The sequence below is a fragment of the Marmota flaviventris genome, chromosome 1 (assembly GCF_047511675.1).
Source record: "Marmota flaviventris isolate mMarFla1 chromosome 1, mMarFla1.hap1, whole genome shotgun sequence".
In the NCBI taxonomy this organism is placed as follows: domain Eukaryota; kingdom Metazoa; phylum Chordata; class Mammalia; order Rodentia; family Sciuridae; genus Marmota; species Marmota flaviventris.
The window spans coordinates 206,980,021-207,047,066 of NC_092498.1; the positions used below are offsets into that span (position 1 = coordinate 206,980,021).

The following is a 67,046-nucleotide window of genomic DNA, read 5'->3' on the forward strand; positions in this document are numbered from 1 at the left end:
TTCTCCTATCAGAATATTTTGTGACTGCTTTCATGTGTTAGGTTCTTTAAAAATCAATCACTGGATTTTTAATACAGAGGGAAAGAGGGAAGAAATTAAAATTCTCCCACCGTGTTCTGCTGACCTTAAAACACCCCCCCACACTCCCAGGTAAGGAAACCACGCATTGCAGAATCGAAAGGAAGGACGAAGAAAGGGAGGGGAAACAACAGCAAGGACAAAAAAGTGGGGACCCCCCTTCCCGCTGCCTCCGAAAGTGAGGAGTAATTCCCTTAGATTCTTCTCCACACAACAGTCCCCATCCGCGATGCCCCCGCGCCCCCACCTCTGGGCTGACTTGAGTGGCTTGAGCCACAGCGGGAGCCCTGCTGGTCTAAGGTCCCTGCGTTTGTGTGACCTCTGAGGTCCTCCCTCGCGCTAGGCCACCAGACCCGTGCCTTTTACTTCTGAGCGTTGTCAAAATCATGCCCTGGACAAGCGGTCGCCTGCACGTGGGAGGCCCTGGGTTCCAGCCTCAGCACCTCGTGGAAATAAACAAGTAAAGACACTGTGTCCATGCACAGCTAAAGAATCCTTAAACGTTATGCTCTGGAGGGTTTTTTCTTTTCTTTTTTCGTGGGTGGGGGGTGGAAGGAGCAGAGGTTGGAGGAGAGGGAAGCAGCAACTATGTGTCCCCAAATCCGCACCAGGACAGAGGACAAGGAGGGCGCGGTGGCCGCCGTTCCCCGTCCCGCCTGCAGGGGGCAGCCGCCGCCCGACCCCGGCGCCGCGATGGGCGGCCTGGACCCGGCGCTGCCCCCTCGCCCAGGAGGCGCCCTCACGGGTGGCACCGTCTGTGACAGACTCCAACCCAGCAGCCCGGCCGTGGAGGCCTTGGAGCTGGCCCCTGGCCCGAAGCCACTGTCGCCGCGTTCAGCTTCCCGCCCTAAACTGGACGGATGGGAGCTGCCGGGCGCTCCCCTCCTCGCCCACCCAGCCCCGGGCTCAGGTGCCGCCGGCCTCACCCCAGCCCCGGCCCCGGCCCGAACTTGAGCTCAGGGACAGGGCTTGATTTTGTAAAGACGTTTTAGTTTTGCACTTGTCCCCCCCGCCCCACCCCTGGTCTGTGACCATCTAAGACGCTCAGGCATCGGCTCTGGTGGGATCTGAAATTTCTTTATGGCTTTTTTTGTTAATACGGATATAATGAAATTGAAATTCGCTGCAGTGAAGAAAGAATGTTGATAAAAGGATAATGTTCAAAAGACAAGGGACTGTCCGGGAGGAGGAGGAGGAGGGAGGAGGAGGAGGAGGAGAAGGAGGAGGGAGGAGGAGGGAGGAGGAGGGAAGAAGAGGAGGAAGAGGGAGGGAGGGGGAGGGAGGGAGGAGGAAGAGGAGGGGAGGAGGAAGAGGAGGGGGAGGAGGGAGGAAGGAGGAGGGAGGGGAGGGAGGGGGAGGGGGAGGAGGAGGGAGGGGAGGGAGGGGGAGGGGGAGGAGGAAGAGGAGGGAGGAGGAAGAGGAGGAAGGGAGGAAGAGGAGGAAGGGAGGCGGAGGGGTGAAGGAGGAGGAGGGGGGAAGGAGGAGTAGGAGGGCGGGGGAGTAGGAGGGAGGGAGGAGGAGGGAGGGAGGGAGGAGGAGGGGTGAGGGAGGAGGAAGGACTCCCATAAACTACCTTTTCTCCAAAGGGTAGTTTGAGAAGCAGTGGGTTAAATCACACTAGATTGAGTTCTCTGTTGTTGGACTTGTCTAATGGGCACCGTGCACCTGCAGGGAGAAGATGCAGTGTAAAGCTGCTGACCTGAGTGGGACTTTCATTGAGAAATAAAGGCAAGGGTACTTGCTAGGTCGGCGGTTAGGTTGGCTGTGCCGTGAGGCCTGGGACGCCTCGGCTGGTAGCCGTGGGCGAGTTCCTCTTTAGCTCCAGTCTTAGCGCGGTGCTCGGACTGTAGCTGTGTGTTATGATGCCGTCTTGTACTAATCTGGCGACTGGAATCCCCAGTAGTAAAGTAAAATACTCAAGGCTCTCCAGCACAGATGATGGCTACATTGACCTTCAGGGAGAAACTAACTGCTGAAGCCAGCAGATTGTGGGAATCTTCATTCTTTCCTGAGGTCATGAGATCCAATTTATTAAAGTTTAAGAAAAGCCCTCCTAAGATCCCTTATAAGGCCATTGCACTTGCCACCGTGCTGTTTTTGATTGGCGCCTTTCTCATTATCATAGGCTCCCTCCTGCTGTCAGGCTACATTAGCAAAGGGGGAGCAGACCTGGCTGTTCCTGTCCTGATTATTGGCATTCTGGTGTTCCTGCCAGGATTTTACCATCTGCACATCGCCTACTATGCGTCTAAAGGCTACCGGGGTTACTCCTATGATGACATTCCAGACTTTGATGACTAACACTCACTTCAGCCCTGAGACAAATCACAGTGGAACTAAACTCAGCTTTAAGATATTGAACAGAAACTATGGCTAAGGGCTGAGGAATTATGCAGTTTGCAGATGTTTGACAAAACAATGGCCAGAGTTTATGGTTCCATCCCAAAAATATTCATTGAGCTTAATTAGCTAATTAGGAAATGCTGTTTTTCATCTGGCCGTGGCAAAACTCAACAAGTTTTTCCACATGTATCATGGAAGAATAGCAATGCTAATTGGGAAAACAGGAGATTATCCTGTAGTGGAAAGTGTTACCATTCCCACCCTCTTTATATTGAGCATTTCTTTTTTTTTTTTAATATTTATTTTTTAGTTTTCGGCAGACACAACATCTTTGTTTGTATGTGGTGCTGAGGATCAAACCCGGGCCGCCCGCATGCCAGGCGAGCGCGCTACCGCTTGAGCCACATCCCCAGCCCCATATTGAGCATTTCTTAAAAAAAAAAAATTAAAAAGAGAGAAATAAAGGCAAATGAATCGACTTTGGGCTTAGATTGACTAAATCTCATGTTGATGAGTTAATAAAGTTCACATCAAGGAAAATGAGTCACCAGAGGAAAAAAAGAAAATAGATGGAACGTGCTGGTTTCCTCCAGAGGTAGCATGTTGCAGAGTGTCACAACCAGGACGCTGACTGCACTGGCCACCAGGTACAGAAAGTCCATCACAGCCAGATCCCCCGCCTGGGGCGGGTTGGCAACCAGCATCCTGTCTCTTCTTGACCTGTCTGGTTTTAAGAATGTGAATGATTCCTTTTGGGATGGGCTTTTCTTACTCAGCATAACCCCCTGAGATTCACCCAAGCCCTGTGGCTGTCTTTGTTTCTTTTTCTTTTCTTTCTCTTCCCCCCCCCCCACTTTCCTTTTAAAGCACTGAGGATTGAACCCAGGAGAACTGAACGGCTGAGCCACAGCCTCAGCTCTTTTTATTTTCAGACAGGGTCTCACTAAGTTGCTGAGGAGCACAAGGTCTTTGCCAGAAGCCGAGCAGATGCCAGCTCCATGCTCCAGAGCTGAAATAAACCTCTTTTTAAAGAATATAAATGATCCAGTCTCTGGTATTCTGCTATTACAACAGAAAATGGACTAAGACACCATCATTGAAGATAGGATGTCTTAGAAGCAGCCTCTGGTCATTGTAGACATGGACACTAGCTTCCCAGAGCCTCCAGGAAGCAGGGGCTGCCTTCCTAGTCCTCAGTAGGTCAAGCTTGCTACAACCACAGGGCATTTGCACGAGCTGTGCCCACTGCCAGAAACTGTCTTCCCATGTAACCTGTTCCTTTACTTCCTTCAGGTCATTACTCAAATGCCACCCATCGGAGGAATTTTCCTCTCCCAATCCATGTGGCCCACCTTCCTCTCCCTTCCAGCCTTGTTATTTCATTTTGGAATTTAGCACTCCTGACTAGCTATGTACTTACGACGCTCCAGAATGTGAGCTCCATGACAGCTGATGGGTGGCTTTGCTCAAGGATGTATCAGCAAGACCTGGGACAGCTCTGGTACACAGAGAGAGCTCATACTAATTGATAATTAATTGTCAGTCCTGGGGGCACAGAACCAGATCACCAAGTGTCTGATGAGGCAAGCAATGTGGACTTCAATCACAAGGTGACAGGAGTAAGGAGGTCTTGTTTTGTTATTGTCTTCATTTAAAAATATTTATAAATATGTGATTTATTTACATGCAAAAAAAATCACCCCTTTTGGAGTAATTCTATAAGTTTTGTCAAAAAAAATACAGGCAGTATATTCTTGTCCAATTAAATTTGGCCTAATGCAGCTTCTGTATCTTGAGTCCCTACCTAGCCAACTGCAACCTAACTTAGTATGTAAACAAACCACAACCTAAAAAAAGAGTATGTGCTTGTAACAAAGAGCTGAGTCTCAACCAATCATAGCAGCCAAGCTTCCACCAATCACAAATTTCCAACCAATAAGCAATGCCCAAATAAGGCAAATGCCCAGTCCTACCCTATCAAGCTGTTTCTGCCCAAGTGGCTGGGTGGAGCTCTCTGAACCTCTTTTGGTTCTGAGGGCTGATTCGCCCACCATTCTTTGCTCAGGTAATTGTGATGAAGTTAATTTGCCTAAACTTTTAACATATCCAACACTACAATAAAGATAGAGAACAGTTCTATCACCTGCCCCCCCCCCCTTAAAATTCCTTCACTCCCCTAACCCCATGAGAACAGAAAACAGATTCTGGACATTTCATATAAATGAAATCATACAATATGTGACCATTTAGGTCTGGATCATTTTGCTGAGTATACATAATTTTTTTTACTTGGGTTATGCATGTCTTTTTATTGTTGAGTTGTAGGAGTTCTTTATGTATTAGGAATACTAGTCCCTCATCAGATTTATGATTTGAAAATATTTTCTCCCATTCTGTGGGTATTACATGTTTTTGTGTGGACAAAATTTCCAAAATATTTTATTAGATTTTTTAAAAGAGCAATTTTAATTCATAGCAAGATTGAGTAGAATGTACGGAGATGTCCCATATGTTCCCTTTTCCTACACCTACATAGACTCCCATTATCAACATCCCCTTTGCAAGAAAGTATTGTACGTCTGTTATAATTGATGAACCTACATTGATATGTCATCATCCCCCAAAGTCCATAGTTTTCATTAAGGTTCACTCTTGGTTGATCATAGGTTTTCACATTCCCTAGGTAACTACCCAGGAATGTTATTGCATAGTCATGTGTAAATATGCTGAACTCTATTAAAAAAGAAGAAGAAGAAAGGAAAAAAGAAACAACCTGCCAGCCCATTTTCTAAAGCCTCAGCAGCCACAGTGTATGAGAGTTCCAGTTGCTCCACATCCTCATCAACGTTTGGTATTGTCGGTTTTTTGTTTTTATTTTGAAGGTGCCCTTGGAAGGTCTTTAAAGCTTGATCAGAGCCATAGTTTACACATGACTGTGCAGAGTTGGGTAGGAAAGAGCTGGTGAGGTTGGGGCGGGGAAGCCTGCTGGGAGGACTTGCGATGGTCCAGGGAGGACAGGGAGAGGGAAGACCCAAGAGTGTTCCCGGGGACTTGGAGAGTGGCACAGCCAAACACTGAGCAGGAGGGGCAAGTGGAAAGACAGGTGGGGCCCAGAGGGAGAAGGGGATGGAGGGCCCACCAGGGACCTGAGACCCTCAGATTCTCTGCCCAGGAGGACCCTGCTCATGTATTTATTTTGCAGTGCTGGGATGGAAACCAGGGTTGTGCACCTGCCAGGCCAGGGCTCTGCCACTGAGCTCCACCCCAGCTCCTCGGGGGTCCCACTCAGGTCAGCAGCTGTTACACTGCATCTTCTCCCTGCAGGTGCACGGTGCCCATTAGACAAGTCCAACAACAGAGAACTCAATCTGGTGTGATTTAACCCACTGCTTCTCAAGCTTTGACCTTGGATCACTTTCTTCAAGTCATAACACAACTCATCATCATCATCATCATCCTGGTGCACACCTCAGAACCTCATCTAGCTTGTTCACCATTATATTCCCAGTGCCTGGAAGAACTGGCTTATACCCAGCCATCAATCATCTATTTAAATCCACACTGTGACCCAACGATGGAGGTACTAACATAATTTCTATTTCTATTTCTGCGCAGAGAAGTCAGGCGACTTACCCAAGGCTACACAGCGAGTGAGCAGAAGCTGGGATTTGAGCTGGGTGTGCCCACAGCCTTCCTACCCCCTTGCCTGGTTCCGGATGGTGCCCTAGACCCCTGGCCACCCCCAGTGGTGGCGGACATGGAGGGCTGCTCTGTGACCTCTTGCCCGAGGATGCGTGGGTGGTTGCCCAGAGAGCTTGGCTGTAACTTGAGTCTCACAGGCTGGGGGTGATGGGGCGGGTGGGCAGGTGACAGCCAGGGCAGGAAGATTTGCCTGGACACAGGCGTGCAGCAGTCTGGTGACCCGCGTGGCCCTGGGGAGTCTGTCCTGGAGTCCGTCCTTCCGTCTCGCCATATGGGCAACAAACAGACCATCTTCACCCACGAGCAGCTGGAAGCCTACCAGGTGGGAGACCAGCGGGCCCGGGGGCCATGGCTTGGTTTCCTGGCCTGGGGATGGCGCAGCTCCCCTGCATCTGGGCTGCAGTCAGCAAGGCTCCTGGCAAAGCTCTGGATGGCATCGGCCATCGGTGTGGCTTTGGGGTGGCCCTAGGGGGCGGGGGAAGGAGGCCCCAGGGGCAGGGTCTGGTCGAGCCGACCCCTCTCTCCGCAGGACTGCACCTTCTTCACCAGGAAGGAGATCATGAGGTCAGTGCTGCAGGAAGTGCGGGGAGACCGCCATCCACTGCCGTCGGATGCCCTCGGTCCACCAGTGTCGCCGATGTGGGGGGAGGTTCGGTCATGGTCGGAGGATGGAGGACCAGGCGGGAAGCTGGGGAGTCACATCCTGTCATTTGTCACAGTCTCTCTGCTAATGAGTTTGGGTTTTGTCCCAAAGGTGGCAGGGAGCCCTGGAGGGTGTGAGCAGGGAGGGGCGGGTCCTATGTGGAGTCATCTCCCCGGGAGGCCAGTGTGTGGAGGCTGGGACTGGAGGCTGGAAGACCAGGGGCAGAATCCAGAGCCACCTTGGAGTTGGTGGTGGCAAAGTGAGGGTGTGTGGAGGTGACCCGGGGCTTACAGATGAGTGGCCCACGTCATCACTCAGTCTGTGGGGCCATTGTCCGGGGGCCCCGGCCCATGAACTTGGAGCTGTGAAACCCAAGCTGGCTGCGGTTCAGCTGCAGAGCGATCATGGCCAACGCCCCAGCTGTGTGGGCACGGGGCATCCATTATTAATGGGCACACTCCTCACCAGTGAGCCGCATTGTCTGAGTGAGGACTGCTTGCGGGGTCACCTTGGCCATCACGATCAGGTTACTGCTGGGGAAACTGAGGTTCAGACGGGGCTGGGCTGATCTCAGGCCCAGGGCAGATGTGCAGGGCCCCAAGGAGTTTGAAGGCGGCAGGGCTCTGTCCCAACCTTCTAAAGTGTCCCACGGAACAACGGAGGCTCAGAGTGGGAGGGGGACCCAGAGACCCAAACTCAGGATGTTGCCTAAGGGCACCTGCCGGGAGCTGGCCTTGGGGACTGAATTTCCGGGTGCCTGTGTCAAGTTGCTGGCCGTCATGCAGCCCAGGGGTTCCTGGCCTCCTCAGAGAGAGTCCCTAACAGCTTGGGGACCTCAGGGTCATCAAAGGTGGTCTCTGCAAGGCTGCCACTCACACGCACCAAGGAAGGTATGGTGTCACCAGGTGAGGGTGGCTGGCGGAGCAGAGAGCTGGCTTTATGGCCTGGGCAGTGGTGGTGGCATTCAGGGCTTTGCAAAATGCCTTTCATCTATCCTTTCAAAAGATCGGAGTACTCTCTGTCGCCTCAGCCCTGCCCCATCATGAAGAGAGGGAAACTGTGAGAACCCGGGGAAGGGGTCAGTAGAGGCAGGGTCTTGCCAACAATGCAACCATGTCCAGAAATGCAGAGCTTAACCAAGGAGTCTCCGGAGGCTTGTTGTGAAATGATCAGCCATCAGCACCTCCCTTTTCCTAAATCTGTCTTCCTGGCAAACTCCTATGCATACATCTAAGCCCTACACCAAAGGCCCCTCTTCCAGTAAGTCCTTCCTTCTCTCTAGCTTGCTTTCCTGTTTCTAGTCTTCCCCAGCCTTGGGCTTTCTCATCATCTTGGCCTTGTCCAGAGGTTGGGGGTCGAGGTGCCTGAGGCCAGCTCTGCGTAAGGGTCAGACTCAGGACTGAGGGATCCTCAGGACTGAGGGATCGTAGGGACCCCACCTCCCTTCTGGGTGGGGTGAACTGCTGCAGGTGTGAGACAGGAGGGACAGGTCACCCCTCCCTCCTGGCTCCAGTCTTTCCTGACTTTTCCTCCCCACCCCAGGCTCTTCTATCGCTACCAGGACCTGGCCCCCCAGCTCGTGCCCCTGGACTATACCAGCTGCCCAGATGTGAAGGTGCCCTACGAGCTCATTGGCAGCATGCCAGAGCTGAAGGTATGCCTGGGTCGGGCAGGAAGGGGAAATCCAGTAGCGGCATCTCCTGTTGCACACCTACCAGCGAGGCTACAAGCACCTCCATTTTACAGATAGAAAAACCGAGGCTTAGAGAGGTCAGAGAACTTGTTCATGTCACACAGCTGCAACGTAAAAGCATTGGAGAGCTGTAGAGCAGGCGACGAGCTGACACAGGGGAAGGGCCAGTGAGAGCTGGGGGAGTGGAGGTTCCGTCACCGGAGCTGCTAGGTCTTCTTGGCTGGTGTTTGACACATGGGTTCTGCTTTTGAAGGGAACCTGAGAGAGCATGGCTGGCTGTGGGTAAGGGCTGCAGCCGCCCCCTTGGTATCCACTGGGGAATCTAGTTCCAGGCCACGCCCTGGGGAATCTCAATCTTCAGATGCTCAAATCCTTCAAAGTGGCGCAGTTTTTGCATAGAACCCACTGCGGTGCCCTCTGCACCTCGGAATCCTCTCTAGATGACGGGACACCCACGCACTCAGTTGTACACTGTGCCACTTAGGAGGAAATGGCAGGAGAAAGAAAATTGGCACAGGTTTGGTTCAGACACATTTTCTGAACATTTTCAATCTGGGGACTCTGGGTACAGAAACGGCAGACAGGAGACTGTTTCACTGCAAGCAGTGACAGTCACCGCCTGAGGGGAACGGAATGAAGTGGATCGGCAGAAAAAGGCTAGCATCAGGTCTGGCTAGAAGCAGGACCTCTGATGACAAGCTCGGAAATCCCCCTCCACCCCTCCTCCTCTCAGGAAGAGGCTCAGTCCCAGGCGGCCTCTCCTCAAGATAGCGGAAGGAACCCTTGCCAGCTGCAGAAAGCAAGTCCCTCGCCCAATTTTTCAAAACAAATATTCCAGGGCAGCCTCTGATTGGCTAGGTTGAGTCACATGCCCATGCCAGAGCCAATCAAGGCTGTAGGAGGAACAGAAATCTCTGGCCTCTGATTGGCTAGGTTGAGTCACATGCTCATGCCGGAGCCAATCAAGGCTGTAGGAGGAACAGAAATCTCTGATTGGCCTTCCCCGGACCACGTGGCTTCCCCTGGAGCGGGAAGGGAGTCCACAGCACAGGGGCGGAGTGGACTTGCCTGAGGTGCTGTCCAGGGACACAGGAAGGGAGCAGAGGGCACAGGAGGCAGGTGCAGAGGGTTGCACCACGTGGACCCTCCGAGGTCCCGCTCAGGAGGTGGCCTCCGTGTCCTTCCTGTGCCAGGACAACCCCTTCCGCCAGAGGATCGCCCAGGTCTTCTCCGAGGCCGGGGATGGCCACATGACCTTGGACGACTTCCTGGACATGTTCTCCGTGATGAGCGAGATGGCTCCGCGCGACCTCAAGGCCTACTACGCTTTTAAAATCTACGGTGCGTGCGCGACCTCGGGTGGGGACAGCCAACCCGATGGGACCCCGTCACCGCGGTGCCCCCAGGTCTTCAAGGCCTCCTCCTGGCCCTGCCCGGCGCCCGCCCAGAACCCCCAGCCCTTCCCCTTGCGCACTCTGAGCTGTCCCAGGCCCTTGCCCCAGCCGTGACCTCCGCCTGCAACACCCTCCCCTGGCCCTTTCTTACCCTCCAGGTCTAGGTGGGTGAAAAGCAGGTCCTGCCCCTGGCTCCCAGTTCCACGATCTTTTTGTGTCACCCTACACCAGGCAACGCTGGCTCTCATTCATTCGTCTGTTTGCTTCTTGTTTGCTCTCCAGGGATACCCAGGGGTGGTGACAATGTCTGTTTAGGGCACCATCTGTCTCCTGTGCCTGGCACACACTAGCTGTTCAGTACATATTTGTTGAGATGAATCACTGAATGAAAGTAAAGCAGGTATTTCAGAGCCCGACACCTAGTTGGCACTCAGTAAATGCTCCTGAGTGAATGAATGAAAAACAGGTATCCTAGTGCCCAACACGTAGTAGGTGTTCACTAAATACTGGTTGAGTGAATAAAATAAAAGTTATCACGGTGCCTGACACACAGTAGGCCCTCAATATGTACTTTGGGGATGAATCAATGAAAAATAGTTATTTTTCATTGATTCAGATGTGCCTGGCACATAGTAGGCACTCAATTCTTGTTCAGTGAGTAAATAAAGGAGAATGTTATCATGGAGTCTGGCACACAGTGCACACGGTATTTGTTGAATGAATGAATGAACTCCCAGCAGCCCCAGCCCAACTCCAAAGCACGACCCAGATCCCAGCCTGAGGGTCCGGGTGGTCTCCCGGTGCCTGGGTTTCCTTCCTGTAACACCGGGGACAGATGTGCTGACAGGTAGCCCAGCTTCCTCTCCCCTGGGTCCCATCCCACACTCCCCACCGTCTGCACCACAGACTTTAACAACGATGACTACATCTGTGCATGGGACCTGGAGCAGACGGTGACCAAGCTGACGCGGGGGGAGCTGAGCGCGGAGGAGGTGAGCATGGTGTGCGAGAAGGTGCTGGATGAAGCTGACGGGGACCACGACGGGCGGCTGTCCCTGGAAGACTTCCAGAACATGATTCTGCGGGCTCCTGATTTCCTCAGGTGATGTCCCTGGCACCCCACTCTGCCCACTTCCATGCGCACAAGGGGCCCTTACGGAGACCGTTCACATACTCCGTTTTCCAGATTCCTCTGTGGATTCATTTGTGACCTTGGGAAACTTTCTCAATTTCCCTGGTCTCAGTCCTTGCATCTGTACAATGGGGACCATTAGGAACCCCACAGGCACCTCTGGTGGGTGGATGTGGCTCTTTGGTCAAGTGCCACACAGCTGGACTTGGGTCTGCATTATCTGAATAGTTTTGCAGTGAACAGACTGTGCAACTGGACTTGGCAGCCTGCAAGGAGACTCAGAGCCCCAGCCACGGGGCTGACACGAAGGCTGAGTGAGTCCCCACAGGGCTGACCAACGTCCACCCTGTTTGTGTACTTTCTGTGAGCTAAGGTTTTTTGTTTTTTTTTTTTACATTTTCCAGTGATGACATTCCATGACAGGGAAAATGGTAGGAAATTCAGAATTCTGTGGCCACAAAGAAGGTTTTCTTGGCACACAGCCATGCCCGTGCATGGACATATGGCCCATGAGTGCTTTTGTGCAGTTGATTTGCTGCACAAATATCAATTATTTGTTCTTTGCAGAATAAGGCTGTGGGCCCTGTGTTAACATCTAGGGAGAATTTAGGGTGGTGTCTGGCACACAGTAGGTGATCAGTAAGACCTGCTGTCCTGCTGTTCTTGCCATTATCATCCATGATGTCCTTCAGTGCTCAAAAAGGCCTCCTCTACCTGACCCAGCAGGACGGGTCTCCTGACAAACAGAGACCAAAAAATGAAAACTGGGAGAACTCACTGGCTGGGCTCTGGGCCCCCGCACCCTCAGCCCGGTCAACCTCACTCTAGTCCCACTGAGGAACAGCCTTTAACCCCATTTTACAGAGGGCTACACTGAGTCCCTGGCAAGTCTGGGGTGGAGCTGGGATGTAAACCCTAGTCCAACAGCAGAGCACAGTGGTGCAGCCGGTGAACCCGGCAATTCTGGAGGCCGAGGCAGAAGGATCACAAGTTGGAGGCCAGCCTCAGCAACTTAGCGCGACCCTGTCTCAAAATAAAAATAAAAAAGACCAGATAAAAAAATAAATAGATAAAAAGGATCAAGGGCTGGGGTTGTGGCTCAGTGGCAGAGCACTTGCCTAGCACGTGTGAGGCACTGGGTTCCATCCTTAGCACCACAGAAAACAAATAAAATAAAGGCACCGTGTCCACCTAAAACTACGTAAAAAAGGACCGAGGGTGCAGCTCAGGGGTAAGGTGCCCCTGGGTGGCTCGATCCCCAGGACAAGAAAAAAATTGCTTGAGAGGGTCCTTCTCCCCGTGTTCCCTGCCTGCCTCAGGCACTCGGGGGTGGGGCGGCCTTGTCCCTGAGGCACTGACTCCTTTTCTCTCTGCACACAGCACCTTCCATATCCGCATCTGAGAGCACCGCCCAGAGGATCGGCCAAGGAGGGCAGGGGAGCCCCCACCCCACTGTGGACTCTGGCCTCCCCGGTCACTGGAAATAAACATGAGGCACTGAGTCACCCTTGCTGGGGGACACACTTTCCATCTTCAGCCTGGCAGGCGGGAGGGACAGGCTTGGAATCTTGTCTCTACCCTTTGCTGGGTGATCTTGGGTGTGGCTCGCCCTCTCTGGGCCACACATCTCCTGTTTGTTCAAGGAATGAGCTGGCTTCTAGATCTCTCCACCGTGAAGGGCGGGAGGGCGTGTTGTGGGTCTCCACAGGCAAAACCGAGGCAGGGAGAGGAGGCGCACCCCGTCCCACCCGTGGTCCTTGAGCAGAATCTCACCACAGGCTGCTCAGTCGTCTGTCCCTGTACCCCAAGTCCATCGAAGGGACTGAGACTCTGATGACTCATCAGCACTGCCGTGGGGACGCCTCTGAGGGGGAGGGATTAGGAGTGGCATTCACTGAGGTGGGCAAGGTACTTCACAGTTTGCATGTGGAGGAAGACCAAGGCACGCTGTGAGTCATTTGCAGTGTCTGGCTCGTGCCCAGAAGCACCTCACTCCACACCTCCTTATCTTGAGAACTCAGGGAGCATCACGCCACCCCACTGGGGTTGCCCCAGGACCTTCTTCCGTGGCCCCAGTCTATCCAAGGGGCTTGCAGCTAACGCCAGGTCCAGGACCATCCCAGACACCTCCACTGTGCCTCCTTTCTAGACAGCTTACCCTGACCTTGACCATGGGGCTACATCCGCAGTGCTTTTAAAATTCTATTTTGAGACAGGGACTCACTAAGTTGCTGAGGGCCTTGCTGAGTTGCTGAGGCTGGCCTCGAACTTGTGATCCTCCTGCCTCAGTCTTCCAAGTTAACTAGGATTATGGACGTGAGCCACTGTGCTCACCAGCTCATTCCTTATTGAAAAGAAAGGGGCTCATATTGCATGTCCTGATGCTGCTGCAGATGGAGTCCTACTGTGCACCAAGCTCAGGAGGGAGGAGGGTGTGAGTAGCCCTGCTTGCCACCACCACTTGCGTGAGAACATACTTGGAACTGAGTCTGCAAATCCCAGCTCTGTGGTGGCGGAGGTTCCTGCCGTGTGGTTGCAAAATGGCTCAGCTTTCAATCCTGATGCTCATACCCTGCTACCTCTTCTCTCTGAACCTCAGTCTCTTCTTCAGAATGTGGAGAGTGGCCCTACGGCATAGGCTTGCTGAGGAACACGTCCAGTGGTCTCCTGGTATCCTCAGAGATTGGTTCCAGGACCTCCCCTGCATACCCAAACCCACAGATGCTCAAGTCACTTATAGCAAATGACACCGTGTTTGCATATAACCTGTGCATGGACACACAGGACTTTCAACATCTCTAGATGATTTCTAATATATAATACGGTGCAGACGCTGCGGACATAGCTATTAAAACTATATTTTTTAGGGAATAATGGCAAGAAAAGAAGTCCATACATGTCAGGATAGGTAAAATTTTTTCTTTAATATTTTTTATCTGTGGTTGGTTGAACTGGAGGTATGGACCTCAGATGAGGGTCTGGCACCGGGCCTGGCACACAGTAGGCATCTCAAGCCACCCCATGACTGACTATTATTATCACTGTTGCTGCTGGTCCTACTGGGACTGAACCCGGGGACGCTACCTCTGAGCTGCACCCCCAGACCTTTTTATATTTTTGAGCCAGGGCCTTGCTGGGTTGTTGAGGCTGGTTTTGAATTCACGATCCTCCTGCCTCGGCCTCCGATCCTCCTGCCTCGGCCTCCGGGCTGCTGGGATTCCAGGCCTGCACCCTGGCGCGGCTGCACCTGCGAGTACTATTACTCAGCAGGCTGTCCTGCTGGCAGCTGCAGGACTGGGTTCCCCCAGGCTCCAGCGCGGGACGGTGGCAAAGGGAGGCCCCGGAGCCGCGGCCCCTGGCCATGGTCCTGGAGCTGGAGAGCGCCCCTAGCAGTACCCGGGGGCGAAGGGCGGCGGCGGCAGGTACTCCTCAGGCAGCAGGTCCTCCGCGGGCTCGGCCACGTCGTCGGGCCCCGGTGTGGCCTCCCGGGAAGACAGGGCCCTCGCCAACAATGGGTGCCAGCCCCTAGCCGCCGGGGTGGCCCCGCTCCAGCTCAGGGGCCTGGCGGCCTTCCTGGCGGAGGCGTCCCTGGGTCTTGGGGCCTGCGGCTGCGAGGGGTCAGAGGCTGTGGCCACACACGGGTCCCCGGAGACACTGTCCTTCCAGGCCGCCTCGCCTGGGTGCTTCCTGCTGTCCGCCCGGGGCCTGGGGCCGGGGGTCCCCCGAGCCGGCCTGGCCTCCTGGAGCGACGACCTCAGGGCCGCCAGGGCCGAGCGGAACTGCGGCTGCGCGATGCGGCCCGACGCGGGCAGCGCCTTGAGGCTGCTCCAGAGCCTCTGCCCGGCCTCCCTGAAGGGCGTCCTCGGGGGGCAGGAGGAAGCGGCTTCCCCGGGGGGCGCCCTGCCCGGCTCTGCAGAGGGCTTCCTCGCCGTCCCGGGGTGGGGCAGGGCTGGCCTCAAGGGGACCTGCAAAGGAGAGACGGCGACACCGGGCCAGGTCACCCACCAGAGCTCTGAATCGGGGCCTGCCCCCGCCCCAGGAGGCTCGGAAACAGCCGTGGGAAGCCCCTGCCCCTGCCCTCCCTCCCTCCCTCCCTCCCTGTCTCAGGACGTGGCTCCCCGTGTCCCCAGGAGCTGGGCCAGCTGAGCCGCCGTCCCCCAGCCCCACGCGCGGGTGTAGAGCAGTGACCGTGAGCACAGGGCCATGGGGCCATCGTGGCCACCGGGTGTCGACAGTGCCCGACGATGCCACTTCTTCCTCTGCTGGTGGCGCTCGCTCCCAGGGCCTCCAGCGGGGCAGGCGCCACCACCCACTGTGCCCCAGAGGAGCTTTGCTTTTGGTGACAGGCAGCGCAGCGGGTGTGGCCCACGGTACCGGCACACGAGCCGCCCACCCGGCACCGGGTCACGGAGCCACAGGGAGCTTTCATCTCCGTGGTGATCTCAGGGGACCATCCCACCTGCGGCCCAGTGTCAGCCTACATGTCACAGGGCCACACTGAGGTCCGCCAAGCTGCGGGCACAGCCACATGCAGAGCTCCTGCGGCTCCACAAACCCTTGTTTAGGGACACGGGATCCAGGGGTCACTTGCTTATGAAATGCGACTTTTACTGGTCGTTTCTTAAACAATTTAAAACCTTTTTTAAAAGCCACGCTTAACTCCCGGGCGGACAGAAGCCGGCAGGGGATCGGATGTGGCCGAGGGACATTTGCAAAGCCCTGGTCCACCCAGCGGATCCGGATGCCATCTGTGCCAGCGCTGCCGGCGGCCCCCTGCCCACCTCTGGCCCCAAGTGCTTCCAGCCCCAGCCCCACTCCCACATGCCACCGCCGGGGGCTTCTCACCTGGGAGTCTCCAAGGGAAACGGAGCCCGAGGGTCTCCTAACGGCAGGTGGAGGACCAAAGCCCAGCTCCCTTCCCGGTGGGACAGCTGAGGCCCATCCCGGGGCCAGCCACTAGAGTAACCTGTTCCGCCAGGTGGCCACCATTCCCATCCCTCTGGCCTGCCTGCTCCTAAACAAGGAGGACCAAGGGACCCGCCCCACGACTGTGTCCCTCTCCCCTCCCCCTCTGCTCCAGGCCAGCAGCAAGCTTCCTTCTAAAACGTCACCACTATTCATTCACACTGTTCCTGCCCCAGGGCGCCCGGGCTGGGGCCTCACAGAGCCTCCACCCTGCTTCCCCACAGCTCCCTCCGCAGCCAGCAGCCGCATGGAGCCCAGACCCACCAATGTCATCACGCTGGCGCTCTCCCGGGGCTTCCCCACAATCTGGAACAGAGGCCCCAGTGCCACCCCGGTGCTCCCCTTCTGACAGCTCCCCTCTCACTACCTGCACGCCCATCCACAAACTGCACTTTTTATTGTTTTTGACACACTGAGCTCCAGGACCTTTGCATGTGCTGTCCCCTCTGCCTGGGTGCCAGTCCTGATCGCTGTGAGGCTGGCTCCTCCTTGACCTCCCCAACCCAGCTCTACGCAGCCTCTTCCAGGAAGCCTTCCCTGACTCCCTCGGCCTGCACCCCCACCCCCACCCCCGCTGATGTCCAGCACACTGGCTGTCAGAACAGGCCTGGAGGGAGGTTAGGCCTCCACCTAGGGGCACCTGAAGGTCCACACTGCCCCAAGAAGCTGGGACACACTCGTTCATTTATTGATTCATTTATCTCCTCTTCAGATTCATCAGTTGAGCTCCTTCAATATGCCAGGACTTCTTTGGGGGGTGGGGTGAGAAAAGCAGTGGAGAACATGCTAGGAGGACTCCCCAGCCTCCCGGAGAAGCCCACAGGAAACAAACCCAGAAATAAACAAGTGCTTTTTAAGCCACAAGGAGTTCTTTGCAAGGAATGAAGAGAGTAATGGGCGGGTCTGCTGGGGGTCCAAAGACGGGATGGAGATACTTGAAGGAGAATTAAAAGAAGCCAGATATGGAAATCTGGGGGAGGAGAACAGAGCAGGTGCCAAAGCCCTGAGGTGGGGGCCAGTACAGGGAAAGGCCCAGAGTGGGACGGGCATATGGAAATGCCCAGAGGAAGAACGAGCATGTGCAAAGATCCTGAGGGGAGCTGGTGCATCCAAACAACAAAAGGAATGGCCAAGGGGCTGGAGCAGAGCTGAGGTTGCGTTTGGATTGTAATCTCAGAGCCTTCCCTTGGACAGCTTTTAGGCACCTAGTTATAGGATCAAATCCTCTTTTTAGAGACTCCCTGGCAGCCATTGGTCATTCTCTACTCCTGCCTCTCCCACAGATCAAACGTGTCCTTTTCCCATCACATACCTTCTCAGGTGCAGCCACTGAGCAGGAGGAAGGTCTTTGATGTTCCCCGAGACCAGGGACAGGCCTGGTGGCCTCCTCTGCCAGTGCACTGGAGTAAAGGAAGAGATCCTCATAATCCACGTTTGCCGGATCCTTCTGCAGGGCCAAGGGACCTATGTTTAGTTTCTTGGAAGCGGAAAGACTGAGGTCCTAGACACACCCTGGAAAGCGGGTCCCAGACTGTCCTCCTCTAGTAGTTTTAGGATGTAGGCCACGCCCAGGTCCTACTAAGGAAACATGCCCCACCCACAGCTGCTACTCAGGGCCTGGGCCACGCCCACCGAGCCTTATTGGGAGATGCATCCTGCCCGCCCCAGTCTCAGGCCCTGGGCCACGCCCACGAGCCTTATAAGGACCTGCATCCGGCCCTCCCCAGAGTCTCGGGCTCTAGGCCACGCTCGGGGCTTGAAGGCAATGTCATCCCGACAGATCAGCCACGTGCACCCCCCCACACAGGCGCTCCGGTGACCTCAGCGTGAAACCATGCGCGCGAGGATAGGGACAGCGAGGGCAGCGGCGACAGGGGCTGCCCACTGCGGGAGTGGCAGCAGCAGAAGCCGGAGAGGGGACTGACCCCGAGGTCCTGACCCCGGAGGGCGCCGTGGCCCTCGGGATCCCACCCTCACCTGCCCGCAGGGCTGGGTCAGCAGCTCCTCGTGGGGCCAAATCGGCTTCTGCTGGTGGAAGGTGACCAGGGCGTCCAGCGAGGCGTGCGCCGCCTTCTCCCCAGGGATCACGAAGCTCCCGTCGTCCAAGAGCTTCACCATGAAGTGGCGGCAGCAGTTCGGGGCCCTGCAGAGACACTGCGGGGTGACGGCCCGTCCTTCCACTCACCCCCCTGAGCCGGCAGCCCCCCAGCCACCGCCCACCTTCCACTCCAAGCCCTTCCTAACCGGCCGTGCCTCAGTGTCCCCGTTTATGACAAGAGGTGACCAAGGCTGGCCTCAGGAATTCTCGCGAGAGTGAAACAAGCGTTTCAGGCCAAAGCTGAACGCAGTGCCTGGCTGGGGATAGAGAATGGCTAGAACTCGGAACAATGGAAATTTCAGGCTCCATCCAGTCCAAGGCTGTGTGCCTCGCACACAATAGGTGGTCAATAAATGCTCAGTTAATCAAATGAATTAGTATTCCTTAATTACAGACGATGATTTTGCAGGAGGCTCAGAGAGGCTGAGTAACATGTCCAAAAGTCCTACAGCTTGTAATGGCAGAGCCCGGCCCAAGTACCTAACTCAGGCCTGAGTTTTTCCCATTGTAACTCTTTCATGGGACACTTCGATTTTTAACCTTTGACCTAGAATCCTTTGGATTTGCCTGTTGAAAAGTGGTTTCATGCTTCTGAATCCTCTGAGATGCCAATCAGGACTGAAGTCTTACGGAGTTGGTCTGCCCTAGGTTTCCTTAAGGAGGAGTCAGAGAATCACTAATTAGATGGTGAAGGTGGAGGGATGGCGGTAGCCTCTCTCAGAATCCCCAGAAGCTCCTGGCCTCAAGTCACCACCATGCCTTGGATTCAGCTATGTCTGCTGGATACAGCTAGACCTGCAGCCATGACCTCCAGCCAAATTGGCTGGATCTGCATATTGTCTGCTCCCTAGGAAGCTGCGGTGTGCAGCGCCCCTTGCCCTCTCAAAAAAGCCCAGGGCCCGCCTACCCCCGCCCCACCCTGCCCCCAGCCCAAGCCTTACTTGTAGGAAAGAGTGTAGCCCACGTGGCTGTGACTGACCCTGATGAGAAAGGACCCCAGTGGTTCTGACGCCAGCAGGTCCTCAGCAGCCCTGGAAATGTACACACAGGAGGGACATGGCCACGGCACAACTGCCCAGCACACTGGGGCCACACAGCCGTGGTGGCCAGCTCTTCTGGTTTTCAAACGAAACCCAACTTTTCTCCCAGTTGTTTTAAATCTTGGGATAGTCAGGGACAGAGGCGAAGAGGCCGTCAACCTCTGGTGACCATGACCCCAGGGCTGATCTCCTCCCATCAAAGCACCTTTGGAGTGAACTGAGAGCCCCAGGTAATGGAGCAGGAGCTGTGGCAGGTGCACTTCAAGGCAAAACTCAGCTCTGCCGCTCACTGGCTGTGTGACCTCAGGCAGGTGTCTCTCCCTTTCTGACCCTCAGCTAAGGGGAAAGTAAGCCTCATTCCCAGGCTGGTGTGAAGGACCTGCTCCCTCCCAAGTGCTCCCCACATGTTCACTATGGCTACTACTTTCCCCCTTCTCCCCTCCTCTTGGCTTTCTGAATGTGCGCAGGTTTTAGGCAACTGCTGTGCCATTTGATAGAGGGACTTGGGCATCTAGGGATCTGGGTGTCCGAGGGAGGCCCTGGAACCAACCCCCGTGGACACAGAGCGACAGCTGCACATTGGTTGGATCCTGAAGGCTGAGGGCCACTGGTCGGGGACCATGTTAAGAAGGATTCTGAGGCTGCATCCTGCTATCACTGGTTGGTGCCACCCACCTGGGTAAGGTGGCAGGTGCTGCCAGGTGCCTGGGAGAGCTGGCCTGGTGGCAGAGAAAAGGTGAGACCCAGAGAGGGAAAGTGACCTGCCAAGGTCACACAACAGGCCCACGGAGGAAGCAGGACTCCAGCCTGAGGCCCCAGAGCCCCTTCACCCTGCGTCACGCTGAGCTGAGCGGACGCAGCCAGGATTCTGCAGGGACAACTGCTGGGGGAGGGGGGGTAGAAAGAGGCAGGGGGAGGGCAGGGTGTGTCCTCACTCTCGTGAGACGGCACCGTGGAACCACTCGGGGACACTGCCTTGGGCCAGCTGGCTCATCTGTGTGTGCACAAACCAGTCGAGTCGCGGGGGCAGCGGCGGGGGCAGCCTCTCGGCCTCGGCCATGGCTCCCGGGGTCAGGCGGCCACCTGGGGGTGAGAGGGGGAGGGTCAGGCTGGTCCCTCCCCATCTCTGCTCCGAGCTGGGGCAGCCTCCGCTGGCCTCTGCTGGCCGGGGTCAGCCGGCTCCAGCCCTGGGCTGGCCAAGACCCACCGGGTGCCATTCATTCATTGACTGCTCCCAAGTCTCCAAGGACCTTTCCTTTGACTTCAGTCTTATCAGGTCACTGCTGGGGGACCTGGGAGTCCCCCTTATGAATAACTGCCTCCGGTGCAGGGGCGCCGCTCAGGGGCAGCGTGGTCGCCCAGCGGGTGCGGCTCCCTCGGCAGCACCGGAAAACGGAACAAACCAAACACATGCGCGCACAGAGCAGGTGGGTTTTCTTGGTTTCGTTTTTTTGCTTTTGCGGGGCTGGGGATGGAACCCTGGGTCCCTTCCCCTGAGCCCTCCCCCAGCCCTCTTTATTTTTTATTTTGAGACAGAGCCTGGCTAAGTTGCTGAGGCTGGCCTCAAACGTGCGATCCTCCTGCCTCAGCCTCCTGAGTCACTGGGATCACAGCTGTGCACCACCGCGCCTGTGGCATGTAAACATCAAGTCCGTGTCAACGTCCCCAGAGGGCTGAGGAGGTGACGCAATGATGAGTGATGAAGGAGATGGCGGCCAATAGCTCGTTGCCATGGTTTCACTGAACACTAAGGGGCCACGTGGCCTGCAGTGGCTCCTGCCACCAGTGTGGCTGAAGGTGGCGGCCACATCAGCGCCCCTGCCGCGTGCCAGCGGCAACATCCATCCACACATTCCCACAACTTCAAGTTCAACTACTGTGGGTTGGAGAGTCCCTGACAGGAGCTGACGGGGACAGAGCACTGATTTGCCAGCTGGTGTGAGACAGCCCTGGTGCCCCCGGGGTTTCTGTCCCCAACCTGGAGCTCCGCCCATCTGGTTCTCAGGGTCAGGAAGGCTTGCAGCTGGGCTGTTCCCAAGGGAGGGCCCTGGACCCCAGCAGCCACTATGGACTTTCTCAGGTGACAGGCACAGCCCTGGGGTGTGGCCCAGGGAACTCCGGAGCAGGCGGAGGGTAAATAACTGCGTCAGGCAGTCAGCGGGAAGCCGGGCCCTCTCCACCGTCTGCCGCCCTGCCACCTCGGGCAGTTGGAAGGTTCTGGTCTGGCTCTGTCTCTGGGGGCTTCCAAGGACAGGGCCAGGTGACAAGCAGTAAGGAGCCTGGAATTCCCCAACAAGATCCTACAGAACAAGAAGCAAAGCCAAGGGTCAGCCACGGGGTGGAGTCCAGCTAATAAAGCTTCTTGGCAGCCAAGGAAACAATCAAGAATGTGAAGGCAGCCCACAGAGAGGGAGGGTCCTCACCGCCCCTCAGGTAGAGCTGGACTCCACAACTCCACACACAGGAACAGCCGGAATGGGCCAAGGACCGAGCAGACGCTTCACGGGACAAGAAAGACAAACGGTCCACAGTATGTGAAGAAATGTTCACCGTCTCTGGCAATCAGAGAAATGCAAAACAGACTCACTGAGATTCCACCTCACTCCAGTCCCAACAGCAACAATCAAGAGTACAAGCAACAGTACGTGCTGGCGAGGATGTGGGGAAAGGCACACTCAGACACTGCTGGTGGGGCTGCAAATTGGTGCAGCCACTCTGGAAAGCACATGGAGATTTCTCAGAAAACCTGGAATGGAACCACCATTTGATCCAGCTATCCCACTCCTCAGTCTATACCCAAAGGATTTAAAAACAGTATACTACAGGGACACAGCCACATCAGTGTTTATAGCAGCTCGATTCACAATAGCTAACTGTGCTCTATATACACAGTGGACTATTACTCAGCCAGAAAGAAGAATGAAATTATGGCATTTGTCACTAAATGGATGGAACTGGACACTATCATGCTAAGTGAAACAAGCCAATCCCCAAAACCAAAGGCCAAATGTTCTGATATGTGGACACTAACACCCAATAAGTCGGGGTGGGGGAGAAGAATAGAAGTTCACTGGATTAGGGGAAGGGGATGAAGGGAGGGGAGGGGGATGGGAATTGGAGAAAGAGTCGAATGAGTGGGATGTGACTTTGCTGTGTTCACATGGGATCCAGGGCCAGATCGGCCCCGCAGCATGCGCAGCCTCGGGTGGGAGGTCAGACTCCGAGTAAGTATGACGAGTTGGAGACACTGCACTGTCACGAGAATCAAAAGGGACAAATTAAAAGAATAAATAAACAAATAAAAAGAGAACAGGGAGTCTGGAGTTGGAGGCCGATGATCTGAGCCGGTTTCCAGTTTAGCTCACCCCTCGGCCGCTGTGTGACAGGACACCTGACCTCCCTGTGCCTGTATTTTCGGGGACATCTGGGCATAAAATCCACCTGCTCAGGTGTCGCTGAGGCCAAGGGCGTGTGCTGCGAGATGACGTGATTCCGGGGTGACAGGGCTGTGGGTCCCACGGATCACCACAGCTGAGTAACTCCTGGGCCTTTTCTGTTCACTTTGTTTAGATCCCCGAGTCCCTGCGCTGGCGTCACACCTCCTCTGGACCCAGCCCCTTGGTTAAGGAACACGCGACTCTGTCTGCACGAAGCAGCCCGGCCCAGCCCAGGACCTTTTTTTCCTCTTGGAGGCCAGGGCGGCCTCCCTGCCTCCTGCGGGCCTCCTCCCCGGGCTCCTCCTCCCCTCTCCCTCGCTGCCCTCCCCCAGCAGCTGGGGCTCTTTCTGTCTCCGCCTCCACCGACGGGGCTTCCTGACCATCAGGCCCACGGCTGCTGTGCATCGCCCGGCCGCGGCAGGGCACCGGGACATGTGCTCATGGGGAGCGGGGGCTGCTGAGGCTCCAGCGCATCCAGCCGCACCCACCGGCCTCCCTTCCTGTGCACCCCCCGACCGGGGACTTGAACCCAGGGCCGAGCAGGCCAGGCAGGTGCTGCCCCTGAGCTGCCCCGTCCTCCCGATTTCCACTGTGAGAGACGGTGTCACTGCGCTGCCCAGGCTGGCTTGGGGACTGTGTCCAGTGTCTTGGAGGGCTGGGTGACAGGAGGGCGGGAGCCCAGCTTCCTGCACTCCTTTGCTGGAGCCCCAGCCCCTGCCAGGACAGCGCCTCCCAGCTCCAGGGCCACTCCTGGTGCCCCTTCCTCCAGGAAGCCCTCCTCCCAGCTCTGCAGAAAATCCCTCTGCCTCCGCGGACCTGGCCCCCCTGTCCCAGCTGCTGGCCCAGCCCCCCCCCCCATTCCCTGCCTGCAGGGGCCCCTGCGGGAGCTGAGGGTGGGGACAGGTACCTGGAGACCCCTGGGTGCCGGCCCAGCCTGGTTTCGCTCCGGGCGGTGCGTGGGCAGGGCGCACCCACTGTCGGTTCCTGCTTCCTCCAGCGGTGAGCCCCGGGGCGGGGCGCCACCCAGCCAACCGCGGCCCAGGTGGAGGGACGGCGACTCCCACCCCGGGCCTGGACAGGCCTTCACTGAGTACCTACTGTGTGCCAGCCCCTGGGGGCCACAGGGAGGACCCAGGACAGGGCAGACCCCACCCTCTGGTGACTGTATTCCCCCAAGCAATGAAGATGGTCCAAGTCTCTAAGGTCCTCACTGCCAGGTGGAAGCCAGTCAGGAAGGGCTGGTGGCAGTCCCAGAGGAGCCCAGGGGACCTGGAGCAAGGGGCACAGGACGGCAAGAGGAAGCCCACCCGACTGGGGGGGGGTGAGCAGAAAGGGTGCAGGAGGTGGCCCTGCAGCATGTGCAAGGCCCACAGCTGGACCCAGCCTGGACTGGGCTGAGGTCTCACCCCTCGCACAGGGTCCCCTCAGACTGTCTCTGTGGAAATGCTCTTGACCTTGTGTCTTGGGATCGTGTTGGTGTCGAGGCCCAGGAGTCCAGGGCTGGATTTCCCCCATCTGCTCACTCTTGGGTGTTCAGCTGTTTCTTCTGTTTTTAGCTAGAGCACTTGAGGGCTCCACATGCACTGAGGGCCAGGGCGCAGGCCTGAGGGACAGCTGGGACCCGCTGTGTGCGGCTGCCCGCCCTCGGCCCCCTGAGCGCACAGGCAAAACCACTTCCTCCTCGTGGGGCAGAAATGGCCTGTCCTCGTCCTCGTGGCTGGCCTATCAGCCTGGCCCAGCAGGCCTCCCAGACCCCACTGTGGGATCCAGCTGGCGCCTCCCCCCCAGCTCTCCCCACGGAAGTGGGTTGGGGGAGGGTCTGGAGTCTGTGGGTCAAGGACTCAAGCAAGAGACACAGGGACCCCAGCTTTTCACTCACTGCTGTGTGGCCTTGCATGAGTCACTCAGCCTCTCTGGGCGTCGGTTTCTGCAGCTGTGAACTGAGCAGGATCACATCCTCTTAGTCACATAAAGATGACAGGAGGGAAGCCTCGAGCAGGGGACATGGGCTCAGTTAGCAACGGCATCAGTTCTTTGTGTGGTGACTTGGTCCAGTGTCTGGACTTGGCTGGGGTTGACGCAGGCTCGGGCTCCAGACCTCCGGGGCTGGGCCACCTTGGGCAACTCGCTCTACTTCTCTGATCCTCCACGCCCTCCCTAGCTCATGGGCTGGCTCCTTGAAGGTGTGGGGCAAACTGTTGGGAAGAGGTTAGGAGGGGCCTGCGGGACTCTGTCACTCGGAAAGCCTGGCCCCCAGGGTCTCTTTTGCATGGGGAGGGTCTCTGGGTTTCTTGGCTCAGACCCTGAGCCCCACTCACTCCCCTGACCACTTAGGGACGTGGGCCTCCACACACTGGCGTCCTCAGGATGTCACCACAGAGCCCCCCCCCCATGTCTGCAGTCCACCCATGAACACAGCCCCCAGGGGAAGCGGGTGTCACTGTGGTGGGGACAGCCAGGCTGGGACCCCAGGGCCCCTCCTCCTCTCAGCAGCCTTTCCAGGGGACGATCTGGAGGCCTCAGCGGGCAGTGGGACATTTGCAGCCCCCGTGGGTGGCCACGGGGCAGGCGGGCAGGGCGCTGAGCTCGGGGAAGTGCATGGGCTGCAGACGTGGGTGGGGCGGTGCTGAGGCTGTGTTGGGCCTCCTAGCTCCTGCCTCCCGCCATTCCTCCCCTTGATCTGCCCTCCCTTCCCACACGCAGCGGCTGAGCCGTGGCCCTGTGCGGTCACTGCACTAGACGCCGGGATGAAGCAGAGGATGAGACAACACGGTCCCTGCCCTGCTGGAGCCCACAGCCCGCGAGAGATGGGTGCTGGACTGGCTGAGTCCACAGGCACGAAGGAGTGACAGAAGAGGAAAGAGTGAGGGCAAAGGCCCTGGGGCAGGAATTAATTTGGCTCACTTGCAAAGCAGACAGGTGCCCAAAGGTGGCACCATCCAGACGTCCCTGAAAGGACAAATGGAGGAGCCAAATGTGGTGCGTCCGGAGGTCTTGGTCTGTTTTGTGTTGCTACAACAAAATACTTGAGGCTGGATACTTATAAAATAAAGAGGTTTATTTGGCTCATGGTTGTGGAAGGTCCCAACAGCATGGCAAGGATCCTCTGGCTGCATGACAACGTGGCAGAGAAGCAGGAAATGGGCATCATGCAGAAGGGGCCGAGCAAGTAGTCCTCACTTGCTTTCTAGAGAATTAACTCCAGTGAGACCCACCCCACCCTGAGACTGGCCTGAGTCCCTCTACCTTTCACGAGGCCTCACCTCACATAAAAGTGCCACCACAACACTGCCACACTGGGGACCAATTTTTGGCACAGGAACCTTTTGAGGGATACACTCAAGCCATATCCAAACCTTAGCACTACACAATGGAACATTACTGTGCCATGAAAAGGAATGGGACCCTCACCTGTGCCACAGCATGGGTGAACCTTGAAAACACAATGCAGAGTGACAAATGCCTGCCATGAAAGGTCACACGGTGCAGGGTTCCTTTGAGAGGAAATGTCCCAAACAGGTGAATTCACAGAGCTGGGAAGCAGATGGGTGGTGGCTAGGGATAACCAGTGGGGCAGAGTGATAAAAACATTCTAAAACTCCTTGTGGTGATGGCACAGTTCTGTGGACACACTAACAAGCCCCCAAATTGCAGGTCTCAGTGGGAGAACTGTATGGTGTGAGGACATCTCAATACAGCTGTTCCTCAAAGAAAATTCAAGATGTGAGTTCTCAAGGGGACACTAGCAACGGAGCCACCCCCAGGCCTGCCCCATCATCTCAGTCCCTGGGAATAAGGAAAATCGACTCCTAAAAAGAAAAGAAAAAACCCTCTGTGCTGGGAGCAGTGGCGCACGCCTGTCATCTCAGCAGCTCGGGAGGCTGAGACAGGAGGATGGCGAGTTCAAAGCCAGACTCGGCAACTTAGCGAGACCCTGTCTCAAAATAAAATATAAAAAGGGCTAAGGATGTGGCTCTGTGGTAAAGCACCCCTGGGTTCCATCTCTAGTACAGGAGGAGGAGGAGGAGGGAGGAGGAGGAGGAGGAGGGAGGAGGAGGAGGAGGAGGAGGAGGGAGGAGGAGGAGGAGGAGGAGGAGGGAGGAGGAGGAGGAGAAGGAGGAGGAGGAGGAGGAGGAGAAGGAGGAGGAGGAGGAGGAGGGAGGAGGAGGAGGAGGAGGAGGGAGGAGGAGGAGAAGGAGTAGGAGGAGTAGGAGGGAGGAGGAGGAGGAAGGAGGAGGAGGAGGAGGAAGGAGGAGGAGGAGGGAGGAGGAGGAGGAAAAGAAAAGTAGAACTCTGAAAGAGAGAAATCTATTGTCAATCTAGTGACGTGCTGCATGAGTGGTCAGGTTAAGGGAGGACTGAGGGAGTCAAGGAATCCCATGACCTCACTGGGGGGGCGGGAATTTGAAGCTGTGGGGGCAAACACAGAAGGTCCCTGACTCAAATGGTTCCAGTTTACCTTTACGTGAAGGGTGACGCCGACGACCCTCTGCTCTTCCCGTTCAGCATAGTATTCAATGAAGCGCTAGCGCGGTCCAGCCGCAGTGTGGACCAGGCTCTGTGTTAGACGCTTGGCCACCCACCGTAGGCTAAGGCAGGGTTCTGAGCACGCTCAAGGTGGGCGAGGCTGGGCCGGGTGTTGGGTAGGGTGGCCGATTCTATGAATTTGCAATTTAGGATATTTTCCCAGGCTGGGTAGTGCAGGCCTGTAATCGCAGCTACTTGGGAGGCTGAGGCAGGAGGATGGCAAGTTTGAGGTCAGCCTGGGCAACTTAGTGAGGCCCTGTCTCAAAAAAGAAAGAAAGAAAAAGGGCCAGGAGTGTGGCTCAGTGGTGGACGCCCTTCCCGGCTTTGCCCTCCAGGGCTGGGGGAACCACCCCAAACCTCAAGGTCGTTCCAGTTTACATCAGGTTTGTGGACGCAGCCCCCTGTTAGGCCCAGTGACAGCCAACAACAGCCAACAGAAGCTACTCCGCTGCTGGTTCCCTTGTTAGGTGGGAAGGGAAGAGGTTCTGCCTGGGGCACAGACGGCGATGGCACAGCTCAGTGTCTGGTGTCCTGTGCGCCTGTCCCTGTCTGGGACCTCCCTGGCTGTCCACAGCCATCCTGAGGCGGGAACCGTGGTCACCCACATTTCAGAGATGGGGGCGCCGAGGCTGAGCCCGGGTCTGGGCTGCGCTGGGATCTGAGCCCAGGCCACCCGATTTCCCCGGCCTCTAGAGGGCTCAGCAGGAAGGGCCGTCCAGCCCGTGCTGGGGACGCAGGGACAATAGCCACTCTTTCTCCAGAATTCTGTGATTCTGTCTCCGGCGTCCCTGGGGGCAGGGATTTGAGTTTAGAGAGAGGGTCTGGAGCCCTCCCAACGGAGTGCTTGGGGACTCAGGGATGGGGACCTGCGGGACACCGATGGCCACTACGCAGGGACCACCATGCAGACCGCCAATCTGGCCAGGCGGGGAGCGTGTGGCCGGGCTCCCACCTTGAGTTTGTACTGCCTTTCCCTTGGTGGGATTCGGGGCACCCAGAGAGGGGGACACTGGACGAGGGCTCAGGTGGCGGCTCAGCCCGAGCTGGCTGCGGGGGAGCTGGTTGCTCTGCACAGGCCGTGACACCAGCTCCTCCCTGCTCAGCCCTGGAGGCCGCGTGAGCCTTCATTAATTGAATGGGTGCAGACCACACAAGTCAAAGGTCCCCATTCTTGTGCTCAAGGCAAAGGCGTGATGAAGGGGGACAGACTTAGCAAGCGACTTCCTACAGCCAGGACACAGGATGAGAGGAGAGAGTCGAGTTAGACCAGCGGGCTGTGCAATATCAGGGCACCACCAGCCTAGGGTGAGGCAAGTGCCAAGGCCCCGGGGCAGCGACTACCAGGGGAGACTACAGTCATGAGAGGAGTGAGGATCCTGTCCCTGAATGCCAGCGGGGACTGGGGAGGCTTTTAAACAAGAGGCAGAGGGAGTCCACGTGATCAGCCCCAATGGGAGCCTGGGCACCGAGTCTACCAAGCTTCTGTGATGAGCATGTTGCACACGTGTTGTCGGTCACACATGTGTGACTCCACGGTGGGGAGATTCTGGAAGCTTCTGCCTGGTTTTCCCTGCACATATCTTTGATTTGCTGATGTTGTTCTTTAGCCCTTGGCTGTGAGCCGCCTACACCTTGAGCACAGGCCATGGTTCGGATGTGATCTGTCCCCAGAGTTCGTGTTTGGAAACTTGTCCTCAGTGTGACACTGTTACAGGAGGGGCGTAGAGGGAGACAACTGACCGTCAACGGGGCCGTGCCCTCCAAAGGGACTATAAGACCCTAGCTGCTGTCTGGCTTCCTGTCTTGCCGTGTGACATCTTTCTCCAGCAAACATTGCTGCCTGTGACACCATCTGCCAGGGGCTGGACCAATGGGTGGCCTGACCTTGGACTTTCAGCCTCTCACAGGGTGAGCTGCAGAAACCTCTTTTTTAGTAAAGCAGGCTGCCTTGGGGGCTTCGTTACAGTAATGAAATACACTAATGCCATACACCAGATGTTGAGCACTGGTGAGCAAGCATAGGCGGGACCTTGGGGACCCTCAAAAGGGCAGAAGGCCCTGGAATCTGGTTTAGAGGACAGGCTCTGGAAGGGGCCACCAGGGGATGTGGGAGGGAAATGGTGGTTGAGTGAACAAGCCGAGCAGTGCAGAGCCAAGGTGAGGAGGCTCACGGGAGGAGGGAGCTCGGGTGGGGAGGGTCTGAAGCCAGTGTTCAACCTGGCCATGTCACCAGGGATCAGGACAAGAGTCTTGGGGGCCGGTGGGAAGGCTGTGGCGTGCACACAGTGGAACTGTAGGTGGGGAGTCAGGGCCAGGGCCAGGGCCAGAGGCATGGGGGGGGCGGTCATTGACAACGGTGTCACCTCCCTGGAAGTCTGAGTTGGGAGCTCCCCCCCCCCCCCCCGCTCCCCCAACCTGGGCGCTGTTTGTTATTTTTTCCTTCAGTTTTTTTGAGATGGGGTCTTGCTGTTTCCCCTCTGGTCTTGAACTCCAGGGCTCCTTCAGTCCTCCTCCCTCAGCCTCCCAAGGAGGGCAGACCCCAGGCCCCAGACATCACGTTACACCCAGCTCCAAAATCTTTTTAAAAATCGCTTTCTGCAGGGGCAGGATGCAGCCCAGGGTGCGCTCGCTGGCCAGCTCTACCCGCCCAGGTACTTCTCTTATTTGAATGCAACTGGAAACCAGTCAAAAAGGTTGGAGCCAGAGAGTCCCGGGACTGGAATTCCAGGGGGGGCTGCAGCTTGGTGGCAGAGGGTGCTTGGTGTGGGCGGGGCCTGGGTCCCAGCCCAGTGCCAGATACACGCACAGGAACTCTGGGTGGGGAAGATGCAGGCGACAGGGGGCGGAAGCAGGAGGAGACCCAAGGATGGAGGGGAAAACAGATAAGAAAATACACGAGCCTCGGAGAGGGATGGAAACGTGACCCAGGAGCCGGCGGGGCCAGGTGGGGAGAGGGCTCAGGACATCCTGGGCCCACCGCCACGCTGGCCGCCCGGCCTCTGGGCAGCCCGTGAACATGAAGCCCGGGAATTTTAGAATGAGCTTTAATTGGTCTGTTTTCCTTAAGTGCATTTATAATATAAACAGAGCATGTTAGAGACCCCAGGGGAGAGCAGACATTGCTGGTATGTTCATTTAATTCAAAAAAGGAGAAGGTGACGTCAATGACTTGGACTGACAGCGGCGGGGGCGGGGCGGGAGGAGAGTCAAAGAAAAGGTGGGGGTGGGGCGACCTCCGCCTGGATATGTGGTCCCAAATCGCAGTCTCTCCGGAGGACAAAGCTATCAAAACAGAACCGAATAATGACAGTAAAAAGCCGACCCAGGCTGCCGTGCGGCCAGCCTGTCCCTGGAATGCCTGTGCCCCGGCCATGCCAGGGCCCCTGTGTGGACAGTGCTGCCGGGCCCCTGGCCACCTCTGGCCAGGGTGCTGCACATGCTTCCCGTCACCTGGGTCTGCCCCTGGAAATCAAAGACGGAATCACTTCATGGCACTACAAATCTGGAAAAATAAAAAAATCTCAGCTAGAAAGAATGTCCGATTTGGAGATGGCGACAGGACAGGGTGGGGGCCGTTTGGTACCGCTGAGGGGGGAGCCCCGGCCACGAGGCCCGGGAGGGGCTGATGCTGGGCACAGCATCCCCCCTGCTCCATTGGGGTGCTCAGAGGCCGGCTGGGCCACAGACCAAGACCTGGCTGCGGTCGGAGCGCCCGTCCTCCTCCCTCCTGGTGCTCCGCGCAGGGCGTCTTGGATTTGTGCTTCCCTTTGGTTTAACAGTGAAAGAGACGGGAGGGAAATGGTTTTTGTCACTTGTCCAAAACTGAGAGCAGGCTGATGTGGGCGGCAGACCTGTCGGGTGAATGCGCCCGGCCCTGGCCATTGGTCACTTGCTCGGTGCAGAGCGGACGTGCCTGGCACCACCGGCGGCGGGACAGGCTTTCTGTGGGGCGCTGCGGTGACACCAGGATCAGAGGCCCCGAGACGGGGTCTGCCCTGCGGCGGCTGCTGGTCACCGGGACCCCATCTTTCTCTCTGGTATGACAGACAGGTGGGCCGTCCTGGTGGGCGTTAGAGGAAAATAGCAAATTCTTCTTCCATCTCCAAAGTTGAAAAAGATCAGACAGTTACTAAAATAAACAATTTCTCAATTATGTTCTGGTGGCCGAGGGCCCGGTGGCCGCGGCGGGCGAGGTGTTGGAGCGGGAGGGCCCCGCGAGCCAGGCTCGCTGGGGACAGGCACAGTCAGCTGGGCCGGGCGCGCCCAGGTAAGGCGGCTCCTCACACCAACGCGCAGCGGAAGAAGCTGCTCCTCTTCTGCTGGTCGGGGGTGATCTTGACGCCTTGGCTGCTGCCCTGGGGGCTGTTGCCTTCCTGAGGTCACAAGGGGTTGTCTCCAGTTACTCCTGAGCACCGCACTGCCTGGCCACCCGCCCACCCGACGACTGACTGTCCACCGCTCCTGCCGCCACCGGCCCCGCCCCGCCCACACCTGCTCATCCCCCCCACCTCACACAGCCCCCCCGCCAGCCCGCCCTCCTGCTCCCACCCCCACTCCCTCCCCACCGCCCAACGGGGTCAGTCCATGATGTCCATCCACCAGCCCCGACAAACCACTCACCCTTCCACCCCTCCACCCGCTTCCAATCAGCAGCCAGTTCTCTCCTATGTGCCAGCTGGTCCCTCGCAGTCCGCACCCCAGCTCCCCTCGCCGTCCCCCTCCCCCGGCCCCTCCCACCTGGCGCTCCTCCCTCCCTTCCTCTTCCTGGTCCCCTGCCCCTCTTCCCTCCTCTCCCCCACTCTGTACCTAGCACCAATCTGGGAGGCAGTGGAAGTGCAGAGCGACTGTCCCGGGGGATTTGGAGGCTGGGTTCAGGGTGCCCCGCCCTGTGCCGGGCTGCCCTCCCGGCTGTCCGCTGACCTGCCTTCCACCTGCTGCCAGGGGCGGAAAAGCTGGACGCTGACCTTCTCAAGCCCCTGTCCCCAGAGCACCCGACACCCGTCGCCTGACATTCTGAGCCCAGTCACCTGGCCCACCAGCCCCAGGAACTCCTCAAACCCTGTTTTCCCCACCTCCCCGTTTGGGAGCCCCCCACCCTCTCCACCAACTCCTCCCTCTCAGCTCTCAGGCAAAACCTGCCTCCCCCCCAACCCAGCTGGGGTGCGCTGGGTGTGTGTCTGGGCACCCCGCATTGGCAGAGAGGGCGGAGGCCCTGCACAGGGAGCGCTCGCTGTGGGGGGGACAGAGACCTTGGGGAGACACAGAGTGAGGTTCCCACGGGGGGGGGGGGATGGGAATATGCATTTGGCCTCGTCTAACCAGGGACTTTCTGAAGGGGGGGCTGGGTGGGGGCAACAAAGAGTGGCTCCTGCAGAAGTCCCCACCCAGCGCCACACACTGACAACGCTGTGTGCGGGAACCTGTCGCAGCAGTACCCAGAGGGAGCAAAGTGCAGATGCACACAGCCATGGAGATGCCGTCAGGGCCACATCAGGGCCACCAAAGGCAAACAGGGAAGACAGAGGCAGCACACAGCTGCATCTCAAAACACACCACCAGCAGGAGGGGCGGGACTCAGCTCCTGACCCAAGTTCAGAGAAAGAAGCCAGGTGTGGTGACGCTCGCCTGCAATCCCAGCGGCTTGGGAGGCTGAGGCAGGAGGATCAAGCCAGCCCTAGCAACTCAGGGAGACCCTGTCTCTCAATAAAATACAGAAAGGGCTGGGGAGGGGCTCAGCAGTCGATGTCCCGGAGTTTAATGGCTGGTACCATAAAAAGAAGAAAAAGGAAGAGCGAGGGCCAGGCCCGCACCACACCCCCCTCCACGCACTGGGGCACTGGCCGGCTCTCCAGGTACCAACAGACTGTGCTCGAAGCACCAGGCTCCATGGGCAAAAGGGGTGAGAGGGGTTGGGAAGGTGTGAACTTTGACCTTTACACTGAAGAAAAGAGGAATGGCGAGGAAATCCTGCCGCTGTGGGCAGCGCGCCATCCCCGGGCTGCTCTGACCAGGCCTCGCCTTCGCCCCAGCTCCCGGGACAGCGCGGCTGCTGCAGACCAGAGGGCACCGCGCAGGCCTGTTCCTGAGCACCCCGTGTGGCCAGGCTGCACCCAGAGGCTGCTCCCCGCTCTCTGCTCAGACAGCACACGGACTCAGTCAAGAGAGGGCAGTGCTGGAACTAAGGCCCCTGTCCCCGAGGGAGAGGGAGCGTTCTTTCTCAGGACAGCCTCGCTCACGCTGAGTGCTGTGGGCCACGAAATTGCAGAGAACAGAAGCAGGGGACACACAGAGGCCCCGAGAACCTGACACCCACTGAAGGTCACAGAGCTGTCACATGTGCAGAGCTTGGGGCTGCGAGAGGCTGTCACCCTGTTGCCTGCTGAGACGGCGAGCCAGCGCCTGTGGGACAGCACGGAGTGCTGCTGGTGGACCCCTGCCCAGCCCCGCCCCAGGGCCTGGGGGACGCTCTTTCCATGCATATGATGTCATCTGTGAGACCCTTGTGCCACATCTGGGTGTGCCCCCCAGCACTCACGTGCTGGGAACTCAAACCCCCAAGTGCTCGTGGTATTTGGAACTGGGGCCTTGGGAGGTGATTCAGCCAGATGAGGACAGGGGGGCCTCCAGGATGGCATGAGTTGGGCTTCAAAAGAGGAGGCAGCGACTCCGAGCGGGCACGCCTGCCGTCTCACCACGTCATGCCCTCTGCCACCTGATGATCTAGTCAGAAGGGCCAGCAACCAGCACCAGACTCTCGGGCTTCCCAGCCTCCAGAACCCTGAGCTCTCAATCTTAATCTTTATAACCCTTATTCTTTATAAGTCATCTAGTTTCAAGCATTTTGTCATAGCAACAGAAAACAGGCTAAGACCCCTTCTCAGGAGGGATGGAGGAGCTGTGTCCCTGCTAGCCCAGGGCTGGGTGGGCAGAGCCTCGTCAGTCTGGGTGGGCAAAGCCGGCACTGATGTTCCAACTGTCCTTGCAAACCCCTCCTCCTCTCCTGGCTAGGTGCTGCTGGCTCTGGCTGGGCCTTAGAAGCAGGGCCTCGCCTGGAAGGCTACAGGCCGCTGTGCCGAGGGTGGCCAGATCCAGTGAGGCCCGGGCAGGGAGCCAGCAAGGCACATACTCACCAATTTTTTGTCCATTTTTGCTTTGATGTCTCTGGCGAGGGTGAAAAATGCCTGTGGAAAGACAAAGTTGTCAGTGCCCCTCACATGACAGGTCCCCAAGTCCCAGGTCACTTGCATGAAGTGGGTGTGACGGGCCAGTAAACAGCGTCCCATGTGTGGGTTTCCCTTCTGGCCCCAGCTCTGCCTACCCACCGGGACCGTCCAACGTCACATCTACTTTTACTGTAGACACAGGACTTCTGCCTGAAGGCCCCAGCTGGCCCTTCTCCGTCACCTCTGAACGTCCTCCCAGTCCCCATCTGCTCTTCTGACAAACAGCCCCCACACCCCACACTCCCTGACCTCGGAGGGCCCCGTGGGGGGCTGCACTAGTTCGGGCCCTCGAGGGCTTTGGCGGGAGAGGCCAGACCTGGGCACAGGCCCCGTGACGTGGGAAGGTCTGCCGTGGAGGGGGTTTGGTGAGGGGTGGGGCAGGCTTCCTCGTGTGGGCCAGGACCCCGGGGAGGCCTGGGAAGGGGGAGATGGGGTTCAGGGAGAGGACGCACCAAAGGCTGAGAGCGCGGCCCAGGTGGCTGTGGGTGGAGGTGGTGGGTCAGGGCCAGGGAGGGAGGGGCCTGGCCTTTGCCCTTGTCACTGTAGGGAGTCTGGGGCAGTGTGCTGTGGAGGTCCCTCTGGGAGCTGTCCCTAGGGTGGGGAGTGGAGAGGGTGATGGGCCGGGCTCCGTCAGGCCTCCCTACTCTGTCTTGCCTTCAGCCGGTGGGACTCTGGGCCTGCTCCCCAGGTGCCCGAGAGCCAGTGAGAGGACACGAGCTGGCTGCCCGGCGGGGCCTGTGCCCTCATGGCAGCCAGGGACTTCCACAGGCTGCTGGCCCTGCACGCTGAGGAGAGCGACGCAGGGAGAGCCCCCAGGAAGAGCCCCCGAGGACAGGTGGCACTCTGCAGCCGGGGCCAGTCCCTCCAGCAGCACCCCCTCAGCCCGCAGGGGCCAGTCCCAACAGGGCCCCAGACTCACGTTCTCCACGTTGATGTTGGCCTTGGCGCTGGTCTCCATGAACTTGATTCCATAGTCAAGGGCCAGCTGTGAGGGAGACAGTGTGCCCACGTCAGCCCGACCCGGGGTGTGCCAGGCCCTGGGTGGGCAGTGCCGAGAGGTCCGGGCCGCAGGCTCGCCCTGTGCTAGTGGACTGAGGAGGCAGTGGGGGACCCCCGAGCTCTAGAGGGGAGCGGGCCACAGCACCCCTCAGTGGTGCTATGGATGCAGCCGAGACCGGGAGGGCGGACAGGGGCCTGGGCGAAGCCACAGCCCTACCCCGCGCTCTTTGTGGCCTTGGCAGCTGACAGGTCGGGATGAGTTCCCATGTGGCGCTGGACGGGGGCATGCAAAGCACCCCAGGAGGCCGAGCCTCCCTGTGTGGCCTCACCAGGAGGCCCGGCTGGTGCGCTCTTCCTGACATCCGGCCGAGGCATGTGCCCCGCTGGACGACCAACTCCCACTGGAGCCCCTCAAGCAAACCGGGATGGCAGGTCACTTTGTGCTCATAAAAACCATGAAGGGGACAGCCAGGCATGGTGGCACATGAGGCTGAGGCAGGAGGACAGCCAAGTTGGAGGCTAGCCTGGTAAAGCTTGCGAGACCCTGTCTCACGAGTTCAATGGTAGAGCAGCCCTAGACTCAGTCCCCAGCATGACAGACACACACACACACACACACACACACACACACACACACACACGGAGGGCCGTAGCTGGGTGTGGTCAGTGGCAGAGCCCTGCCCAGCATGCACAAGGCCTGGGCTTCACCCAGCACCATAAAAAACAAGGATCGTGAAGGGTCCCCCCAAAGCCCCGACTCTACGTTGGTGAGCCCTCAGGGCGGCCCTCTGTGGCAAGAGGACCCTCTGCCCCTCGGCGCCCAGGTGGGCCATCATACTCACCTTCTCTCCCCGTTCCCTGGACACCTGTCTCTTGTCGTTCACATCACACTTGTTCCCAAGTATCATCTTCTCCACGTCTGCAGAGGCGTGCTGCAGGGAGGGGACAGGGGTCAGACTGGATTGTGGGCAGGTGCCTTGGCCTGCATGCGGCCCGTTCCTCAAAATCAGAGTGCTGAAGACAGGTCCACGGGCACATTCTGGTGCAGACGACAAGCTGAGGCTCAGAGAGGCTGAGCAGCAGGCCTCTCGTCGCCCAGCCAGTGCCAGGGTGGCAGCTTCTGACTGATCCCAGGGCTGCAGCTGCCACTCAGGAGCACACTAAGACCCTCCTGGTTGCTGAGAACAGCTTCACTTTGGGCTGTGTCAATCAGACCCGGGGTCTGGCGGGAGGCGGGGGGCTGAGGCGTGCCCACCTTTTCCTCCTCCACGGGACACCCTGGCTGCTGTCTCTGACCCTGCTCTCTCCTTCTCTGGGCTCTAGAAATGGGCCATGCTGAGGTCACTGAAGCTCCCCACTGTCCCTAGCCCTGGGTACCTCCCCTTCCCCAGGGATGCCTCGCTCCTGGGCGCTCTTTCACAAACCCTTGCTTAGGCCCTGAAGGGTGCCCTCATGGGGTCCACCGCAGGGTCAGCCTTTCCCACTCTGTCCCCACCTTCGGGGCTCTGTACTTCTAGCTCTCTCTGGGGACACCAGGAGGCGCCTTCTCTTCACCAGCTCCATTCTGAGTGTGACCGTTGTGCTGCTCCCTGCCCTAACTTCCTGTTCACCTGCTGCCCACAGCCAGACCCAGAGGGCGGCCACATCAGCGTGGCCGCCTCCCCTCCCACCAAGATGCCCTCCCAGCCCGGGCGCCGGCTCCAGCAGGCGAGGCTCCCGGGTGCTGCGCCAGGCGGTGCGACTGCTCAGGAAGCGCCTGCTCCTGGCTGGCCCAGGGCTCCGGGACCCCGGGAGGACAGTGACCCCCGCTTCTGCTGTGGCCTCTGGACAGGTGGAGTTCTCTGCTGGGGTCTCAGGCCCAAAGCCCTGGCGGGTCAGTCCTCAGGGCACCACTCCCAGGGAGTCGAGGTGGGGCTGCCCGCCCTCCTCCGCCCTGTCCCTCCATGGTTCAGGGTCCCCTTTCACAGCCAGCTGCTGCCTGAACACAGGTGGCCTGCACCCGCTCACGCCCTGCTCTACCGTAGCTCAAAGTGCAACGTGACATGCCATCTTACCACACCCTCCAACACAAGGGTCACACTGGTTCTAGAACCTTCTCTCTGAAAAGCACCGAATCCTGATGGTGACCCAGAGCCCAGACGGCTTGACTCGTGACTGAGACTGGTCACACCCGACTGCCCAGCCCGAGCTCCCAGGCTGGTGTGTGGTCTCTGGGGTCCACCGCAGGGTCAGCCTGGCTCCCACTCTGTCCCCACCTTCGGGGCTCTGAACTTCTAGCTCTCTCTGGGCCTTGTGCTCACCTCCTCAATGTTCCGAATCCAGTTCCGGATGTTGTCAAAGGACTTCTCGTTGGTGATGTCGTAGACCAGCATGATACCCTGAGCAGGGGGGACAGGGACAGAGGCTCTCAACAAGCTGCAGGCCCTCTACACAAAGAGCCCCAGCAGGGTGGGGGCCACGTATGCCTTTGTGGTGGTGACAATGTGACATGCTCCCTACCAGCACAGAGAGCAGTGGCCCTCAGCTCAGGCTCAGGGGCAGGAAGCCAGCCCCTCTCTCCATCTCTGGGCCCCTTCTTTCCAAAGGTCTCTAGCACCGGCTGCCCTGTTCTCCCAGGCCAGCCTTGGCCACCAAGGTGACCTTTCTGCCCCCAGGCCAAACCCTGCCACACCTTGCTCACAAGTCTTGCTGGCTCCAGTCAGCAGGCCAAGCTTGGGCCACGTGCCCAACAGCCGAGCGCCCCCGGCCTTCACCCTGCGAGCCCTGCTCCAAGGGCCCTGCAGCCCGCCCTGCTCTCCTCAGGCCGACCCTCCGCTGCTACTGGCCTCCTCCCCACCCCACTCACCCTCCCTAGATCGCCTCCAAGGCTCAGCTGGGGCCTGTCTGGGGCCAATGGCAGTGGCATGGCAGTGGGTCTTGCTACAGCCACCTGTGCCCTGGCAGCGTCCCCTCTGCAGCGGGAAATCTGAGGTGGACTGTGCTCTAAGCCCGTCTAGTTTCATCGGAGGAAATGAATGCAGAACTGGGGTCCCCCAGGGAAGCCTGACGCTGATGCCCGGGTGCCCTCTGTGAACCCTCAGAGCAGAGGCCAGCGTCAAACACTGGGCTGAGTGGCACTGCGGCCCTTCTGTTCCCTAGCCAATGCGCAGAGGCAGCTGGGAGCCAGGCCCCGGGTCCTGAGTGCGGAGTGGCCCCTCCACTGCTGTCTGCTACAGGGGACCGAGGCTCCGGGAGGGGCACCTCTTGGCTTCCATCCCAGCGGGGGTCAGCTCTGACAGAGGTGATGACCCTGCTCCTGTTAGACCCCCCCTTCTCAGCACCAAAATAAAGCACGGGGCCCTTCACCAGACCTCATGCTGCCCTGGGTGTCACCTGTGGAAGGCCAGCCTGCAAGGCCAGCACAGTCCCCTTTTGGGGCTGAGCACCGGGCTCTGGGGCAAATGGCCAGCTCATGCCCCGGCCTGGCTCACTCCCTTACTCCAAGCTACTTGCTCCCCGGGATGAGCCCTGTGTCTGGGGCACCTCAGGGGGCACTGACCTCTGGTGCTGGCCAGCCCCAGGCAGCAGCTGTGTCAGACAGAGCCTCTGCCCTGTCACTGCCAACCCCAAGACGCAGTGAGGGCTGAGGCTCCTCAAAGGTGCCACCCGGGACCCTCATTCAGGAGTCTCTAGGGGACACTTAACAAAGACTGCTACCGGCAGGCTGGGGAGGTGAGGGAGGCCGTGATGCTGGTCGTGCCCCAGCCCACAGCCAGGGCAGGAGACCGTGCACACGCTCTGCCCTCAGGGGCGAGACCCCGAGAAGCACAAAGCCCTCTTTGCCATTATCCAAGGACCGTCTCCTAGGAGGCCCAGGATTCCTGCTGCCACCAATAAATTGGCGCCACTGTCCAAGACTCTAAGTTCCTGGATATTTACTCATCGTGTGGGGAGGAAGGGGATCATCTGGGGACAAAACACTGGGCTGTCACCTGTCCCAGGTTTTCTTGGAAACTCCCTTCAGTGAGTATTTCCGGTTCCCACACAAGGAACACCCGTCTGTCTGGAGGCTTCGGATGGGACACCAGATATCCAGGGCTTGCCAAACCTGGGGTTTCTAGGGCCACGCTGAAGCACAGGCAGTGCTGCTGCAGGGGTGGTGACTTTCTCTGCTGTCACTGGCCATACTCGGCTCAGGGCACCTGAAATGTGCTGGTTTGGAGGGGCTGGGTCTCAACTTCCACTGATTGACGGTGGCTAGCGCCTGCTGTGGCATGGCAGTGGGTCTTGCTACTGCCCAGGCCGGGAGGGCTGAGAGCCTGCGGCGCCTCCTGCTGGCTGAGCACATGGGCCCCGGCCCGCCCCCTGTGTGACCAGCCCCGGCTCCTGGTTATCAAGCAGGGATAGCGATGCCACCTGCGCGCGGAGGATCCTGGCCAGGCTGCAGGGAGGTCACTCAAGCCAACACATGGCGCCACTGTCTGAAGCACGGGAGGGCTCAGGGGACCACGCGGACTGGCTATTTTGGCCCAGAGAGGAAAAGAACCTACCTGAGCCCGCACAGCCCTCTCCAGGGGGCAGAAGGTCCCTGGGACCCCAGTGGCCCCGCTCCACCACCCTCCACCAGGGCACAGCAAGGTGAGGGGAAAATAAGCGATTAATTTTAATGAACAGCACTAAGGTTGCGAGCCTCCGATTGAGTTTCCGTTGTTTCAGACTCTTGAGTGGGACGCTCTAAATACTTAATGCCTTCATTCATCGCTACGCACGCACGCACGCACGCACGCCTCCCTGCGCTCCTCCTGCAGTCCCACGGTTCCCAGGCACTGAGCATGCGCGGTGTGTGAGGCGGGGCACTGCCCTCACCCAGCCTCTGGTCTAGTGGGGGAATCAGGAACCTATGCACCCAAATGTTGGGGTGCACATGGAGGGGGTGCTGGGAATGAAGGGACGGTCACTCATCCTCACAGCAGCCGGAGGCACACTCCTGCTCCCTGTTCCATTTTCCAAGTGAGGAAACTGAGCTCAGAGGGTGGCCCCGATCCTAGGCAGGACCAGGGGGTCCGCTTCCTACTCCCACTGGGCCCTGGCCCTGCCTTGTCCACTCCTCCCGTGAGCAGACCTGGCAGGCAGCACCGGCTCTTCCCCTCCCCTCTGGCTTGAGCAGGCCCCGAGCGGGCGCTGGTGAATGAGGGAAGGTGAACAGCCTTCCTGCAGCAGGCCTGGGCGACGGGTGAAGCACCAGTCATTAGCCCCAAACAAGTCAGCGCCTGGAAGGTCTTCAAGTTTTGGTAGCGAATTCCACAGGGGCTGATGTGGGCCATGTGACCCCTCTAGGTGTTGGGGCACGCCAGCTCTTAATTTCAGTGACCTCACCTGGAAGAACCGGCTTCCAGGGCGTCTAGGTCTTCCTTGAATGACGCCTTCACTTTATGTAAACCCTGCATTGTCTCTGAAGCCAGAGGGGATGCGGGCACGAGAGGGGAGGGGGCGGGAGGGGCGCACTGTCTCTTCCTGAAACTAACACAAGACCCACCCGCCACCTAAGGAACCAGACACAGGCTGCACAGAACCACCAGGCTTTGGCGTGGGTGGCGCACGGATGCTCACTTGACTTCAGAAAAGACAAAAGGAAAAATCCATACCATGGCTCCCCGGTAGTAGGCCGTGGTGATGGTCCGGAACCGTTCCTGGCCGGCTGTGTCCCTGACATGAGAAGGAGGATCAGGCACATTAGGGATAACACAGGCAAGACTGTCCCCAACAGAGAGCAGCAAGCATTTACTGAGGACACGGCTCCCCCCGGGGCCTCTGCTCTCCCTGGGACCACAGAAAAGGGACTCTGGTTTGAGAAGTTGAGGACCTCGGGCGTCTTCCAGCTGGGGATATGGCAGGGCCAGCCAGGATCTCTTTCTTGGCCCCTGTCCCCTCTCTTCTGTGCTGCTGCTTCCAGCGAACTCTGCCTGGGGTTTCTACGTCACAGAAGAGCCAGACTGAACACTAGTGACTGACACCCAGGGCCACAACCCCAGCCCTGGCCGCTGGGAGAGCTGGAGCCTGGGGAGCACAGCTGCAGCTCGTCCACTTGGTGTGGGGGGCGGGGGGCCCTCCTCACTTCTGTGTGATGGGGAGTGTCTCCATGGTCCAGGGAGGGGACGCCTGGGCCAGAGGCAGCCACGCCCAGCCCTGCTCTTGGCAAGGAGGATGGTGTTTGGTTTAAAGGTCGCCTAACTGATGGGTGGCAGGGCCCAGACAGTAAGCAGCAGCCTGGGACGACTTCTGTCCCCGGCCCGTTCCTCCTGCGGAGGCCCCACGTGTCCGGCCTGTAGAAACTGCTCACTCCGTGCTGGGTTCACTTTCTACCTTTTGTGGTGTTTCTGGGGTGCTGGGGTGGAACCAGGGCCACACCCAGACCCCCCAGCTGCACCCTGGCCCCAAAGCTACCAGTGCTTTCTTTAAGTGCGAGGGCGACGGTGGGCTGGCTAGGGCAGTCACTTTACTCCGGGCCTCTCAGAAGCGTCCTAAGTCACTCGGTCATCAAGGTTGCTAAGAGCAGAAGCAGGAGGAGAGGAGGAAGGGAAAGCGTGACTTCTGCTTGCTGCTACAGTGTCACTCGGACTTGGGCACAAGGCTGCAGTGGGGCCACCGTGTTGGAGTTTATAGAGGACCTTTTTTTTATGGCTGGTAACTTACAAGGTGGCCAGAGACTGAATGGCTACCAAGCTGTGCGGGTTGACAAGGAGTGACACCTCATCCAGTTTGGGGGTCTGAAATCAGATTAAGGGTCGAGCATCGCTGGAGTGGAGGACACCCTCGAGGCTCTGAGCTCACTCAAGACAGAGTCAGGGAGGGCGGCGTCAGGGCCCATCTCAGGACCCCACCAGGACGACCCGCTGCCGCCCAAAGGTGCCTGACTGGCGTGGGGGTGACCCACTCGGCAGCGTGACTCCTCCCTGCGTGTGGTGTGGGTGCGGGGCTGCCCTCTACCCGACCACCTGGACCCGGCCGCCCAGCTGCACAGAGTCAGTGCCATGGTGGGGACTTGGCAGCTCACAACTTCCCCAATTTATCGTGGCAAGGGAAGTCGCCCTGGGGTCTGAGGACAGGTCCCACCATTGGGCCTGGCCTCCTCTGAAGGCTTAATTCCAGTTTGGGGGTTTCGGGTCAGCACGCCAGAAGGGAGGCCCGGGAGAGAAAAGAGGAAGTGATATCAGACCTTGACCCCCAGTGAGCTGACGGCTCAAAAGGAAACTCCGGGCCAGGCGACCTGCTGTCCTCGCAGCCTCACCACCTCACCACGCCCGGCACAGAGGGCTCTCCCAGCCCAAGGGCGGGCTGCCTGGACCTGGGCCTGGGCTGGCCGGTCCTGGAGTACTGGAGCGCTAGGCTAACGGACACGGGAGTTCTGCCCCACAGGCGCAGACACGAGGCCCAGCAACCAGCAGAACCCAGCTCCTGGGCCGGTGTGAGCTCCAGGGGCTCTGAAAGCGAAGTCAGGGCTGGATGTGGAGAGGGCAGGGGTCACGGGGACGGCACCTGGGTGGGCACCAGGGGCTCTGGCCTGAGCGTGGCTGAGTGGAGGGCCCGACCAGCGACGACTCTCACCATATCTGCAGTTTGATCCTCTTGCCATCGAGCTCTATGGTCCTGATTTTAAAGTCAATTCCTGAAAGAAAAAAAGCAAAGGGATGTCATTGCCAGCCCCTTCCTAGCTGCGTGGGAGACAGATGCGGCCACCGAGCAGGTCACAGCTTTGACAATGTGTGGAGCGCCTGCCTGGGGCTGCGCCTGGGGGACCTCAGAATCCACATCTAGTCTGGAAGCATCTGGAAAGGCTTTTCCATCTCCAGAAGGAACCTAGGGTTTGGGGGCTGCTGGGAGCTCCCGGGAAGGAGGTCAGGGCAGGGCTAAGGGCAGACCCTCAGGCCCAGGTCTCTCAAGCCCTCGCTGAACACGCCCCTGCCCAGGGCAGCCTCCCTCAGCTGGCCTCCAAGGGCCCTCCCCACTGCCCGGCACACCAGAGCTCCTGCGGCCGACCTTTCTCTGCAGGTGGCCTATGCCCTGCCTGCCTATCCAAACCTGCTCAAAGGTCACCAAGAAGCCTTCCTGACCCTACTCTCCTCCCTTCCCACCTGCTACTTTTAATTCCCTTTGCCCAGGCTAACCCCAAGCTCTCCAGGCTGCCAGGGCTCCCCCTTGGGCCCTCTCCAGCCTTCAAAAATACAACTATGTCAAAAGCTAACCTCTGCTCCAGACTTTCCAGTGTGGCCATAAACCAGATGTGGAATATTATTCAGCCTTGAAAAGGACAAAGCACTGCCACAGGCTACCATGTGGACAAAACTCAGAAACACAATGCTGAGTAACAGAAGTCAAATGTGAAAGGACACAGACTATGATTCCATCAATGTGAAATGTCCAGAAGAGGCCAATCCATACAGACCAGGAGTATACTCATGATTGCCAGTGGAGGAGAACGGGAAGATTAAGAAGGCTGGCTTAAGAGTCCAGGGGCTTCTTTATGGAGCAATGAAAATGTTCTAAAACTGATTGCTGAATGGATGCCCCATTGTGAACGTACTAAAAGCCACCAAATCACACATTCCAATGGGCAAATGTAGCATGAGTTCTCCCTCAAAAGAGTTGTTTAAAGAATATCAACCCAGGGCTGGAGATGCAGCTTGGTGGCTTACCCAAGTAAGCCAAGAGTCCTTACCCAGCACACACGAGGCCCTGGGTTCGACGCCCAGCACCACAACAAGAACAACCAACGCAAATTATCAAACCACATGCACACCTTCCAGAGGCTGTCCTCCTCCCCAGTCAAACTGAAAACAGTTGCCCAGGCGTTTCAAGGGCCTGCCTGACCGGGTCACCTCGTGGTACCCACTGGTCAAGACCCTCTTTCTGGCAACACTGACCCGGTGGCTCTTTCTGAAACACCCCCAGCCTGTGCCTGTCCCTGGGCTTTCCCATCGCTCTTCCCTCTCTGGAACGCTGTCTCCCTCCACAGCCTCTGGGTCCCATGTGCTCAGGTCAAGGTTCAAGTGGCCTCAGGGGAGCCTTCCAGCCCACCATCACCTCCTCTCCCCTGGCCTGCCCACTCCCCTTCACCAACTTATACCAACATTGGATCCGGTCGTCCTTCAGTATCCGACCAGGACTGGTTGCACAACCCCCTGAAGATACCAAAATCTGAGGATGCTCCCGCCCCTTCTTTAAGATGCAGCGTTTCACTGGATCCCTCCACATCCTCCGAGACTCGAAATCGAAACTCGAAATGGTCCCTAGGTGACTTCTAACACCGGATACAAGGCAAATGTTTTGTAAACAGTTGTTACATTGTCTTGTTAAGGAAGAATGACAAGAAAAGTTTTGTACATGTTCAGTACTGATGCAACTTAAAGAAAATCCAATTCACGGTGGAATCCACGGATCAGACCCTGCGCATACTGAAAGTCAAATGCTCAGGGGAGCCCTGGGTAAAACCTGCCCACGTGAATGGTCTCTCTGGAGAGAAGAGCCAGACCCAACCTTTGTCTCTCGGTCTGTTCTCAACTCTGCTGGAGAAGACGGGAGGCCTAGGTCTGGCCTGACCTCTTAGAACCCATGCTGGGGACATTAACTTGGTCCCTGCCAGCCTCCGAGTTGTCCTGGGGACCCATGGGAATACAAGTCTGCACCTGCATTTCACCCACTAGAACATAAGCCCCCTGAGGGCAAGGCTTGATGCGTCTTCCTGCTGTTACCTCCAGTGACTGAACACGGCAGGGCTGGCATGCAGATGTGCCAGACCTCAGTCCCCAGACACCTCGACTTCAGGCCTCACTACATTTATGCTTCCCTTGGATTCACCTGAGTCCTTTCTGTGGCCCCAGCATCAAGGCTGACATCAGGTACTGCTTAAAGGTGGCCGAATGAAAAATTAGAAGCAGCCGGGTCAGTGTGGTGCTGTATGGCTTAGGAAGCACTTTCTGAATGTCATCCTTCTTGATGAAGCAATGAATGGCCCCTGAGGAGCTGCGCTGGTGAGAAACAATTCCAGAGAGCCACAGGGCCAAGTTCATACCACAAGTGATCAATGGAGCTGAGGAGAATGGACTCTGGCAAAATCATAACAAGGGCAGAAATGAATAGCTCCTCAATCCCTGATCTATAAAGAAAACCCAGAGCTGAACTCAGTGCCAACAGACAGCTGCCTCCGTGGATTCAGCGTATTCAGGGCAAGCAGTCCAGGGTCCTCAAATCCAAAAACACTCCCCGCCTCTTGTCACAGATGCTCAGAGATATACAAAATCAAGAAGCACTGTTCACCAGCCAAGCCCATCACTTTGTCTATGCTCCTCCTGGGTTTTATTAACACTCCAAATTTAATTAGGAAGTATAAACTTTATGAGGCCTAAGAATTATGAGGCCATAACTTCAAGGTCATGGCAAATTAAACTTTCCTAGAAGACAGGGGGCCCATAGAAAAGCTAAGCTACAAATGTAGTGTGAAGAACACTAGAGGAAGGAGGGAACGTGAGTTCAAGTGCTACCTCCATTTCCCTAAGTGACCTTGACCAAGTCACATCTTCATCTGCAAATGAGAAGGCCAGCCTTCTTGGAGCTCAGAAGTGCTAGAGAGGATCCTGGTTAAGAATTAAAAACCCAGCAAAACAACCCGAGTTGATCTCAACAGTGCTTGCACTGAGCAGGAAGTACCTGAGGCTGAGTACCTGAGCTATGGGATGAGAGTGAGCCACTGTCTTGACAGGAGTCAACACCACTTCCTGGCCGTTTGGGACTCAAGGGCTACCAAAGTTTGACCTTGAACGAGAGAGGGGGAGAGAGTTCAGAAACACCTGTGTCTCAAGGTGATGCTGTAGGAGCCGCTCTGCTTGCCCTGGACGGCCTCTGGCAATGGTAATAAGCCTTTATTCATGGTGTACTTCTGAGCCTCAGCCACCCAGGACACTGGCCAAGGCAGATGGTATCTGGATATTGGGCATGATTTCCAATCCAATCCCTTCTGCATGTAATTGTTTTACAAAGTGCAGGTCCTGGAGCAGGGCAAGGATGGAGTCAGCACATCACGGTGGGATTCGGGGAGATAAAATGACTTGGTTGACGTTACACAGGGGTAAAGCAAAGCTCATCCCCTAGGTTTCTAGTATGGGACAAAATTTCTGGGCTTGGTGACCATCTCTCCACTTCCTCCCTCCTGAGCAGGAGGAGGTAACTCCCAGGCCACTCTGATCCAGAATGGTCAAACCCTTTCACTGTGAGCAATGACTGTTTTTGTGGCAAGGAGAAAAGTCAGCTCCACCTCTGTGGACGACAGAACTGAGATGCGACAAGCCAATTCTGTTCAACCACAATGCGGGCTGGCCCTGCAGGAAAAGCTGTACTGCAAAGCGACAACTGGAATCCTGGGCCCTGTGATAGGGAAGTCAAGGTTTTCTGTGGCAGTGGCTGATTTCAGTTTCTCACCAAGGCTTTACCTTGCATCTCCTTGGGGATGACGGGTCCCAGGGCAGGCAGCTGTCACTTGTCATTGCTGTCACCATTTCCTCTAGAAGAAAGTCACTCTTGGGAGTTGGGAGGAGAAATGGCTCAACTCCTGAATATTCCAGAGTAAAGAGTGGGCTCCCCTGCTCTTTATGGATTGGAGTCCTAGCTCCAAGGTGGATAAGCTATGCCTGTTGTGGGGGTGCATGGTGGCATCATTCTGGGGTGGCTAAGCCTCAAGTTTCAGGGTCTGATCCACCCAACTTCGAATCTTATTCTTGCTACTATAACCTTCGGTGAGTCCCAAGCTCTCCCTGAGCCTCCAAATTCTCATTTGTAAGATGAGCTTATACACAGTACCTAACATAGGATACCGAAGAGTGTGATAATGCACAGAAAGAGCCCAGCTCAAAGAAAATGCTCAATAAGGTCAGGTGTCACTATCCCTTTTCCATGCCAACTCCCCATGTCTCAGTTTCCACCTCTGTAAGAAGGACCCCCAAAGAACCGTTTAGAGGGCTGCTTCGAGGACAGAAAGAGATGACAGGCGTGATGACCCCAGCTCAGGACATAAACTTCCTAACAGGCTGGGGATCAGAGCCTCTGTGTCCCCATCTGCACAATGGGCATTAGTCCCACCACCAGGACTCGGGAAACCCAGAATGGAGGTGGAGAGGGCTGCTCTTCTCCCATCAGACCCCCTCGACCCTTTCGGAGCCCAGGACCCGTCCAGCCGGGTCGACCCCTCTGCCCCAGCAGCTCCGGGGCACGCCAGGCCCAGGCCTCCAGTGCCCCCGACCGCCCCCCGGCCCCGCTACCTATGGTGGAGATGAAAGTGGAGTTGAAGGCGTCCTCGGAGAAGCGGAACAGGACACAGGTCTTCCCCACCCCCGAGTCCCCGATCAGCAGCAGCTTGAACAGGTAATCGTAGGTCTTCGCCATATTACACTCTCTCCCGGACGGGAAGTGCGGACAGCGCCTCGCCACTGGCCGCTGGCCACGTCCATCAGTGCCGAACCCGCCCCCCATTGGCTCCCGGCCCGCCGCGCGTCACCGCGGCCGACGCCCGCCCCAGAGCCCCGCCCTTCGCGGGGGGACCCGGGGCAGGGGCGAACTGGGTCCGGAGCCGGAAGCAGCCCGAGTGCGCCGCCCATTGGCCCGCTCTTGGAACAGGGCTGGCTGCGATTGGCCAACGGTGAAGAGTCAGGGGCTTCAAATGGGACCAGAGAGGGGGCCTGGCATCCCGAGTCCCCGCCTTGTTCTCCCCAATCTGAGCGGCTCCGCCCCGCCTCCCGAAGGGAGGGGGAGAGCGGGGCGCGCCTCCAACGGCTCCGCGCGCCTGCAGCTCGGGGGCGGGGCCTGGTGCATGTGCGCACGCGCACTGGGAAGACCGTTGGTCTCCAGCAGAGGGCGCAAGCGCGTGGAGGGAGCGCTAAGGCCCGACCCAAGGCGCGCAGCCGCAGTAGGTGTCGAGGCTAGCGCGGGAAGGATGGGTGATGGTGCTGGCACGGTCAACTGCAGGTTTATGTGCCAGCCCCGGGAGGGCGCAGGTTGTACTCGTAAAGCAGCCCCTTGAGACGTGCCCCCTGATCGTGGTGCTGTCCAGTGGGCCTACCTAGAAGACCTCCGCGGGCTGCGCCCTGGGGCGCGCTGGGACTCGCAGGATCCGCCCTCCGACCTAATTAGGCCGACCCGGCCCACCCGGCCTCCAGGGCCTCCCCCGAGCCTCCTCTGGCCCGCGCCGGTCCAGCCCGCAGGCACGCCTGGCGGTCTCGCACCTGCTGGGGCAGTCAGGACAGTGACAATTCTAGGTAGCATTTAGGAGTGTTGGTTCTGCACACTTGTAAAAGCAAAAAAATACCGAATCCCCACACCAGCCCAGCCAGGTAGGTATTACTTTCTAGTTTTATGGTGAGAAAAAACTGAGGCCAAAGGAGGTTAAGTGACTTTCCCAGGCTCCGAAGTGGGAAATTGGATTTGAACTCAGATCGTCACACTTCACAGGCCAGTTTGGTCCCCAGGGCTTCCTTCTTGTCACACGTGTCCCAGTCTCTTGTGGATCACTCTGGGACCCACTTAAGGGTATGCTAACAGCTGGCCATAGCCTGTCCTCCTGACCCCTTCAGCTCATCTACCTAGGTTGGGGGAAAAGTTCCAACCTGAGCCATTGACCACTTTTGGGCCTCCGTCTCCGTGATGTTACTCTTGTTCACCTTCTCTGGATATTTTTTCTTGGTGCTCTCCCCATGTTGCCGGCTTCTACCACTCCCCCTTCTCTGGACACTGCTCATCACAGCCCACTACAGCCTTTTGGTGGAGGGGGGGGGGATTTCTGTTTATTCTCTAGGTGTTGTTCTTCATGGGTCTGTTTTTACTCACCTTCTGGGTGATCTCATTTGCTCCCGTGGCTTTTAATATCTCCATGCCAACAGCTTTGTTGGTGATCCATAGCCAGCCAACCCATGTTTATAGCAATCCCTCCATATTTAACTGCTTTCTGGTACATCTGCCTTTGGATTTGTTAAAGGTACTTCAAATGCAGTTATGTCCACCACTGAACTCATCTGTCCAGACTAGCTTGGCCTAAGTGAAACCTCAGTCATCTTTGACATCTTTCTTTGATCTCTCACATCAAGGTTCTTAGGAAGGTTCTGAACAGCGTTTGAATCTTGCTCTCCCATTTCCACTGTCACAGGTCATCACATTTCGCCACTGGCCTCACTGGCCACTCCTCTAACCTAGATACACCCTGCAGTGTGCTCATTTTAAAACACTTATCTAATATCCATCTGTTATCTCTCAGCTGGGTAAAAAAAAAAAAAAAATCTTCACCCTAGTGTATGCCGCCCTTCACAGGTCCTCAACTCGCCTTGTATTCCACCCACACTTGATGGCGCTGGGAACTCCCCAAGAGCTGGGCCACGTCAGTTAAGGAACACTGGACCCTTAAATGTTGAGGTGCAAAGATGATTAAAACAGGATCCTGAGGTTAAATTACAACCCAACAGGGTGGGGAGGGAGAAAAGAGGTACTTAAAGGAGGAACTTCCATATAGTATCGGTGGGTGGGGGGGGGGGCTTAGAGCAGAGAAGTATACTGTATTCAACCTCCCCCACACCTGCCATCTACATTACATTTACATTTTAAAGGCTTTCATTTCTCTTTGATTCCTTACCCCCCCTCCCCAAGCCAAGATCTTGAGTAAACTAAGAGAGCAATTCAGGTAGTGAAACAGTAGTGACTTGACACTCTCTTCTCTAAATTCCCTGCCATCCACTTGGCTAAAGTTTAAATAACTTTCTTCTGATTACTTCTTCCCTCTTATTTCATGGCAGGCACTACTGTGGATTATTGATTTTCCCAACTTGATTTCCCTCGTATCTGCTCCCCCGAGTCCTTCCTGATAATGCATGCAGAGTGGAATTCCCTAGTTTTGTTCTGATCTGCTTACTTCAGTCTTCAGTGCTTCTCCACTCCTAACCATACTAAGTTCAAGTTCTCATCAGTGTGGACCCAGCCTACCTTCCAACTGTACGTGTGCTTCGCTTTAATTGTGAAGCATACAGAAACCTTATTCAGGCAGATCTTGTACTTGTCTAACTCAGGCAGTAGAAACCACCTTCCATGTTCTCACATCTATTAAAATCCTACTTATTCTTCATAACCTGGCTTAGGCAGGACTGAGGATCACAGGACAGGAGCTTCTGAGTAACTGAGGCTAAGCACACACTCTGCAATACGGAGATCACAATCTATCATGAAGTCATGGTATAACGCAAAAGTTCTTGGCACATAAATTACCTTCTCTTTCTACCCAATTTACATTTGTTAAACCAAAATGCTGCATGTCCCCACCCATTTTGAAATTCACACAAATTGTCATTTATGTAAAAATTTATTTGACCAAAATGTAGAAAAAGTGATACTATTACATATGATACAGTCGCAAGAATCTAAAGAAAAGTGTGGATTTTATTCAGCTGCACAATTTGCTAGTGTATCTCCTGGGTAGTGTGATGCTTAATAAATAGGAGTGAGGGGCAGGGGATTTGGATAAGCTGGAAACAGGGTGAATTTAGTCAGAATTGTAAACTCAAGTTGGTCCCCACACTGTTGGGGAAATGTGGAATGTTTCAGCTCTGAGATGTTAACCGAGAAAGCAAAAATAAAACAAAGCCAAAATGTGCAGCCCCTGCCTAAAAGTTCTCCATATCCAGTTTCATCAGGAGTTTCTTGGTCTTTTATTAACTTGGTCCCAAAGAAGGAATTCAAATCTTGGATAATTTGCCAGTCCCTGAAGGATGGAGATGAAGTCAGGCCAAATTATTTTTCTATATCTACTTTGCTGCCAGAGAGACCCCTTCTGCCCAACATGTTTGTTGACAGAAAAAACAAAAACAAAAACAAAAAAACAACTCTTCTGTGTAATTTATGGATGGCTAGCAGTCTTTTTGATATGGCTGACCCTAACAGGACTGTACTGCACAGTATTCCTGCTCAGGTATGGCCCCAAGAGCCGTCAAGCTTGGGTCATTATTAGAATAAGACACTTGCTCATCAGAGGACAACTTTAGAATGAAAGAAAAATGTAGAACATAGCATCAAGGATTATCCAGGCAATTCCTGGGTAAATATTATGACTATTTCCCAAGCACTGTCAAGCTGACTGCTCCAAGGACATGTATTCTGCACAGTGGAGTGTGGAGAAGGTTTATCTCTGTGTGGTTTATGGTTTCCCACGTTGGCTCTTTTTTTGGCTCTGGATGGGAAATCCCCACCCATTTTATTGTGATGGTCCCTAGCCTCCTGTAACCTGGCCAACAGTGACCCAGAACCGTTACACCCGTTAGCATCTTAAATCAACCCATGACTAGACATCGGAGCCTATTCTTGAAAGGTGGGGTTGACTATATTCCCAGGAACCAAAAGCCCTCCATCTGAAGGGAGTGTGCTCAGTATGAAATGCCCTGCCTACCTTAGGAATAAATGCAACTTAAGGATAAAAGTAGAGTTGAGAAAGCTGGTGCCATTGGAAATTAAAAAAAAAAAAAAAAAAAGGAATTAGATTTAACTGGTGCCCAAAGCTTCTCTGATACAAAATATTTGGTCACATATTCATAATTTGCTTGAAATCCCAGCAAAGCGAAGATGCAATAACAAAAGAAACTTCTTACAAAAGAAGAGAAAGACATGGAGCTCTAGAATTTCTGTTGGAACAAGACTCTTCCGGTTCTGGTTATATACAGTTAAGTTCATTTAGTGTCTGATCCAGTGTCTGATGTAGGCCCACGTTCTCTTCTTTGGCCTGGGCAAGTTTTTCTGGTGGAATCAAGAGGGGAGGGAAAAATGAATTAACAAGCATCTTTGTTAAAGGGGAAACAAACAAACAAAAGTCTCTAAACCTCAAACTACCAAAGTGCAAATCATAGAAGAGAAAATACTCTATTTTAATTAGAGCAGAATACCACAGAATAATGGGGACCGAGAACCAGATTTTGAAGTCAAGTTTGCAAGATAAAATACAAGGTGCCCACTTAAACTGAGTTTCATACAGACCACAAATAATGTATCCCTAACATTGCATGAAATATACTTAGGCCAAAAATATTACTGCTTTGCCTGCCTAAAATTCAAATTTAACTCAATGTCCTTATTTTTATTTGATAAGTCTGGCAACTCCAGAGTCACAGCACCTGGATTTAAGCTCTGGTCACATCACTGAGGCAAGCGAGTTAGCTTTCCAGGTCTGCTTCCCTGGATGTCAAACTGGGAAATAACCTCAGCGTGTGACATGGGGAATAAATGAGATCCTTCAGAACTTATGAAATGCTATACAAACTTAAGATATCAGTCCTAGTTTTGGGTGCTAAGTTTCCCCCCTGATGCCAGTTAATGAGTGGCTGACTCACGGTAGGAAAATGTGACCCTGTAACCCCTCTTTCCTGTGGAGCTTCTGGGAATGGCTGTCTTAAATTCCAGGCATAATTATGTCATTGTGTCTGTGTACCCAGAGCAATGGAGCCAACCCCCAGGTAAATGCAACCCTCAGGTAAAGTCAAATTTCATAACTGAAATTTAAGCCAGACGACACGAATGTTTCTGAGTAATTGAACTGATACAGGAAAAAAAAAAATGGTGGGGCACATTCCAGTGGCTTGGGAGGCTGAGGCAGGAGGATCACGAGTTCAAAGCCATCCTCAGCAAAAGTAAGGTGCTAAGCAACTCAGTGAGACCCTGTCTCTAAATAAAAAATTCAAACAGGGCTGGGGATGCAACTCAGTGATTGGGTGCCCCTGAGTTCAGTCCCTAGTACCGCCCCCCCCCCAAAAAAAAAGAAAGGAAAAAAAAATCCCACTAAGAATGACAGAGCTCGAGGACTGGTTTGCAATTGAACAATGGCTGATAAGGGACCAGGCTTGAGTCATTAAAATACTGAAGAAAAAGCAAAATACCTCCTAAAATGTGAGATGATCGACATGGGCAAGGGTTCCGACTCACATCTCACTGCAAACCCTGAAGCCACTTCACCCTGGCACCTGGATTCCCCGGCTTCTGTTTTTATTATATTAGGTATGAGATGAAATGGCTTTCCCTTCAAGTGTCAGCTGTCCTTTAGAATTGTGACAAGGCTCACGACGATCAACAGGTAGTAGCACTGGTCTCTGGGAATGAAGCTCCACCCAGGTGTGGGTTGGTAGAGACTGGACAGCAGGTGGGTGGTGTTTTCAAAGGGTGGAGGCTACCCATGTCTGGAGAAATCCCAGCCATGAATGGAGCAAACACAAACCACCCCCTGGCGTCTGATCTTTCAAGGGCACAGGTGAGGCGAGTGGCAGCTGATGGTAGGCAACTGGTTCAGGATAAAGGGAAGGAGGACAGAGGCTGGAGTAAAGGACATGGGCCCCTGGGGGATGAGTATAAGGAATCAGGACAGAAGTTCCCATCTGACTTTAAAACCAGAGGATGAGGAACAAGCTACAGTGACCCCAAACTGATGATCTAATTGGAGATTTTCATGCCATCTCCAGGTTCAAAGGACAGCCAGGGAGGTGTGGCCTGGACAAAGTGCCAGTGTTTCTGGGATACTCTGAGGTGGTATCAGGAGATGGTATGCAGGAGAGAACAACTATTTGAAATTTGAGTCTTGAGCAAATCTGAGTTCTGGTCACTTTAAGCATGAACTTTTAATCCCACAGGCCATCTTCACGGCCTAACCAGAGTTAGGGTTAAGTAGAAGGGAAGGGGCAGATTTTAGGATCTCAGGCACCTTGCCTGGAGTCAGGAGACGATAATCTCACTCCTGTGTGTGTGTGTGTGTGCGCGCGCGCGCGCGCACGGAGACCCTGGACCTAGGGCTTTGGGCATGCTCTGCCCTGCTTTTGGAGACAGAGCCTCACTAAATTGCTAAGGCTGGCCTTGAACTTTCACTCCTCCTTCCTCAGCCTCCCAAGTTGCTGGGATTACAGGCTTGGGCCACAGTACCTGGCTGACTCCCCCCCACACTTTTTTGAAATGGTCTCACTCAGTTGCCCGGGCTGACCTTGAACTTGTAATCCTCCTGCCTCAGCCTCCAAGTAGCCGGGATGGATTAACAGGCTTGTGCCCCATCAACCCGTGAGATGTTCATTTTTTTGTGGGGGGCTGGGAACAGAACTTGGGGCCTCACACATGCCAAACCAGCAGCTCTACCCCTGTGCCACACTCCCGCCCCCCAGGGCGCTCTTCAGTCCCCTGTGAGTCAGCTTTCTAAGGGCAGTGTGTAGAGGTGAACTTCGCTGGTGAACTTGCTCCCGAGGGCAGGAGCTGGATCAGTGTCCCGTGGACAGTGGAGACATGGGGAAGACCGGTCAAGAGTATAACAGACAGAACGAACGAGAAGAGGAGGGACCAGGAGACAGGACGCCACTGCCGCTGTTTGAATGCGTAGCTCGCACCCCATTAGGGGTGGCCCCATTTTGGACACAGACCTGCGCCTCCGCAGGTTCTGCCGACTCTGTTAAGATGCCCAAGGGGCTTGGAGAGAGGAGTCTCCATTAAAACAATTTCTATTTAAGGCGCAATGACTGGCATTCAGATGCACTTAGCTCATGCCACATCGGAGGGCTCGGCCAGGCTGGCTTTTGTTTTCGCATCTTCAGAAAAGAATCACGTGGGCCTGATTTTCCCTCTTGTAATGAGCTCCTCCGTGGTGAGTGAGAGCCCCCACCCACTGCCTGTTCCAGCAGGTCACAGGCACACAGCTACGACTCAAAGGTGGCAGAGAAAATGCAAAGGAGAGGGAGGAAGACGAGGGTGGCCTGTCTTTATTCACTCAGAGTCACAGACACGTCAGAAGAAGCCGTGAAAGAACAGATCAGGAGACAGGAGCCCCCGAGAGCACAGGCCCCACAGAGGGAAGGCGGACTTCGGCATTGCTAGGGCCGCTCAGAGAGAGGTCATGTCGTTGAGAGCATGGTCCAGCTCCTCGCTGATGGCCTTGTACTTGAGCTTCTGGGCATATAGCTCATCTAGAGGGCGAAGGTCCCCAGGGAGAGAGTCAGAAGGAGAGGTTCAGGGAACAGACGCGACGGTGGGAATGGAGGGCCACAGGTGAACAGCGAGAGGAAGGAAAGAAGTGAGAAAACAGCATGAACAGGAGGAGCCAACCAGCGGGGAGCTTCATGGGTGGTTTGAGGCTCTGCAGGGGACGAGCCTCAATGAACCTGAAGAGAATGTGACTAGAAGTGGACAGAGCTGCCCCCACAGCTGCAGGCCCCAGGTCACTTCTGATTTCCAAGGATGTCACCCAGCCCACAGCTTACACTGGGAACCAGGCATTCTCCCTCCCATGGAAATCTCACTTCCCAAAGCAAACACAGGGACACACAGTCTGGAGAACGGCTTTGCCCCCTTGCTGGGGGAATGGCAGTCTGGGAGATTTTGTTTTAACCCCATTTCTGGAATTCCGGGCTATTTCATGAAGAACAGGGGACTGAACTTAAAATTAGAACCCTTCAACAGGCAAGGTTACGCGGGGCACCAGTCAGACTGGCAGACCAGGGTCTACTGATTGGGGTCCCTAGTCCTCTGTATTTCCTTTCTCTTACATTGAGATACGCTTCAAGCTCTCTGGGAGAGAGTCCGTAAAAAATGCAAAGCATTTCCAAAAAATGCCAGGCATCTCTGTGAAATGAGCAAGTTGAAGAAATTCCAAAGACTCCCTCCCTCTGCACTTCACCGACACAAAGCCCAGCTCAGCCCCCACGGAATCACCCCCCGCTGTCCACCAACTGTCCCTGCATATGTCACGCAGGGGGAGCAGGACAAATACTCTTAGATGCCAGTTTCATACCTTCCAGGTCGTCGATCGTCTTTTCCAGTTTGGCCACTGTTCTCTCTGCAAATTCAGCGCGGGTCTCGGCCTGGAGGAGAGGAGAGTCAGACCAGGACCAGGGCTCCAGGGAGCCCAGAGGACAGAGCTGGGGGGCCGCACCACACTCACCTCCTTCAGCTTGTCAGACAGAAGTTTAATTTCTTCTTCATATTTATCCTCCTTTTCAGAGTACTGCGGGAGACACCAAAACATGGCTTTGTAAAAAAGGGGCACAGGCAGAGAGGAACGCAGGTCCCCCGTTCTTTGGAGAAGACTGAGCGCCTGACGCATGCTCAGGAGCCAAGCCCAGGCCGCGCCTTTCAGGAGGAGGGAGGTGGCCCTGAGCTGGGCCTGAGCTCATCACCCACCCATGTTCCCAGGGAGTGGGGCGCACGGGTCTCTGGGAATGCATGCCCCTACGTCTGTCCACCAGCTCCCCCAAGGCAGAGCCTGCCGGAGTCGGTTCTGTGTACTCATCTCCCAGTGCTTGTCCCTGACTGTGTCCCCAGCATGACATGCTCCTTTCCCCTTGGCTTCATGTCAATCATCTCAGGTTAATATCACTAACATTTAAGAACTGCCTGCCATGGTCCTGCCACCGTCCATCACGGCTAGATATCCTCAGTCCCATTTTCCAGATGACAAAAGGGCCATGGAAAGGTAAGTATTTGTCTAGGGTCACGTAGCTATAAAGTGACAAAGCCATGAGTTGAGCCCAACTTTGGAATTTGTGTTTCTGGCCGGAATCACAGGGGTACCCTTGTTTTTCTTGTCTTCCATGCTGGGGATGGAACCCGGGGCCTCATTTACGCTAGGCAGGAGCTCCACCACTGAGCCACACCCCAGCCATGCCTTTTTTAATGTCACCTCAGTGACACTTTTCCTAAATTTCTAAGGTCCCTCTGTTGAATTTTCAAAGAACTATAACTTTATTTTTTTTGGTAGCGGAGGACTGAACTCGGGGGAACTTAACCACTGAGCCACATCCCCAGCCCGTTTTTTATTTTGAGACAGGGTCTTGCTAAGTTGCTGAGGCTGAACTCGCCATCCTCCTGGCTCAGCCTCCCAGGCCTCTGGGATTACAGGCATGTGCCACCATGCTGTCAAGAACTACAACTTTATCAGTCTCTTTCACTTTACTACATTCTGAGCTCTTCCAGAGCAGAAACCATACATAAGATCACTGTGACAGCTCTGTCCCTGGCTAAGACCACATCTGGCTCGCACACTGAACTGCATTTATTCACTACATATGCTGGGATCAAACATCCACCAGTCACATGTTGGTATGGGAGACCCTGCCCTAAACAAGATAGATGCCGTCCCTTCTTAAAACTTAAAGTCCAGCAAGGAAAGCATACATCAATTGGGTCATTATAATACATGTGACAGGGCTGGGGTGAGGCTCTGTGGTAGAGTGTTTGCTGAGCACACACAAGGCCCTGGGTTCCGTCCCCAGCACCGCAAATAAATGACTAAGTAAACGTGATAAGCCTAACACCAGGGATAGAAGCAGGGGGGCTCCACAGCAGAGAACCCCATAACCTGGCTGAGATATCGGAAACGTCTTTGAAGGGGCGAGGTGAAGCAGAGATCTAAAGGATGAACAGGGTTATCAGGCAAAGGGAACCAGGAGGCCACCGCAGGCTGCGGGAACAGCTGCTTCAAAGAACTAGAGGGGACTCGAGGACAAGGAATGTCCATGAAGCTTAAGTTCTGTGCACCTGGAAGGTGGCAGGAGGGAGCCTGCGGAAGAGATGAGGCTGGAGCTCATCAGGCTGGGCCACCAAAAACGGTGGACAACGCTCCTCATGGGGTCTGCTCTGCAGTGACTGCTCTGGGCACTTTCAACCTAAAAAGCCAATTCCACCTGCATCATGGATATCTGGAGGAAGCGGAGGACGCAGGCAAGAGCGAGGCCTGGTGCGGCTCTCCATTTATTTGGTTTTGCTCGGATCCTCCTAAGAGGATCCTTACCAGGTACCACGAGATGGAAATCAAAGATGGTGCTAAGATCCCCACAGGAGAGGACCCAAGACCTGTCAGGAGAAATCCAGCCACTGACAGCTCTTTCTGGAGAGGACCACCCTGGCTGCTGGGCACCCAAGGTACTATTAACAAGTAAAGGTCAGATTCCTGACACCTTGGCATGTTCCTGAAGAAACGAACAAAGTTCACCACGTCACCCTCCAGCTGGAGCCAGCCACCAACCTTTTCAGATGCAGCCTCAAGCGATTTCAGATTGTTAGTGACATTCTTGAGTTCTTCTTCCAGGTCCCCACATTTTCTACAATGAGACAAAGAACATGTGTGTTTTATCTTGCCGAGCTGCAGGCAATTCCTTTAAAAGAAACTTTCAAAAGGAGCAATCCACGCTGCCCAGGGCCCCCAGAAGGAATGTGGGAAAAATGTGAATGGATTTTTCTAGATGTGATGCTGTGTACTTATCAAAACCCCATCGTACCGGGCAGAGGCAAGGCGGGCCAGGAGCTCTTGGAGGGTTTGTAAAGCACTCCTGGACTTCCGCCCAGGGCAAGGCAACAGGACTGTGAAACTGGTGATGACCGAGGCTGACTCCGGAAGGTGGAAGAATGAGATGGAGTGTGGGGGCTGGGGGGGCAGCGAGCAGAGCTTACACGGGACACTCCAGGAAGCAAGCTTGGAATGGGTTTGTGAAACCAGATCTCTCTCAGCTCTGCAGGACGCTCTCTGGAGCTGGATTCCTCATCCAAGGCCAAGGGAGGAAGTGTTTTGATTGTTGCAACTTGTGCGATTCTGGTCAAGCTTCTCACCTCCCCGCCAGGAACGTGTCAGGGGCCCAACACTGACGCCAGGAGCAGAGCCCTGAAGCGCTAAGGCGCAGCCTGCGCTCTACACTCTCAGCCCCTGAGCTGGCCTCGCTGGGAAAACGGGACTTCTGCGCTACCACCTGTCTCACTGCTCTTCCCCAGTATCTTCCTGGGAAGAGAAGACGTGGGCAATGCTTCCTGGGGCATTAAGACAAGACACTATGGATGCAGAAGGAGGGAGGAGGGCTGGGCTGTCGCTCGGCTGGTGGAGCCTTGCCTCATATGCACAGGCCCTGGGTTCCACCCCCAGCACCACCAAAAGAAAAAAAAAAAAAAAGGAGGGATGAGCCGGGAGTCCAGGTGCCCGCCCACTGGCACAGAGGCCCGGCCAGTGTCAACTCCCAGCACAGCCACCTCCCTCGGGTTCCACCCAGGGAGCCAGCGGGCCCACGCAGTCCTGTTCTGCCACTCACAGTTCAGACACCTCCGCACGCTCCTCTGCCCTCTCCAGCTCGCCCTCCAGGATGACCAGCTTCCGAGCCACCTGCAGGGACAGGAGGGCCCCGCTGAGACCCATCCCCACGGCTCCCCACCGTCCAGTCGGAAGCGCTCTCCCCAGTAGGTGGCAGGCCACGCAGGCCAGGCGCACCAAGGGGCCTTCTGCTGGCCCCCCTCACATCATGGTGGGCCCGGAGGGAACCGCGACCCTCGCACAGGCCCCAGGGGTGAGGCAGACGAGGAGCGGGAGAGAGCTGGACCAGGGGGAGGAGAGAGAGGGACCGCAGGGACACAGCTGGGGCCACCATCTGCAGCTTTGGCCAAACTGTGCCAGAACATCGGACCCACGAGAGGGAGTCGATCCCTTGGCTTCTCCAGCCAAGTTGGACGAGTGACCACAGGACTTCTTGGCATCGTGCAAGATACAGTTTCCTAGCCAAGGGGCTGTCACTGCAAAAACAGATGTGCACCCAGAAGGCCGGCGGTCCTAACCCGGGGCTTCCTCCGGCCCGCGGTCCTCGCTATCGGCAGCGCCATTTCCTTCCGCTTCCTGCCCCCGTGGGACCCGCTCACCTCCTCGTACTTGCGGTCGGCCTCCTCGGCGATGTGCTTGGCCTCTTTGAGCTGCATCTCCTGAATCTCCATCTTCTCCTCGTCCTTCATGGCGCGGTTTTCTATCACCTTCATTCCCCTGCAAGGAGCGAGCTCAGGATGAGCCGTGCGCTCGCCCACCCCGCCCCGGGCTCTCCTGCCCTGCGGTCACCGGGCTCCACCGGTCACAGAGCTGCAGATGAAGCCGTCCGCCGGCCGCCAAGCTCACGGCCACGGCCCCTCTGCTGACTGCCTTGACCTGCAACCGCCCCGCGAAGTGGCTCCATCACCCCCATTTCACAGAGGTCACGTGACTCCATCACCCCCAGGCCCAGAGGTCATGTGAGTCGCAGAAGGTCACAGGGCCAGTCAGTGGCAGAGCTGGGACCGAAGCCGGCCGTCTGGCCCCGTCTGTGCGCTCCTTCTAGACTCTTCTCAGGAACGTAAGGAGGCATGTGGTCACCACATGCCAGCTGTCACTACGGTGCGACCAGAGGGCCCTGCCAGTGGCTGTGGGAAGCTGAGTAGGAGCCACGGACAGTGCTGTGGTCGGCCACAAAAGGCTTTCCAGGAGGGGACGTGGCCGTTGGGGACAGAGCGTACGTAAGAAGAGAGGCCACAGTGAACATGAGGGAAAGGGAGCCCGCCGTGGGGGACAGGCCCGCAGAAGGCCCCGAGGATGGGCAATGTGGGAACCTGGCGGTCAGGGGGCTGTCTGAGTGACAAGCTGAGGTGTTTATGCAGAGGGGACACGGGACTGAGGGTTTCAAGACAGGACGTAATAAAATGACAGCCAGCCTGCCTGGGAAAGCCGGTGAGGGGCAGGCCCAGCGAGCCCCTGCCGGAAAAGCCCCAGCCCAGGGAGCTTCAGGGACATGTGAGCACCAACAGGAGGCCACAAGTGGAGAGTGCCACCCCTGAGCTCCCGGCCAGGTCACAGAGTGGGGCGCTGAAAACACTGTCAAGTGACCTTCAGGCTGTGCGCCGGCTCTCACCCCTAAGGTGGCTCATCACTGTGTACACCCCATATCCCCAATCCGAAAAGTCTGAGATCCCAAACACCCTGGTCCCCTCATTTGGGACAAGGGACACTCAACCTGCACTGATCAGGTGAGGATGAAGGGGTCTGAACGACAGGGATGCACTTAGAAAGGACGCATCCTGGGGACAGCTGATCCTTCCTGCGACTCCGCTGGCTGACCAGGAAGTCGGGGAGGAACAGATAAGTGACAGACTCCGGAGAGGAGGCCCACCAGGACTACGTGTCATTGATGTGTGCCATTCTCGCCACTCCCCTCCGTCCAGGAAGCACTTCACTCTGGCCTTCGCCACCACTCTCAGCCATCAAAACGCCCTGCGCAGGTGCAGGGCCTGGCCCTGGCACGTCAGGGGCTCGCTGGAATGTTTGTTGAGGGAAGACCCCTTGTGACACTGAGATCGGAGTGACTTGCTCAAGGCCCTGTGGTAAGGGGCAGGGGAAGGACCTCCAGCCCCAAGAGTAGAATCCTTTTAACCAAAGCAGCAGCGTCCCCCAAGGGTGACGCTCAAGGCCTCTCTGGTGACGTGCTGCAGACAAGCAAGCGGCCTTGACCTTCCCAGGCTCAGTGTGGCGTGGGGAGGCCCTCTGAGTAAGATGTCCAGCAGGTGTGACCACAAGCTCGGGCCGAGGCCAATCCAGGCCCCGGGCACCACCGAACGTGCCTCTCCATTAGATCCTGGTCACTCTGTGGCTGCCTGAGCCGCCACCTGTCCATCTATGGCGAGCAGGGGCCGCGGCGGCCTGTTCCCTCCCCTGGCTGTGCCACGGCTGGGGAAGAAGCGTTCGCCTCAAAACCTGCAGTCAGCCTCCCGGGTCCCCAGACGGAACCTGCTGCTTCATGACCAGGAGCCCCATCAGAAGTGAACCCTGCGGGGAGCTTACACTGGAAAGCCCTCTTGGTGGACGGGTCAAGTGAGGATTCTGGTGACCATGTGGCAGAGACGCAGTGACCACTGGCCCGGCCCACACCATGGCCGCACAAGGAGCCCATTTACCACCGCACAGAGACCGCTGCCTCCCAGAGCCGCACAATCTGCCCTCAGTCCTCCAGAGCCAAGGCGTGCCAGAGGACGGTCCTGCTCCCAGGACAGAGCGCCCCGTGGAGGCCCGGATGCTGCAAATGCTATGGGGGCGGCCCCATCCGTTGTAAGGACATCAGTGGCGCTGGCCCCTGAGACACAGCTGGCACCACCCCGTTAACATCTGCAGATGGCCTTTACAGTTCTCATTTCCCGTTTTTCTTTTTGCACAGCATTAGGGATGAAACCCAGAGCCTTGGACATGCTGGGCAAGTCTCTACCCTGAGCTAGGCCCCAGCCCCTTTTATCTTTTTATTTTGAGACAGGGCCTTACTGAGTTGCTGAGGCTGGCCTCAAACTTGCCGTCCTCCTGCCTCAGCCTCCTGAGTAGCTGGGATTACAGGTGTGCGCCACCACACCCAGTTCTCCCTCTTTTCACACTGCCCTGAAAACCGACGTCGCAGGAACACTGAAGAGAGGTACCATGGCTTTCTAAGGAAGTATCCCTCTGCAAACGGACCGCTGCTCTTTCTGCTTTTCTCTGGGAGGTCAGCAGTGTGATCCCCATTCACGGAGGCCACCAGGCCCAGTGTCCTCACCTCTCGCTCTCATCCGCAGCCTTTTCTGCCTCCTCCAGCCTCTGCAGGGCGGTGGCCAGCCGTTCCTGGGCCCTGTCCAGCTCCTCCTCCACCAGCTGGATGCGTCGGTTGAGAGCTGCCACATCACCTTCGGCCTGGGGAGGTCACAGGTGCGGGCAGGTTAAGAAGCAGCCACCCGGCAAGAGCTCCCGCCTCCCCTCCGCTGACCGAGTCCCAAAGGCCACCCGAACCCCCAGAAGGAATCCATCCTCTCTTGTCCGGAGAATGTAAAATGACACATCTTCCCCGAAAACATCAGGAGACAGCCACCCCGCAATCAGGGGACGGCCAGTCAATACTGAAGAGGGACGATAGGTGCGAGATCATGCATCAGTGAAAATAATGACAGGGACAATAAAAGGCGCCCACTCCGTGACCTGGGACCCCGGTGCAGGACTTTCAGGCAGCTCAGAACAGAGCCCCATCGGGGTGTGGCTCTCCTCTGAAAAAGACACTGAGTGTGTCACCAGGGCCGACCGCAGGACTCCCAGGAGGCAAGGCCCTTGGTGACCTGGCTTACCACGTCCCACCAAGCCCTGCCGCCACACACCCGAACGGCAAGCCTCTGCACACACGGAAGCTGGATGAGCCGGCCCTGACGAGCAAGGCGGTGGCAGTGGGCAGCACAGCTGGAAATGTCCTGGATGGCGTCTGGCAGAGACCATGGGACAAAAGGGCACAGAAAGGAAAGATGTGGCCACAGGCGCGGAGAGGTGTCTGGACGCTGCTACTGCCCGGCCTTCCAGGGTGTTTTCACCCATCAAGGAGGAAGCTTGGCCAAGGGCGTAAAAGCAGGAACTCTGGGTCAAAAAGCGCCAGGTCGAATCTGGGCCTTGCCACCCGCAGCCAGATGGCCTGGGGCAGATTGCGTCACCTCTCTGAGCCTCTCTCCAGCAGAGCCTGATGACCTCACAGGACTGCCATGAGGGCTGTCACTGCAGGGCATTGGCCGGCTCAGCCCTGACACGTGGGAAGGGCCACGCTGCCCTTAGAGTCTCACATCTCACCCATTTTACAGATGGGGGCACCAAGGGCCCTGCTAGGGGAAGTGGTTCTGTTCAGTGACTCAGAGCAGGTCAGGGATGGAGCCCTGGAGCCCTTGCTTTCCCAGCCCCACCTCCCTCTGGGGAGGGGGACTTCCGCCAGGCCAGTGGGGCGGGCATGGCCACCCTTGGAAAGGAATGCTGAGATAGTCACACAGGGCCAACCAAGGGGCGAAGCCACAAACCTTCTTCCTATCTAGACAAGAAATCTCTGAAGTGGGAAAGACTATAAAAATGACTGGGAACCACGCCCTGCTGGCCGGAGTCTATACATCAGAAAATAGAAGTCACTGAACCAGGAAGATCTGCGGCCAGAGCCCCCGCAGCAAGGACACACCCACGGGGGGCTTCTGACGGCTGCGCCCCTGAACCAGCAATGTGGAGAGCCGATTAGGACGGCTGAGGGACAGTCTTTAGAAATACCACCTTTTGGGCTGGGGTGGTGGCTCAGCGGTAGAGCGCTTGCCTCGCATGTGCAAGGCCCTGGGTTCGATCCGCAGCACCTCATAAAAATAAATAAGTAAAATAAAGTTATTCTGTACAACTACAAAAAAAATTGATTAAAAAAAAGGAAAAAAATACCATCACCCTTTGGGGCTGGGGCTATCGCTCAGTTGGCAGAGGTGGCTTCGCATGCACAAGGCCCTGGGTTCAATCCCCAGCATTGCCACCAAAAACAAAAACAAAAAAAGTCACCTTTCAGTGAGGAGGGTTTTTTTTTTGGATGCTGGGGAGGGAACCCAGGGCCTCTCACATGCTAGGCAAACACTATCGCGGAGCCCCACGCCAAACCCGGGAATCTCTCTTAACTGCATGACTCTTAAGTCTGCCCAGCACCATTCGGCAACTCGGGGAGGAATCTGGGGTTGGTTTGTTTTCCTTCAGTGGTTTTCAGGTGTGCGATCAACACCGCTAATTCCAGAACTTTCCCTCCAAAAGAAACCTATCCTGAAGACACAGGAATTGATTTTTAGGATCACACAGAGGTACCTGATTTACAAACTGTCTAAAAAATTAACTAGTGAGCAGCCACGCTCTGAAATCAAGAGCCCTGAGCTGCGCACACGCGCGCGCACACACACGTAGGTGCTGCCTGCACAGGCGTATATATGGATTTTTGAAAAACTGCTAGTCACTGCTAGTCATCCTGGGCTCCACCCCTTCCTGCAATCAAAGCCTTCCACACTCTACAAAGGATTTTCCTTATAAGGTAAAAGAGGCTTGCTAGATACATGTGGCAAAGAAACAGGAAGACGTCGGTTAATCACACAAAAATCTAAATGAAACCAGCTGTTGGGAGGCAGGCCCAGAATCCTGCCACACGCCGGCTCCTGGCTTTCTCTACAAGAGACTCGGGTTTTTTTTTTTTTTTTTTTCCCTCTCTCTCCCAGTTCTTTTCCCTGAATCACCAATCACCTTCAGGCTTCCCCTCTCCAGACCTAGAGAAGCATCTCTGTAGAGTGAACTTTAAAGAAGCCCCAAACTTTCCAAAAATATCCACCCTCCCCACCGGATTGTCTCACTCCCAAGTCTTGGCTCAGGGCTGAGGGCCATTTTGGAGCAGAAGTAATTGTCCTCCTGTGAGATGCCTTGGGGTGAGATCAGAGGAAGGGTTAGGAGGCTCTGGTGTGTGAAAGAGGCCAGAGCAGCTACTGTTTGGGGGCTGACACGGTTTCCAATGTCTCTTCCAGCCAGAAAGCCCTTACAGGATCAGAGGCTGCAAGCCAGGCCAACACAGAAGGAAGGCCCTGGGAAGGGCCAGCCCCAGCCTGGACTGCCCCAGGACTGCCATGCAACCACCTGGCCAGAATCTTTCCTTTTCTGGGATCTCCACCCTGAGCCCCGAGTCCCTGTCCCCCAGCTCTCAGGTCCCCGGGCTTCCACTGCCCCTGCCCCACACACCCCTTGTCTAAGTCCCAACAAACTCTAGACCCTGCCTAGTCCCAAGGCGGCCTCTCAGCTTGGCCCGGCCCAGGAGCCCCCTGGAATGCTAACCACACTTTTTTGTTTGTTCCTCTTAAAGACTCTGAACTCTTCTAGGGCTGGAGGGAGGGGAGAAAAACGAATTGAGCACCTACTATGGGCCAGAGCCACACAGAGCTGGTAAGTACTTTGAGATGGGATTAAGATCCAGATCTGTCCCCAAGTCCCAAGTGTTGCCACCGTCTCTCCCGAGGGGCAGTCAGGGATGGAGAAGGGGTGCTGCGGCTCCCTTCTCTTTCAGACTTGTCCTCCCTCTCGCTCCCTCCCGCCAACGTGCAGCAGAAGCATACAGTAGGTGCTCAAACGATCACAGGTGGAGGGCTCCTCGCGAACATTCCAAGGGCCTTCTGGACGAAGGCGGGGTCCCGCGGCCCTGGCTGCCCCAGGGACCAGCTGGAGAGAAAGGCCGGCGGCTCAGGGCTGCACTTCCGCCCCCTGCCTGGAGCAGACACGTCGCCGCCGCGCCCCTGGGAACGGCTGGGAAAGTTCAGCGGGAGCCGGGAAGCCACCGGGGAAGCGAGAAAGCGCGCCGCCCCCGCCCCCGTCCCCCGCCCAAGTCCAGCCGGCCGGCCCAGCCCCAGACAATGGGAGCCGGCCTTGCCTCCCCCGCGCCCCGCTGCCCGGTCCAGTAGTCGAGCCCCTCGGCCGGGGACTCCGCGCCTGCCCGGACCCGGAGCCCAGCGCCGCGCACCCCCTCCTCCACCTCCCCAGCGGGGGCTGCGCACCCCTCCGCCCCATCCCCCCATCTCCCGCGCGGCCGGCCTCGCCCGCCCCGGATGCAGCGCCCCCTCCGCGGCCCCAACCCGGGAGGGAGGATGGCGGCGGAGGACAGGGGGACTCGGCGGGCGGCGGCCGGGGAGCGGACGCGGGGCCGCGATCGGGGAGCGGCAGGCCGGAGGGCGCCAAGGCGGGCTCCCGGCAGTGACGGCTGCAGCCGGGCGCGCGGGAGCGGGAGAGAAAGGAGAGCGCGCGGCTGGGGGTGCGGGCGCCGGGCGCGCGGGGCTCTCACTTTTTCGCGCCGCTCGCGCTCGCCGTCCAGCTCCCGCTGCAGGCCCTGAGCGCGGTCCTCCGCCTCGTCCGCCTGCTGCTGCAGGGCCTGGATCTTGCGTTTCACCGCCTCCAGGGAGTTGAGGCCGGCCATGGCGCGGAGGCGCGGGGGCGCACGCAGCGGGCGATCGGCTGGGCTCGGCTCGGCTCTGGCGAGAGCTACAGCAGCCGCGCCCCGGCCCCCCAGCCTTTGCCTGCGCCGGGCCGCCCCCGCCTCTCCCCGCCCCCCGGCCCCGCTGCCGTCGAGGCGATGAGGTCACCGGGGCCGGCCGCCGACGTCAGCACCGCTGGGGGAGGGCCTGAC

The 67,046-nt window shown here is 56.8% G+C and overlaps 5 protein-coding genes and 2 long non-coding RNA genes across 12 annotated transcripts in view; 4 read left to right on the top strand and 3 right to left on the bottom strand.

Annotated features, from left to right (window-relative positions):
• Window positions 1-1,937: 1,937 nt before the first annotated feature.
• On the top strand, window positions 1,938-2,520 carry LOC139705185 (transmembrane protein 230-like). Its single transcript, XM_071609715.1, has 2 exons — window positions 1,938-2,034; window positions 2,114-2,520. Exons 1-2 carry the CDS (start codon window positions 1,938-1,940, stop codon window positions 2,377-2,379), a joined length of 363 nt encoding a protein of 120 aa, XP_071465816.1. The 3' UTR covers window positions 2,380-2,520.
• Window positions 2,521-6,394: 3,874 nt separating this feature from the next.
• Cib3 (calcium and integrin binding family member 3) lies at window positions 6,395-12,403 on the top strand. 2 transcript variants are annotated; one of them, XM_027932574.2, is made up of 6 exons: window positions 6,395-6,445; window positions 6,653-6,687; window positions 8,309-8,420; window positions 9,653-9,800; window positions 10,760-10,955; window positions 12,366-12,403. In XM_027932574.2, the coding sequence occupies exons 1-6, from the start codon at window positions 6,395-6,397 to the stop codon at window positions 12,385-12,387; spliced, it is 564 nt and encodes a 187-aa protein (XP_027788375.1). In that variant the 3' UTR covers window positions 12,388-12,403. The 2 variants fall into 2 exon arrangements, with proteins under 2 accessions (XP_027788375.1, XP_027788376.1); XM_027932575.2 differs by lacking the exons at window positions 6,653-6,687; window positions 8,309-8,420.
• Window positions 12,404-13,890: 1,487 nt separating this feature from the next.
• On the bottom strand, window positions 13,891-23,524 carry Hsh2d (hematopoietic SH2 domain containing). 3 transcript variants are annotated; one of them, XM_027932331.2, is made up of 6 exons: window positions 23,433-23,524; window positions 20,024-20,171; window positions 18,990-19,079; window positions 17,928-18,093; window positions 17,263-17,397; window positions 13,891-14,950 (listed from the first exon to the last, which is right to left on the bottom strand). In XM_027932331.2, the coding sequence occupies exons 2-6, from the start codon at window positions 20,146-20,148 to the stop codon at window positions 14,372-14,374; spliced, it is 1,095 nt and encodes a 364-aa protein (XP_027788132.2). In that variant the 5' UTR covers window positions 20,149-20,171; window positions 23,433-23,524; the 3' UTR covers window positions 13,891-14,371. The 3 variants fall into 3 exon arrangements, with proteins under 3 accessions (XP_027788132.2, XP_027788134.2, XP_027788133.2); XM_027932333.2 differs by lacking the exons at window positions 20,024-20,171; window positions 23,433-23,524 and adding an exon at window positions 18,616-18,701; XM_027932332.2 differs by lacking the exons at window positions 20,024-20,171; window positions 23,433-23,524 and adding an exon at window positions 18,589-18,701.
• LOC139701781 (uncharacterized) lies at window positions 22,921-25,594 on the top strand. Its single transcript, XR_011704328.1, has 2 exons — window positions 22,921-23,077; window positions 25,229-25,594. It is a non-coding gene; the product is annotated as an uncharacterized lncRNA (long non-coding RNA).
• Window positions 25,595-30,079: 4,485 nt separating this feature from the next.
• On the bottom strand, window positions 30,080-47,722 carry Rab8a (RAB8A, member RAS oncogene family). Its single transcript, XM_027932258.2, has 8 exons — window positions 47,562-47,722; window positions 42,859-42,919; window positions 40,899-40,959; window positions 37,575-37,652; window positions 36,117-36,206; window positions 35,195-35,260; window positions 34,183-34,233; window positions 30,080-31,425 (listed from the first exon to the last, which is right to left on the bottom strand). The coding sequence occupies exons 1-8, from the start codon at window positions 47,683-47,685 to the stop codon at window positions 31,333-31,335; spliced, it is 624 nt and encodes a 207-aa protein (XP_027788059.2). The 5' UTR covers window positions 47,686-47,722; the 3' UTR covers window positions 30,080-31,332.
• Window positions 47,723-50,697: 2,975 nt separating this feature from the next.
• The window catches only part of Tpm4 (tropomyosin 4), a 23,545-nt gene continuing 7,196 nt past the window's right edge, over window positions 50,698-67,046 (bottom strand). Inside the window, exons 1-8 of one of the 3 annotated variants that reach the window (XM_027932177.2) lie at window positions 66,705-66,959; window positions 62,631-62,764; window positions 59,956-60,073; window positions 59,358-59,428; window positions 58,307-58,382; window positions 56,225-56,287; window positions 56,075-56,144; window positions 50,698-52,062 (exon numbers count right to left, since the gene is read on the bottom strand). In XM_027932177.2, coding sequence (XP_027787978.1) covers window positions 51,980-52,062; window positions 56,075-56,144; window positions 56,225-56,287; window positions 58,307-58,382; window positions 59,358-59,428; window positions 59,956-60,073; window positions 62,631-62,764; window positions 66,705-66,836 — 747 coding nt within the window. In that variant the 5' untranslated portion in view covers window positions 66,837-66,959 and the 3' untranslated portion in view covers window positions 50,698-51,979. Of the gene's footprint in view, window positions 52,063-55,028; window positions 55,251-56,074; window positions 56,145-56,224; window positions 56,288-58,306; window positions 58,383-59,357; window positions 59,429-59,955; window positions 60,074-62,630; window positions 62,765-66,704; window positions 66,963-67,046 lie in introns of those variants that run through there. The other 2 variants (XM_027932178.2, XM_027932176.2) reach the window with 2 other exon arrangements.
• Window positions 65,042-67,046, top strand: part of LOC139701782 (uncharacterized) — a 3,063-nt gene continuing 1,058 nt past the window's right edge. Inside the window, exons 1-2 of the long non-coding RNA XR_011704330.1 lie at window positions 65,042-65,307; window positions 65,404-65,815. This is a non-coding gene — a long non-coding RNA (uncharacterized lncRNA). The remainder of the gene's footprint in view (window positions 65,308-65,403; window positions 65,816-67,046) is intronic.

Coding starts and splice junctions, on each gene's coding strand:
- LOC139705185 (XM_071609715.1), top strand. CDS start 1,938: ATGATGCCGTCTTGTACTAATCTGGCGACTGGAATCCCCAGTAGTAAA. Junction 2,035..2,113: donor TGATGGCTACATTGACCTTC/AGGGAGAAACTA, acceptor CCAATTTATTAA/AGTTTAAGAAAAGCCCTCCT.
- Cib3 (XM_027932574.2), top strand. CDS start 6,395: ATGGGCAACAAACAGACCATCTTCACCCACGAGCAGCTGGAAGCCTAC. Junction 6,688..8,308: donor ACCAGGAAGGAGATCATGAG/GTCAGTGCTGCA, acceptor TCCCCACCCCAG/GCTCTTCTATCGCTACCAGG. Junction 9,801..10,759: donor CTACGCTTTTAAAATCTACG/GTGCGTGCGCGA, acceptor TCTGCACCACAG/ACTTTAACAACGATGACTAC.
- Hsh2d (XM_027932331.2), bottom strand. CDS start 20,148: ATGGCCGAGGCCGAGAGGCTGCCCCCGCCGCTGCCCCCGCGACTCGAC. Junction 18,094..18,989: donor GGCTACACTCTTTCCTACAA/GTAAGGCTTGGG, acceptor GTGTCTCTGCAG/GGCCCCGAACTGCTGCCGCC. Junction 14,951..17,262: donor CAGTGGCTGCACCTGAGAAG/GTATGTGATGGG, acceptor TCTCCTTTGCAG/GTCCCCTTGAGGCCAGCCCT.
- Rab8a (XM_027932258.2), bottom strand. CDS start 47,685: ATGGCGAAGACCTACGATTACCTGTTCAAGCTGCTGCTGATCGGGGAC. Junction 42,920..47,561: donor CACTTTCATCTCCACCATAG/GTAGCGGGGCCG, acceptor TTTTTCTTTCAG/GAATTGACTTTAAAATCAGG. Junction 40,960..42,858: donor AGGATCAAACTGCAGATATG/GTGAGAGTCGTC, acceptor TTCTCATGTCAG/GGACACAGCCGGCCAGGAAC.